General features: G+C 45.0%; 1 protein-coding gene, 3 long non-coding RNA genes and 2 pseudogenes across 5 annotated transcripts; 3 read left to right on the forward strand and 3 right to left on the reverse strand.

The window, feature by feature from the left end:
- Positions 1–8,803: 8,803 nt before the first annotated feature.
- On the reverse strand, positions 8,804–9,515 carry LOC101390318 (methyl-CpG-binding domain protein 3-like 1; annotated as a pseudogene).
- Positions 9,516–15,876: 6,361 nt separating this feature from the next.
- Positions 15,877–17,442, reverse strand: LOC147911456 (uncharacterized). The gene is made up of 4 exons (XR_015551232.1): positions 16,999–17,442; positions 16,741–16,862; positions 16,448–16,525; positions 15,877–16,103 (listed from the first exon to the last, which is right to left on the reverse strand). It is a non-coding gene; the product is annotated as an uncharacterized LOC147911456 (long non-coding RNA).
- A 3,041-nt stretch (positions 17,443–20,483) lies between these two features.
- LOC147911457 (uncharacterized) lies at positions 20,484–21,913 on the forward strand. Its single transcript, XM_087428180.1, has 2 exons — positions 20,484–20,791; positions 20,908–21,913. Exons 1-2 carry the CDS (start codon positions 20,689–20,691, stop codon positions 21,711–21,713), a joined length of 909 nt encoding a protein of 302 aa, XP_087284306.1. The 5' UTR covers positions 20,484–20,688; the 3' UTR covers positions 21,714–21,913.
- A 638-nt stretch (positions 21,914–22,551) lies between these two features.
- On the forward strand, positions 22,552–27,369 carry LOC147911458 (uncharacterized). The gene is made up of 5 exons (XR_015550844.1): positions 22,552–22,670; positions 25,921–26,176; positions 26,312–26,433; positions 26,616–26,726; positions 27,068–27,369. It is a non-coding gene; the product is annotated as an uncharacterized LOC147911458 (long non-coding RNA).
- Positions 27,370–29,225: 1,856 nt separating this feature from the next.
- Positions 29,226–37,797, reverse strand: LOC147911459 (methyl-CpG-binding domain protein 3-like 1; annotated as a pseudogene). Its single transcript, XR_015551204.1, has 4 exons — positions 37,641–37,797; positions 34,884–34,982; positions 30,973–31,091; positions 29,226–30,261 (listed from the first exon to the last, which is right to left on the reverse strand). The product of XR_015551204.1 is annotated as a methyl-CpG-binding domain protein 3-like 1 (transcript).
- An 823-nt stretch (positions 37,798–38,620) lies between these two features.
- On the forward strand, positions 38,621–39,738 carry LOC147911460 (uncharacterized). The gene is made up of 3 exons (XR_015551205.1): positions 38,621–38,890; positions 39,234–39,406; positions 39,666–39,738. It is a non-coding gene; the product is annotated as an uncharacterized LOC147911460 (long non-coding RNA).
- The last annotated feature ends 31,518 nt before the right edge of the window (positions 39,739–71,256 follow it).

The raw sequence follows: 71,256 nt of genomic DNA on the forward strand, positions 1-71,256 counted from the left end.
GTGCTCACTGCCAGGCTTGTTCTTCTTGTGCCAGGTGGATCCCAGGCACTGAGAGGGCACCACCTTCCAGAAGAGCTCCTGGGGAACAGGGGGAGTGTCATCCAGCCCTGCCACAGGCCACCTCTGTGTCCACAGCCACTAAAGTCCGACACAGGTGTCACAGTTTAGAGCTGGAGCTCAGGAAGCTCAGGATGTGGCCTGAGCCTTGTGAGAGTCCCTGGGTTTTCTTCTCTGTCCACCGAGGGTACCCAACACAGGATGACCCAGGACCCAATCCCGGCAGGGAAGGGAGAGGGGCATTTGCACCCAGCCCGTCCTGGCTAACTCCAAGCTCCAGACGGTGGCTCAACTCTGCTCATGCCAAGGGGGCATCTTCCACCACCCTGATCTCCGCTCTGGTCCCACTCCCCATTCTGATGCACATTCCCCCATGGCAGCTACAACCACTGGCCTTGTCTGTCTCCCTTGTAGTGAAGCACACATCAGGTGTCAAGTCCTGAGGCTGTTGAGCCTCCTGAGGAGACGGCTGGGCCACCGTAGACCTGGCTGCACACAGTGAGTTCCCCTCCACCACTGATGGGCCAGGCCCTGCCCAGCTTTCCATCTCTTCTACCTCATGGAGCCGGCACAGCCACTCTGTGGAGCAGGTCCTGTTAGTGTCCACCTCTACGGTCTGCAGGTGGACAGCAAAGGCTTGGGGGTTCCAGAAGTTGCCCAGGTCATATGGTTGGTAAGGGGTGGAGCTGGGATTTGGGCCCAGATCATGGGAGTCTGGATCAGGACTGGGGCAACGATGGCAGAGGGAAGGCCTGTTCCACCCCACCCTGAGAGCCCAGCTGCTCACTGCATCCATCACGGTCAACTGCTCCACCACCAGCTTAGGAGAGAAGGCCGTGAGGTTGGGCTTCTTCTCACGCTCCTTAACAGCCACAGGTGGAGACGGACTTCCCACTAGAAATGATGATCCAGGTGACTCCAGCTCAGCAGCTCCCACTCCTGCTGGAGCCGATGTTGGCCCTTGCTCCAGCTCCAACACTGCTGATGGAGGGGACGCTGGCCTCAGCACTAGTAGTGGTGATGTGAACGGAGATGTAGCCAGCTCTACCTCCACCACTGCCCACTGCTCTGCTTCTGTCACTGGCTGGAGCTCTGCAGCTGGCGCTACAGTGGGATAAAGAGGAAGATGATTCACCCACATAGCTTACTTTCAATGTGTCCTTCTAAACACAGGAAAGATCCCACTTCCCTTCCAGGAATATCCAGCCTGCAATCCCCCTTACCCTCTGCTTCTGCCTCAGTGGCCTCCAGAAGCTCACACCGGGCAAGGGTAAGAGGGTCATGGCAGCTCAGCTCCGAACCAGGCAAGGTTATCTGCGTGTATATCCCCTTTAGCTTGAAAAGGGACAGCCCCAGTCTGGTCACGCCCTAGTTCTGGTCCAACCTGGTCATCTCAAGGTCCTGAGTGTGGAGACCCTCTGCTCCTGTTCTCATCTCAGAGCAGCACTGGATGGTGTTTGTGGCCTCAGGCACCTTCCCCTTGCCTAGTGAGTTGCTGAAATTGAAACCATTGGGCAGCTCCTCGATGACCTTCTGATTGGAGTTCTGCAAAGACTGTTCTGGAGCTGGGCCAGAAGGAATCAGGGGCTGGCTGCACACTGCCACTGGGGTCAACCCCCAAGAGAAAGTCTGCTCCTCAGTTCAGGCACAGAGGGACATCCCTACAAAGAACTGTGGTCAGGCAGGAAAAGAGATGAAACCTCTATGGCTCAGTAACATAAGAGTAGAGGAGCTCACCTTCTCACGCTGCCAGCCATGACCTGGGCTATGAACATGACAGGCCCACCATGCTTCCGACACCTAACAACCAGCTCCTGCCCAGGAATGGCCTGCCCCTCGTACCCTGCCTTCTCCCCTCCACACAAACACACACAGACACACACACACACGATGAAGGGTAAGGGGTGTGGGGCTGATCAGGTGGGATCACAGTTGTGTCCTGGCCTGCACTAGTCTTTCCTGGACTACACCGTGTTACCCTTCACTGCCTCCTGCCAGACGCCCAGAGGCGTCGGGGATGAGGGCTGAGCCAACGTCGGCAACGACCAAAAAGTTTCTCTTTCTGGGTTTTTTTGAGCCTAGATCCTCCAAAAGTTGGGATACAACAACAAAATATTTTTTCCTGTTGACTGTCTCCAGTCAAGTGAGCTGGATGGGGGGCTGTGTGTGCCTGGTTACCAGAGTTCTAAGATCTGTTGTGGTCTATAACCAAGGAAGTGAGGTCTTCTTTCAAGATTCCTTTGCCTGGGCCCCTTCCCTCAATCAGACTTGTCCAGAGCTGCCCCCTGTGCCCTGGCTGTTAACTCTCCTCCCCCATGTCATCTCTTGAACTGTACACAAGGAGCCTACACAGCCCTAGCCACAGCTCCCTGGAAACCTAAGTCGGGTCTTAGCTTTGAGGAGACAGAGATGAATGCAGACCTCCTTTTTCTTACCAGTTCTTCATCCTGAGAAAGTCCCTGTACCTCTCATGTCCTCCCCAGTCTCTAAACCTGCACCATGGGGATCAGGCTAGAATCTACTTCCTAGGGATGTCACCCGGTGTATATGACATAATATCTATTACCTCTGTGGGCTGGTGTCACATGTACCTAAGGCACAAACTTAGAGATGGAAGAATAACAAGAAGGGGTGACAGGTAGCACAGAACACCACTCAAAACAGGCCTGGGTTCTAGCAATGTGATATTGGAACAGTCGCTTCCAACTTGGCCTCATTTTCAGGTCAGCATCATGAGGGGGTTGAAACTAATGGAAATTTACATACTGCCATCCTGCGACATAAAACCATTCAATTGTTTCCTGTTTAATGGAGAATGAGACCCAAGTGTCTCGTCTTGGCCTATGAGGTGGGCAGCCTCCACAGTGGTACCCAGTAAGCCCCACAGATGGTATAGCCATCCCAGTGGGACCGCTAAGTAGTTAGTAACTGGCTTCTTAACATAATAACAGCCAAAGTGATGGGATGTCTTGTCTAAATTTTAACTAAAAAGTCTCTCACTTCCTCTTACTCCCTCTTTCATGTTCCATCTCTCTCTCTCTCTCACTCTGTCGAATCCCTGTAACTGAGGAATCAAATACCAGCGTTTTAGGGCTGCCCAATGTGCACGCCTAGAGATGAGAGAAGCATGAGATTGCCCAGGCCAACAGACAGAAAGAAACTCAGGCTCTCAGTCCAAACTGAACCCTGAAAGCTGAGATTGAACTTGGGGGCCAGTCCTCCCCCAGTTGAGCCTCAGTTGCAGGCCTCACAGGGTGGTGATGAGGTAAGAGGGAAGAAAGGACTGTGGGAATTTCTTTTTTTTAATGAAATTTGATCTTTAAAGATTTTATTTATTTATTTTTCCCCCCAAAGCCCCAGTAGATAGTTGTATGTCATAGCTGCACATCCTTCCAGTTGCTGTATGTGGGACGCGGCCCCAGCATGGCCGGAGAAGCAGTGTGCGCCCAGGATCCGAACCCGGGCTGCCAGCAGTGGAGCGCGTGCACTTAACCGCTAAGCCACGGGGCCGGCCCATGTGGGAGCTTTCTGCCTGCTCCACCTGGAAGGGTGAGGGCGAGAACAGTGTCATGTGACACTGAGTCCTCAGGAGAACCTGTGAGGTAGCTGGAGTTCTCACACATTCCAGATGAGGAAACAGGCTCGGGGAGGCCTGGCCCAAAGCTCAAGCTCACACCCAGAGTGAGAGTTGGAGCTTGGCTTGTTCTAGAATCACAACACCTTGGAGGATGGAGTGCTATTGGTACCAGTTGCCTGGAGTCAGATGTCCAGGGTCAGAGGTCAGTGGTGCTGGAGAGAAATGGGGTGAGGGGACTATGGCCTTACTGACACTCTCCTCGACCCTGGCAGCAGGGGCCCTCCACGTTTGCCCCCCCGCATATCAGCCTCCAGAGAGTGCAGGAGAAGCAGCAGCAGCAGGTGAGTATGCCTGTGGGGGAGGGGCTCTGCCCTCCCAGCTGGAGGCCCTCAAATCAAGAGAGGAGGCCCCTTCCTCTTGGTGCCACAGTGCCTGAATCCCCCAGTAGAAGTGACCAGGAGGAGGGCCTGGAAGAGCTGATGCAGGATGGGTTTGCTGTGGAGAGGGCCAGGGACCGCACAACCTGTGATTTGCCAGAAGCCGGCCCTGGGAGGTGAGGAGGAGGAGTGTGGTGTTTTGGGGCTGTGAAAGGAGGAGGAGTTGAGCCGAGGTTGCTAAGGGTCCTAGGCTGCTCCCCGTGGGAAGCCTGGGGTGGGCTAGGAGGCTGAGGGTGAGGACTTTTCAGGGGAGGGTCTGCAGGGGGCCGACTTGAGAGCAAGGACTCATCCCACCCAAACCACGATGTCACAGAGTGTCATCCCATATCTTGGCACTTTCCTTGGTCACCTGCTGATGCTGCACCTGCTGATGGGTGATAATCTCGAGGTGGGTGCACTTGAGGACCAGGCAGGGAGGACCAGGATCCTGAGCCTTGGGATTGGGAGCCCCCGAACTGAGCTCTGAGCTCTCAGCACTTGGCACATCTCCTGTCATAAGAGCCTCTCAGCCACCCCTGGGAGCTGGGGCATCAGGCCCATCTTAGGGATGAGTGAACAGAGGCTCCACCTGAGACACCCATTCCGGTTCCTCAGGCTGGGGAAGCTCAGAGCTGCCTGACAGCACAGCTGCTTGAGGTTTTATCTGAGCTGGACTCAGCCTCTCCCACCCACGCTGCCCATGGAGGGAGAGAGAATTCGGACCCCTCCAAGTCAGGCAGCACATAAGTGGCTGAGCAGTCCCGTCTGCCTGAGGCCTCAGCCTCCAAGTCTGTCATCAGAGAGGGTTGTGCTGTCAGGTTCCTCAGCCTCTCCCCCATGTCCTGCTTCTCTGGAGCCCAGAGCCCGGCCTAGGTCCAAGTCCTGTTTTCTCTGCATGCCCGGCTCCCTCTGGTGACCTGGCAGTAGTGCAACTTGAGAAGGGGTGGGCATAGGGGGCTAGTCAGGCTAGGGGGCTCTGTCTGATGGACTCTGGCTCTCTGCCTTCCAGGGGAATGAGATCAACCTGAGAATAGGACTGAAGTGAACAGCTGCCACACCCCCTTCAGGGGAGGGGAAGGAGGAGGAAATCAGAGACCCTCTGGGCAGAACAGTCCCTGGCTCCACCCCCTGTATCTTACATTTAGTGGAAGAGTTTGATAACAGAGAAGTGGGAGACCCAACCAATTGGCGGGTGGGTTGAGGGGAGGATGGCATCAAGGAAAACTTCCTGGAGGAGGGGCTGATTATTCCCATTTTGCGAACAGGTAGAGCCTGGATGGAACTGGAGGGAAGGACAGTTCCCAGGACTGGTCCTCTGCCTCACTCCTCACCACCCACAAGGTCCATGAAACATCCCCCACCCAGGCCCTATCTGCATCCTCTCCTTCCCTCTGGTCCCAGGAATACCCAGTCATGAGGGAGATCCTTCTGCTCCAGGTGGCCACAAAGAATTACAACCTAGAGCCCGAGGAGCGATTTGGGGCCTGGTTCCAGGTCATGGAGCTGCTCAACGAGAATGATAGGTGAGGCCGGGCAGGAGTTGGGTGAGGGCCGGGGTGGACTCTCCCTGTTGGCCAGTCCACAGAGCCTGTCTCCGTGGCCCCCCACTCAGACCCAGGCCTTATTGCATGGCGACCTCTGGGACACCTAGACTCCAGCTGCTGGGCAGGCAGTGGGGGGACACCTGAGGTGTGGCTCCTGGTAGGCTCACAGGTGCCTCTCTGTCCTGGAGCTACAGCCTGTCCTGCCAGCTGGACCCCCAGACCTAGTTGGCCAGCAGAATACTCAAGGATAAGAAGAACCCGCCATCATCAAGGTCAGGGGTGAGTGAGTGTCTGGGCCGTGGTGACTGACTCCTAGGGGTTCAGTAAAGCTTCGGGCTAAACGTGCCCTTGGGTAGTCAAACAGCTGGCAATGGGATCCCAGCTCCACTACTGAGCAGTCCTGTGACTGGGGTGACTTTCTTCAGCTTCCTGAGACTCCGTTTCCTCCTCTGTGAAATAGATGACACTAAATAATCTTTTGCGTGGCAGGGACAAATGGGGTACTGGTGGCTGACAGCACTGAGCACAGGGTCTGGAGCACCCAGTGCAGTTGGGACAAGGTGGGGGCCATGATTCTTCCAGGCCATCAAGATAACCCTACTCTTCTACTCAGTCCCCAGGCCCCAACACCAAGCCCCGTACCAGTGGCCAATCACAGCCCCATCCTCAGCAGCGGGGACACAGCTGGGAGGCTTGGGATGCACTGGGCCAGCTCCTCCCACCTGACGGGAATGGGAGCATTGTAAGCTGATCTCTGAGGTCCCCTGAAACCCAAGAGAGAGGGGACGACCCCACCCCAGCTCCCTGATGTCTCTACCCCAGGACCAATTCACACATTGTGGAGGGACAGTAGTTATTTGTTGTAAACAATAAATGCCATATTTGAATATTATATTAAAGTCCTGTTCCTTTTAGAGCTGGGAGTTGTGGTGTGGTTCTGTCGCTTTCTGTAGGCATGTAAGTGAGACACTGAATCTCACATTTCTCCTTGAATCACGAACTCTTCTGGGTTCATCAGCTTATTGTATGTGGGAGAAGGGAGAAGGGCCAGCCCCTTCCCTGGTTAGTGGGGACACTCCCAAGTCCCCATAATTCCGAAGATCAGTTCATTTCAGTATCACTCAGCTCCTCCAGGAGCAGATATGGCCCCCGCCCGTTCTCTTGGGATTTTAAGGTTGAAGGTACTTTCACAGGCAGAGCAACAACCACTGAAATGTGGGTGTCTTTAAAACAGCACTACCCAGGACCATGTCGTGCCACAGGCAGGGGCTGCCTTTCTACATTCTGGAGGAACAGGGAACGTTTTCTGCTTCTCTTGTTGAGATTTCTTTTGACTAAATTTTAGGAACTTGTAGTTTTCTAGTTCAATCTCTGGAATTGCATCAGCTCTAAGTGGGGAAAACAATGTAAAAAGATCAAAACGTGCACGTGGAGAGGACAAGGCCCAAGGAAGCTCATTTGCAAATGGACTAAAGGCAGGCAGGACCTAGCTCCTGAGGCCCCTCTAGGGGCTCCGTGTTCACCCCTGACCTGGATTTGAATCCTGCTGGGATCCTTGTCCAAGACTCTGAATTCCTTTTCCTGCTTGTTTTGTATCCAGGCGGAAAGATTTGTGATGCAGCTTTTAAGGCTACTGCTGGGCCTCGTTCCATAAACATGACTGCTCCCTGTGAACTAGGATTCTCAGCACCCCTGCCTTCCTTATGCAATTCCCTTTAGGGCAGACATTCCCCAGAAGGCCCCAAGCCTCCTCCCTCGCTTGGCCTGATGGATCCCGGGTGAGCTCTAATTTGCCAGTATAAGGGACCATAATCCTGGCCAGTGAGTGACCTCACACTGTCCCTTGCTGTCCAAGGTGACTTCTGAGCCTGTGTCATTCTGAGGTCCATGGTCTTGGACAATCCTCCAGTTTACACACTAAGTGTTGGTGTTACCAACTCGTCCAAATGGGGCAATTGGGCCCGAGGCCATAAACTGTGTCGCCCCTCGGTGGTTGTGTTTTTGTCCCCAGTCCTGTGCTGTGGTTACATTACCACCACCTGCTGGGGTGTGAACACTGTTTGGAGCTTTCAAAGATGAGGCATGACAGGAGTGTGGGGGGCTACAGCAGGGAATGCCACTGAACTGATGGTCCATGGACGTGCATGAACACAGCGTTACCAATTAAAATACTGAAATGCTTGCCATCTGGTCGTGAGCAGACACTGCTCTGAGCTCGCACCGAGAACCCACCCCATGACTAGGAGCTTTCAAATGGTTACCAAGTGGCATTTTGAACCTCATCCCTTGGGAACACCCTGTAAGACAAGGACCAGATGAATCGCTTGGCACTTGTGAGTTATCCCCTCATTTCTGATGGCTGCAAGTGTCACCCAGACACACAGGCTGCACTCTGCCAGGGAAGCCTTCTCAGGACAACCAGAAGCTGAAAATGAATCCTGGTTCCCGGCATCCCAAGCCCTTCCTGACATGGCACAGCCACCCAGGAAAGTGATTTGGTAACGGAAAGACTGGGAAGGCTGTACTTTCCCTCCAAAGAGAAAGAGAAGAGCCAACAGTGAAAGCTTGATCCCTCAAATAGACAATTAAATCCCAACAAGCAGTGGGTTCTTTCAGCATTACTGATGCTGAAAAAATCTCTTTTGATAATAGCACGATCCCCCACTGCCATGTTCATCTCCATGAATCAAATTTCCAACACCTATGGATCTAAAAAACTGAGGGAAATCTGGTATTTCCTTAGATGCAACTCTGAATTAGCATGCAACAGAGAACAGAAAAATGGAGACCTAGACGTAAATATCTAATTTGAGAACATAGACACAAAAGTGCGTTTGAAATAATATTTTAGAATCTATTGGAATATTATACAAAAAGAATAATCCATTTTTAGTAGGTTTTACTGTGACTGTGAGGGGACAAACTGAATCACCCCGTGACATTGATAACTCGCTGCTGACTTTAAAGTACAAATAAATAATATACATAGTAAAGGAAAATGAGAGAACAGCATGAAAAAGGAAGATCTTTCTCTCCTCACCTGAAACTCAACCTCTCACCTCAGAAAGAAACTATTGTCTATATTTTCTATGTCTCGAAGCAGAGCTTAATTAAAGAAAAGTATCAATATATTTTAAAATTTCAAGAGCTCAAAGCAAGGAAACATTAGGGATGCTGCCAAGAGACCTCACTGAGGTGCCTGCTCCATTTCATCTGCTGTCAGGACGGCCTTCTTAGACCCTCACTTTCTCTGCCTTGCTAGCAAGTCTGTCCGCCATCAGTGCTATCACCAGTCTCGCTCCTGTGCTCTTCACTGCCCTTTCCTCCTTCCTGATACCTCCACAGTGCAGCTGTGGAATGCACAGATCAGTTCCTGGAATCATCTCTGCCAAATCTGAAGACCAGCAGGAGTGGGAATGGGACCTGGAATGCAGGCCATCTGCGAGCACACCTGGCAGGGATTCACCTGTGTGACTAGGTGCAAGTTTTTACAACGTTTTGGCAAGATTGAAAGGACTTACGTGTTGTCCTGCACTGCTGCAGGCCTGGAGTCCTTGCGGTCTCTCGGGCCAGCAGATCTGGTGGGGCTGGTCCAAGTTGTCCTCTCAGAGACCAGTCATTGCCAGGATGGGATGGGATTCTAGTAACTGGCCTCTTGAATATGTCACTGGACATCCTCAAAAGAATGGAAATGCTTAAACCTGGCTTTGGTTTGGACTGGTTCCCACAGTTACGCTGCTTCTTCTGTGAAGACGTGACTTATCATCCTTCTTTTCCTCTTACCCTATAAAAACAAATCATGAAACTGGGTCAAATGATAAAGGAGGCCTGCCTTTTTAGGACAATTATCCTGGCTGTTTTGTACTTCCACCCTCGCTCTACTCTCTCGGGATATATCTGACCTGTGTCCTGGGATGTCATCAGGCAGATTTGCATCAAGAACAGAAAGCTCAAGGTCAAAACTCAAGGCCCCTCCAGATCATTTCCCCCCTCCATCCTGTTAACACGCCCTCCTTGTTTGAGTGTTAGTCTATTCTCTTCTTTTCCTTGTCACTCTCAACTGCACAAGTCCTGGCACTCCCTCTCAGGACAGTCGACCACCAGTCCTTTACTAAATCCCAAATCTTACCATTTCTGTATTTTCTGTCTACTCATCTGCTTAATCCGTTGACCACTTGGTGTTCATAGAGGTTAAATCAATAGTGACATTATCAACCACCACCTGTTAGCAACTTACTCCCATATCCCAGATGTTCACATAATCCAAATGGTTATGTTCAAAAGTAAATAATTCAGAAAACATATTCACCCACCACAAATTCCTGATCTTTAATATTTTTATTCAAACATTCATACAGTAGATACCTGTCCCTCAAGATCAGTAGTAATGCCAGATCAACGATTCTCACCTTAATTTCCTCCTAGACCTATCAATCCTGGATTCCATGGACTATGATCAAAATAATTTCCTTTTAAAAATAAAAAATTCCTTACCACTCATTTATTTTGTAAACTTCCAAACCCAGAAGATCCCGATTATCTGCCGTGCCGCAGCTACTGCTGATCTTATGACAAGCTGAAGATAAAGCATGAAACATGACCTTTTTGTACCACTGTAAATACAAAGCCATCTGCATCAACTGGGAAGCACCCATAATGCCTGGAAATTTTGTTCTCTTTTTTTGTTTGGCTCAAAAACAAAAAGACAAATCAATTTAAAAAATGGTCAAGGGACCAGAGTAAAATTTTTCCAGTGAAGACATACAGGTGGCCAGCAGGTGTATGAAAAGTTGTTCAGCATCACAAATCAGGGAATGCAAATCAAAACCACAATGAGCTATCATTTCACACCTGTTATGATGGCTATTATCAAAAAGCTAAAGATGACAAATGTTGGTGAGGATGTGGAGAAAAGGAACCCTCGTGGGAATGTAAACAAATACAGCCATTATGGAAAACAGTATGGAATTTCCTCCAAAAATGAAAACTAGCCTATGATCCAGCAATCCCACTTCTGGTATACACCCACAGGAATTGAAATCAGGGTCTCAAAGAGATACCTGCCCTCTAATGTTCATTGCAGCAAATTCGCAATAGCCAAGATGTGGAAGTAACCTAAACGTCACTGATGGATGAATGGATAAAGAAATGGCATATTCTTCAACATTGAAAAAAGAAGGAATTGCTGCTATTTTTGACAACATGAATGCACCTAGAAGACATTGTGCTAAGTGAAATAAGGCAGACAGAGAAAGGCAAATATTCCCTTATTTGTGGAATCTAGAATAGTCAAACTCACACAAGCAGAGGTTAGAATGGTGGTTGCCAGGGGCTGGGGAGATGGAGAAATGGGGAGCTGATGTTCAAAGATACAAAGTTTCAGTTATCAAGATAAATAAGTTCTGGAAATCTATGATACGGCATAGTGCCTACAGCTAACAAGACTGTATGCATACGTTGCATGTGCTAATAGAGTAGAATCATGATGTCATACTTTTCCATATACAGCTTGATGAATTTGGACATAAGCATACACCCTTGAGACTGTCACCACCATCAAGGCCACAAACATATCCATCATCTCCCAAAGTTTTCTCTCACCTCCTTTATTACTATTATTCTCTGGTAAGAACTCTTAATATCTACTCTATTAGCAAATGTAGCGCATGCAATACAGTCTTGTTAGCTGTAGGCACTATGCCTTATCCTAGATTTCCAGAACTTATTTATCTTGATAACTGAATCTTTGTATCTTTGAACATTAGCTCCCCATTTCTCCATCTCCCCAGCCCCTGGCAACCACCATTCTAACCTCTGCTTGTGTGAGTTTGACTATTCTAGATTCCACAAATAAGGAAATATTTGCCTTTCTCTGTCTGCCTTATTTCACTTAGCACAATGTCTTCTAGGTGCATTCATGTTGTCAAAAATAGCAGCAATTCCTTCTTTTTTCAATGTTGACGAATATTCCATTTCTTTTTCCATTCGTCCATCAGTGACGTTTAGGTTACTTCCACATCTTGGCTATTGCGAATTTGCTGCAATGAACATTAGAGGGCAGGTATCTCTTTGAGACCCTGATTTCAATTCCTGTGGGTGTATACCAGAAGTGGGATTGCTGGATCATAGGCTAGTTTTCATTTTTGGAGGAAATTCCATACAGTTTTCCATAATGGCTGTATTAGTTTACATTCCGACGAGGTTTCCTTTTCTCCACATCCTCACCAACATTTGTCATCTTTAGTTATTTTGATAATCGCCATCATAACAGGTGTGAAATGATAGCTCATTGTGGTTTTGATTTGCATTCCCTGACTTGTGATGCTGAACACCTTTTCATACACCTGTTGGCCACCTGTATGTCTTCACTGGAAAAATTTTACTCTGGTGCCTTGACCATTTTTTAAATTGATTTGTCTTTTTGTTTTTGAGCCAAACAAAAAAAGAGAACAAAATTTCCAGGCATTATGGGTGCTTTCCTGTTGATGCAGATGGCTTTGTATTTACAGTGGTACAAAATATCATGTTTCGTGCTTTTTCTTCAGCTTGTCATAAGACCAGCAGTAGCTGTGGCATGGCAGATAATCGGGATCTTCTGGGTTTGAAGGTTTGCAAAATAAATGAGTGGTAAGGAATTTTTTATTTTTCCAAGGAAATTATTGTGATCATAGTCCATGGAATCCAGGATTGATAGGTGTAGGAGAAAATTAAGGTGAGAATCGTTGATCTGGCATTACTACTGATCTTGAGGGACAGCTATCTACTGTATGACTGTTTGAATAAAAATATTAAAGATCAGGAATTTGTGGTGGGTGAATATGTTTTCTGAATTATTTACTTTTGAACATAACCATTTGGATTATGTGAACATCTGGGATATGGGAGTAAGTTGCTAACAGGGGGTGGTTGATAACGTCTCTATTGATTTAATCTCTATGAACACCAAGTGGTCAATGGATTAAGCAAATGAGTAGACAGAAAACACAGAAATGGTAAGATTTGGGATTTAGTAAAAGATTGGGGACCGACTGTCCTGAGAGGGAGTGCCAGGACTTGTGCGGTTGATAGTGACAAGGAAAAGAAGAGAATAGAATTACACTCAAAAAAGGAGGGCGTGTTAACGGGATGGAGGGGGGAAATGATCTGGAGGAGCCTTGAGTTTGACCTTGAGCTTTCTGTTCTTGATGCAAATCTGCCTGATGACATCCCAGGAAACAGGTCAGATCTATCCCCAGAGGATAGAGGGAGGGTGGAAGTACAAAACAGCCAGGATAATTGTCCTAAAAAGGCAGGCCTCCTTTATCATTTGACCCAGTTTCATGATTTGTTTTTATAGGGTAAGAGGAAAAGAAGGATGATAAGTCACGTCTTCACAGAAGAAGCAGCGTAACTGTGGGAACCAGTCCAAACCAAAGCCAGGTTTAAGCATTTCCATTCTTTTGAGGATGTCCAGTGACATATTCAAGAGGCCTGTTACTAGAATCCCATCCCATCCTGGCAATGACTGGTCTCTGAGAGGACAACTTGGACCAGCCCCACCAGATCTGCTGGCCCGAGAGACCGCAAGGACTCCAGGCCTGCAGCAGCGCAGGACAACTCGTAAGTCCTTTCAATCTTACCAAAACATTGCAAAAACTTGCACCTAGTCACACAGGTGAATCCCTGCCAGGTGTGCTCGCAGATGGCCTGCATTCCAGGTCCCATGCCCACTCCTGCTGGAATTCAGATTTGGCAGAGATGATTCCAGGAACTGATCTGTGCATTCCACAGCTCCACTGTGGAGGTATCAGGAAGGAGGAAAGGGCAGTGAAGAGCACAGGAGCGAGACTGGTGATAGCACTGATGACGGACAGACTTGCTAGCGAGGCAGAGAAAGTGAGGGTCTAAGAAGGCCGTCCTGACAGCAGATGAAATGGAGCAGGCACCTCAGTGAGGTCTCTTGGCAGCATCCTTAATGTTTCCTTGCTTTGAGCTCTTGAAACTTTAAAATATATCGATACTTTTCTTTTATTAAACTCTGCTTCGAGACATAGAAAATATAGACAACAGTTTCTTTCTGAGGTGAGAGGTTGAGTTTCAGGTGAGGAGAGAAAGGTCTTCCTTTTTCATGCTGTTCTCTCATTTTCCTTTACTATGTATATTATTTATTTGTACTTTAATGTCAGCAGCGAATTATCAACGTCACGGGGTGATTCAGTTTTTCCCCTCACAGTCACAGTAAAACCTACTAAAAGTGGATTCTTCTTTTTGTATAATATTCCAATAGATTCCAAAATATTATTTCAAAAGCACTTTTATGTCTATGTTCTCAAATTAGATATTTACTTCTAGGTCTCCATTTTTCTGTTCTCTGTTGCATGCTAATTCAGAGTTGCATCTAAGGAAATACCAGATTTCCCTCAGTTTTTTAGATCCATATGTGTTGGAAATTTGATTCATGGAAATGGACATGGCAGTTGGGGGATCGTGCTATTATCAAAAGAGATCTTTTCAGCATCAGTAATGCTGAAAGAAACCACTGCTTGTTGGGATTTAATTGTCTATTTGAGGGATCAAGCTTTCACTGTTGGTACTTCTCTTTCTCTTTGGAGGGAAAATACAGCCTTCCCAGTCTTTCCATTACCAAATCACATTCCCGGGTGGCTGTGCCGTGTCAGGAAGGGCTTGGGATGCCGGGAACCAAGATTCATCTTCAGCTTCTGGTTGTCCTGAGAAGGCTTCCCTGGCAGAGTGCAGCCTGTGTGTCTGGGTGAAACTTGCAGCCATCAGAAAGAAGGGGACAATTCACAAGTGCGAAGCGATTCATCTGGTCCTTGTCTTACAGGGTGTTCCCAAGTGATGAGGTTCAAAATGCCACTTGGTATCCCTTTGAAATCTCCTAGTCATGGGGTGGGTTCTCTGTGCGAGCTCAGAGCAGTGTCTGTTCACCACCAGATAGGAAGCATTTCAGTATTTTAATTGGTAAGGCTGTGTTCATGCACGTCCATAGACCATCAGTTCAGTGGCATTCCCTGCTGGAGCCCCCCACACCCTTATCATGCTTCATCTTTCAAAGCTTCAAACAGTGTTCACACCCCAGCAGGTGGTGGTAATGTAACCACAGCACGTGACTGGGGACAAGAACACAACCACCGAGGGGCGACACAGTTTAAGGGCTTGGGCCCAATTGCCCCATTTGGACGAGTTGGTAACACCAACACTTAGTGTGTAAACTGGAGGATTGTCCAAGACCATGGACCTCAGAATGACACGGGCTCAGACGTCACCTTGGACAGCAAGGGACAGTGTGAGGTCACTCACTGGCCAGGATTATAGTCGCTTATACTGGCAAAGTAGAGCTCACCGGGGATCCATCAGGACAAACGAGGGAGGAGGCTTGGGGCCTTCTGGGGAATGTCTGCCCTAAAGGGAATTGCATAAGGAAGGCAGGGGTGCTGAGAATCCTAGTTCACAGGGAGCAGTCATGTTTATGGAACGAGGCCCAGCAGTAGCCTTAAAAGCTGCATCACAAATCTTTCCACCTGGATACAAAACAAGCAGGAAAAGAAATTCAGAGTCTTGGACAAGGATCACAGCAGGATTCAAATCCAGGTCAGGGGTGAACAGGGAGCCCCTAGAGGGGCCTCAGGAGCTAGATCCTGCCTGCCTTTAGTCCATTTGCAAATGAGCTTCCTTGGCCCTTGTCCTCTCCAAGTGCACGTTTTGATCATTTTACATTGTTTTCCCCACTTAGAACTGATGCAATTCCAGAGATTGAACTAGAAAACTACAAGTTCCTAAAATTTAGTCAAAAGAAATCTCAACAAGAGAAGCAGAAAATGTTCCCTGTTCCTCAAGAATGTAGAAAGGCAGCCCCTGCCTGTGGCACGACATGGTCCTGATAGTGCTGTTTTAAAGACACCCACATTTCAGTGGTTGTTGCTCTGCCTGTGAAAGTACCTTCAACCTTAAAATCCCAAGAGAACGGGCGGGGGGGCCATGTCTGCTCCTGGAGGAGCTGAATGATACTGAAATGAACTGGTCTTCGGAATTAGGGGGACTTGGGGGTGTTCCCACTAGCCAGCGAAGGGGCTGGCCCTTCTCCCTTCTCCCACATACAATAAGCTGATGACCCAGAAGAGTTCGTGATTCAAGGAGAAATGTGAGATTCAGTGTCTCACTTACATGCCTACAGAAAGCTACAGAACCACACCACAACTCCCAGACTGTAAAGGGAACAGGACTTTAATATAATATTCAAATATGGCATTTATTGTTTACAACAAATAACTACTGCCCCTCCACAATGTGTGAATTGGTCCTGGGGTAGAGACATCAGGGAGCTGGGGTGGGGTCGTCCCCTCTCTCTTGGGTTTAAGGGGACCTCAGAGATCAGCTTACAATGCTCCCCTTCCCGTCAGGAGGGAGGAGTTGGCCCAGTGCATCCCAAGCCTCACAGCTGTGTCCCCGTTGCTGAGGATGGGGCTGTGATCGGCCACTGGTACGGGGGTTGGTGTTGGGGCCTGGGGACTGAGTAGAAGAGTCAGGGTATCCTGGGTGGCCTCCCTCAGAATCGTGGCCCCCACCCTGTCCCCACTGCACTGAGTGCTCCAGGCTCTGTGCTCAGTGCTGTCAGCCACCAGTACCCCATTTGTCCCTGACACGCAAGAGATCATTTAGTATCACCTATTTCACAGAGGAGGAAACGGAGTCTCAGGAAGCTGAAGAGAGTCACCCCAGTCACAGGACTGCTCAGTAGTGGAGCTGGGATCCCAGTGCCAGTTGTCCCACTCCCTAAGGGCACGTTTAGCCCGAAGTTTTACTTAACCAATAGGAGTCAGTCACCACAGCCCAGACAATCACTCACCCCTGACCTTGATGATGGCAGGTTCTTCTTGTCCTTGAGTATTCTGCTGGCCAACTAGGTCTGGGTGTCCAGCTGGCAGGACAGGCTGTAGCTCCAGGACAGAGAGGCACCTGTGAGCCTAACAGGAGCCACACCTCAGGTGTCCCCCCACTGCCTGCCCAGCAGCTGGAGTCTGGGTGTCCCAGAGGTCGCCATGCAATAAGGCTTGGGGCTGAGTGAGGGGCCACGGAGACAGGCACTGTGGACTGGCCAACAGGGAGAGTCCACCCCTGCCCTCACCCAACTCCTGCCCGGCCTCACCTATCACTCTCGTTGAGCAGCTCCATGTCCTGGAACCAGGCCCCAAATAGCTCCTCGGGCTCTAGGTTGTAATTCTTTGTGGCCACCTGGAGCAGCAGGATCTCCCTCATGACTGGCTATTCCTGGGACCAGAGGGAAGGAGAGGCTGCAGATAGGGCCTGAGTGGGGGATGCTGCATGGACCTTATGGGGGGTGAGGAGTGGGGCAGGGGACCAGTCCTGGGAACTGTCCTTCCCTCCAGTTCCATCCAGGCTCTACCTGTTCTCAGAATGGGAATAATCAGCCCCTCCTCCAGGAAATTTTCCTTGATGCCATCCTCCCCTCAACCCACCGCCAATAGGAAGGGGTCTCCCACTTCTCTGTTATCAAACTCTTCTACTCAATGTAAGATACAGGGGGTGGAGCCAGGGACTGTTCTGCCCAGAGGGTCTCTGAATTCCTCCTCCTTCCCCTCCCCTGAAGCGGGTGTGGCAGCTGTTCACTTCAGTCCTCTTCTCAGGTTGATCTCATTCTCCTGGAAGGCAGAGAGCCAGAGTCCATCAGACAGAGCCCTCTAGTCTGACTAGACCCCTAGGCCCACCCCTTCTCAAGTTGCACTACTGCTAGGTTCCCAGAGGGGTCTGGGCATGCAGAGAAAACAGGACTTGGACCTAGGCCTGGCTCTGAGCTCCAGAGAAGGAGGACATGGGGGAGAGGCTAAGGGACCTGGCAGCATAACCCTCTCTGATGACAGACTTGGAGGCTGAGGCCTCAGGCAGAAGGGACTGCTCAGCCACTTATGTGCTGCCTTGACTTGGAGGGGCCCGAATCCTCTCTCCCTCCACGGGCAGCATGGGAGGGAGAGGCTGAGTCCAGCTCAGATAAAACCTCACGCAGCTGTGCCGTCAGGCAGCTCTGAGCTTCCCCAGCCTGGGGAACCGGAATGGGTGTCTCAGGTGGAACCTCTGTTCACTCATCCCTAAGATGTGCCTGATGCCCCAGCTCCCAGAGGCGGCTGTGAGGCTCTCAGGAGAGATGTGCCAAGTGCTGAGAGTTCAGAGCTCAGTTCGGGGGCTCCCGCAGCCCAAGGCTCAGGATCCTCCCTGCCTGGTCCTCAGGTGCACCCACCTCGAGATTATCACCCATCAACAGGTGCAGCATCAGCAGGTGACCAAGGAAAGTGCCAATATAAGGGATGACACTCTGTGACATCAGAGTGTGGATGGGATGAGCCCTTGCTCTCAAGTCGGGCCCCTGCAGACCCTCCCCTGAAAAGTCCTCACCCTCAGCCTCCTGGCCCACCCCAGGGTTCCCACGGGGAACAGCCTAGGACCCTTAGCAGCCTCCCCTCAATTCCTCCTCCCTTCACACCCCAAGAACACCACACTCCTCCTCCTCACCTCCCAGGGCAGGCTTCTGGCAAATCACAGGGTATGCGGTCCCTTGCCCTCCCCACAACAACCCACCCCCACCAGCTCTTCCAGGCCCTCCTCCTGGTCACTTCTACTTGGGGATTCAGGCACTGTGGCAGCAAGAGGAAGGGCCATCCTCTCCTGATTTGAGGCCTCCAGCTGGGATGGCAGAGCCCCTCCCCCACAGGCACACTCACCTGCTGCTGCTGCTGTTTCTCCTGCACTCTATGGGGGCTGATCTGCGGGGGGGTAAACGTGGCGGACCCCTCCTGTCAGGGTCGAGGAGAGTGTCAGTAAGGCCATAGTCCCCTCACCACATTTTTCTCCAGCACCACTGTCCTCTGACCTTGGACATCTCACTCCAGGCAACTGGTACCAATAGCACTCCATCCTCCAAGATGTTGTAATTCTAGAACAAGCCCAGCTCCAACTCTCACTCTGGGTGTGAGCTTGGGCTTTGGGCCAGGCCTCCCCGAGCCTATTTCCTCATCTGGAAGGTGTGAGAACTCCAGCTACCTCACAGGTTCTCCTGAGGACTCAGTGTCACGTGACATTGTTCTCGCCCTCACCCTTCCAGGTGGAGCAGGCAGAAAGCTCCCACATTCCTTTCCTCCCTCTTACCTCATCACCACCCTGTGTGGCCTGCAACTGAGGCTCAAGTGGGGGAGGACTGGCCCCCAAGTTCACTCTCAGCTTTTAGGGTTCAGTTTGGACTGAGAGCCTGAGTTTCTTTCTGTCTGTTGGCCTGGGCAATCTCGTGCTTATCTCCTCTCTAGGCGTCCACGTTGGGCAGCCCGAAAACACTGGTATTTGATTCCTCAGTTACAGGGATTCGACAGAGTGAGAGAGAGAGATGGAACATGAAAGAGGGAGTAAGAGGAAGTGAGAGACTTTTTTAGTTAAAACTTAGACAAGACATCCCATCACTTTGGCTGTTATTATGTTAAGAAGCCAGTTACTAACTACTTAGCGGTTCCACGGGGATGGCTGTACCATGGGTGGGGCTTACTGGGTACCACTGTGGAGGCTGCTCACCTCATAGGCCAAGACGAGACACTTGGGTCTCATTCTCCATTAAACAGGAAACAATTGAATGGTTTTATGCCGCAGGATGGCAGTATGTAAATTTCCATTAGGTTCAACCCCCTCATGATGCTGACCTGAAAATGAGGCCAAGTTGGAAGCGACTGTTCCAATATCACATTGCAAGAACCCAGGCCTGTTTTGAGTGGTGTTCTGTGCTACCTGTCACCCCTTCTTGTTATTCTTCCATCTCTAAGTTTGTGCCTTAGGTACATGTGACACCAGCCCACAGAGGTAATAGATATTATGTCATATACACCGGGTGACATCCCTAGGAAGTAGATTCTAGCCTGATCCCCATGGTGCAGGTTTAGAGACTGGGGAGGACCTGAGAGGTACAGGGACTTTCTCAGGATGAAGAACTGGTAATAAAAAGGAGGTCTGCATTCATCTCTGTCTCCTCAAAGCTAGGACCCGACTTAGGTTTCCAGGGAGCTGTGGCTAGGGCTGTGTAGGCTCCTTGTGTACAGCTCAGGAGATGACATGGGGGAGGAGGGTTAGCAGCCAGGGCACAGGGGGCAGCTCTGGACAAGTCTGATTGAGGGAAGGGGCCCAGGTAAAGGAGTCTTGAAAAAAGACCTCACTTCCTTGGTCATAGACCTCAAAAGATCTTAGAACTCTGGTAACCAGGCACCCACAGCCCCCCATCCAGCTCACTTGACTGGAGACAGTCAACAGGAAAAAATATTTTGTTGTTGTATCCCAACTTTTGGAGGATCTAGGCACAAAAAAACCCAGAAAGAGAAACTTTTTGGTCGTTGACGTTGGCTCAGCCCTCATCCCCGACGCCTCTGGGCGTCTGGCAGGAGGCAGTGAAGGGTAACGCGGGGCAGCCCAGGATAGGCTAGTGCAGGCCAGGACACAACTGTGATCCCACCTGATCAGCCCCACACCCCTTGTCCCTCATCTTGTGTGTGTGTGTGTCTGTGTGTGTTTGTGTGGAGGGGAGAAGGCAGGGTATGAGGGGCAGGCCATTCCTGGGCAGGAGCTGGTTGTTAGGTGTCGGAAGCATGGTGGGCCTGTCATGTTCATAGCCCAGGTCATGGCTGGCAGCATGAGAAGGTGAGCTCCTCTACTCTTATGTTATTGAGCCATAGAGGTTTCATCTCTTTTCCTGCCTGACCACAGTTCTTTGCAGGAATGTCCCTCTGTGCCTGAACTGAGGAGCAGACTTTCTCTTGGGGGATGACCCCAGTGGCAGTGTGCAGGCAGCCCCTGATTCCTTCAGGCCCAGCTCCAGAGCAGTCTTTGCAGAACTCCAGTAAGAAGGTCATCGAGGAGCTGCCCAATGGTTTCAATTTCACCAACTCACTAGGCAAGGGGAAGGTGCCTGAGGCCACAAACACCATCCAGTGCTGCTCTGAGATGAGAACAGGAACAGAGGGTCTCCACACTCAGGACCTTGAGATGACCAGGTTGGACCAGAACTAGGGAGTGACCAGACTGGGGCTGTCCCTTTTTCAAGCTAAAGGGGATGTACACGCAGGTAACCTTGCCTGTTTCGGAGCTGAGCTGCCATGACCCTCTTACCCTTGCCCAGTGTGAGCTTCTGGAGGCCACTGAGGCAGAGGCAGAGGGTAAGGGGGACTGCAGGCTGGATATTCCTGGAAGGGAAGTGGGATCTTTCCTGTGTTTAGAAGGACACATGGAAAGTCAGCTATGTGGGTGAATCTTCCTCTTTATCCCACTGTAGCGCCAGCTGCAGAGCTCCAGCCAGTGGCAGAAGCAGAGCAGTGGGCAGTGGTGGAGGTAGAGCTGGCTCCAGCTCCGTTCACAACACCGCTACTAGTGCTGAGGCCAGCGTCCCCTCCATCAGCAGTGTTGGAGCTGGAGCAAGGGCCGACATCGGCTCCAGTAGGAGTGAGAGCTGCTGAGCTGGAGTCACCTGCACCATCATTTTTAGTGGGAAGTCCATCTCCACCTGTGGCTGTTAAGGAGAGTGAGAAGAAGCCCAACCTCACGGCCTTCTCTCCTAAGCTGGTGGTGGAGCAGTTGACCGTGATAGATGTGGTGAACAGCTGGGATCTCAGGGCGGGGTGGAGCAGGCCGTCCCTCTGCCATCGTTGCCCCAGACCTGATCCAAACTCCCATGATCTGGGCCCAAATCCCAGCTCCACCCCTTACCAACCATATGACCTGGGCAACTTCCAGAACCCCCAAGCCTTTGCTGTCCACCTGCAGACCATAGAGGTGGACACTAACAGGACCTGCTGTACAGAGTGGCTGTGCCGGCTCCATGAGGTAGAAGAGATGGAAAGCTTGGCAGGGCTTGGCCCATCAGTGGTGGAGGGGAACTCACTGTGTGCAGCCAGGTCTACGGTGGCCCAGCCGTCTCCTCAGGAGGCTCAACAGCCTCAGGACTTGACACCTGATGTGTGCTTCACTACAAGGGAGACAGACAAGGCCAGTGGTTGTAGCTGCCACGGAGGAATGTGCATCAGAATGGAGAGTGGGACCAGAGCGGAGATCAGGGTGGTGGCAGATGCCCCCTTGGCATGAGCAGAGTTGAGCCACCGTCTGGAGCTTGGAGTTAGCCAGGACGGGCTGGGTGCAAATGTCCCTCTCCCTTCCCTGCCGGGATTGGGTCCTGGGTCATCCTGTGTTGGGTACCCTCGGTGGACAGAGAAGAAAACCCAGGGACTCTCACAAGGCTCAGGCCACATCCTGAGCTTCCTGAGCTCTAGCTCTAAACTGTGACAACTGTGTGGGACTTTAGTGGCTGTAGACACAGAGGTGGCCTGTGGCAGGGCTGGATGACAGTCCCCCTGTCCCCCAGGAGCTCTTCTGGAAGGTGGTGCCCTCTCAGTGCCTGGGATCCACCTGGCACAAGAAGAATAAGCCTGGCAGTGAGCACTAGACACCCACCATCCAGGCCACCATCGACCAGTTCAGAAGGGTGGCCAGCCTCGTCATCACCACCTGCCTCGGGGACGCGAGCATGACAGCCCAGGACAGGGCGAGGGTGGTAGACCACTGGGTCCAGGTGGCCCAGGTGTGCCGTGGGAGGCCCAGTAGAGCCCCTCTCTGGAGACTTGGGAGCTGCCTCTCCACCTTTATCAGCTCCCAGGATTGAAGTGTGTGGTCTAAGCTCCTGCAAGTCCCTAGGCCTTTCCTGCCAGGGGCCCCGCTGACCTTGACTCCAGGTCCCAGTAGGAGGATGCTCACTTCCTACCTGGCTCCTTCCCTGGGTTGAGCTAAACTCCTCCTCCTTGTGAGTGTTACTTTCTGGGTCCTAAATGTCCTTCTGGGGCTCCCTGAGCATCTGTCTCATCCAGGAGGGGAGATGTAAATAGAAGGAGACTGAAGCTAGAGCAAGCGGGGCTCCAGTGCCCAACCTCACACCTCATTCTCTTCCCTTCCCCAGGAGTGCGAGATCTGGAAGAACTTCTCCTCACCCCGCACTTTCATCTCTGCTCTGCAGAAAACCTCCACAAGCCACCTGAAGAACACACAGGGGTAAGTTTCCCTGTGGGTAGGCCTCTCTCCATAGGAGGACCAGGATGGATGGGGGATCTCCTGTATGTCTGCCATTGGCGCCTCAGTCAGCCGGGAACTCCTGGGAGGCAGCAAATGCTGGGGACAGGACCTGGGAGTGGGTAGTTGGTCTCTAAGTCTCCTGGTGTCCTTAGTGAACCAGTTCTGCTTCAGGACTCGGTTTCCCTAAATGTCAGCTATTGGGTTGAGCCACATTGGAGATTTTCAAGTGTTTATAGCAAGAGAACTCTATGGCCAGTTGAAACTCATAGTGGTCAAAACAGAGCTGCTCTGTAGAGCTGGGGAGTGGAGACCCCAGTGACCAACAGGAGAGCCCCCTCCCAGTCCCATGAGACCTTAGTGCTCAGAGGAGCCCAGTGAGAACACGCCTCCAAGCAGGTTGAATCTCTTGGGTTGTCAAAGAAAAGGGATTTGCACTCAGACCCCTCACATTATCCCTAAATTTATCCTTCCCTCTTTCCCCTCCCCTCGGGTAAAGCTCTGAAAAACTTAAGGAGCTCTATAGCCAAGATGAGTCCTTGAGCAGAGAACTGATGACCAAGATAGAGTGGAGGCTGCGGGTCTGGAAAGAGAGGAGGGGGGAGAGGGGCACGGGTACTGGGCAGGCTGTGGTTTTGATAGTTTCTCACTTGAACTTTCTCTGAAACATTCCAGTCTATCTTGTCCAGGTTAACAAGCAGAGGGATCTGTTCAGCTAATGGGCAGCAGGGTGCCATTTTTGGGCAGGAGGCCCTGGCCATGGGACACAGTGGTGTTGGTTGGGCTGTTCCAGGAAGAGTTGCTGAGCTGGTGCCATCAGCAGGTCTCTGGCTTCCATGCACGTCCATCCTGCTGGATGTAGCTTCTTCCAAGCTGTTGCGGTGGGTTTAGCCCTCAGCCTAAACCTGTCCTCAGGAAGCCAGGCCCCTGCTGCTCCTTCTGTCTTCACCATGTCTCCAAGGGGAGGACACCCTGCCTGTCCCAGGGACATGCATGGCAGAGGATTCCCATGGTCCAGGTGGACAAACAGGCTGCTCATCCTTGGGCCTGAACGGCTGGACCAGAGACAGATGTGTGTGCTTTCGGGGACCCCCCCCCGGACCCCTAGAGCAGTCACTCGAGTCAACCACAAGAGTCTCATCTGAGTGCCTGGTTGGCAATGACATATGCCCCCAGGGGCTTATGAGAAGCGTCTAGGCAACTCATGGATTCTTAGTGGATCCTGCTGAAAGGACGTTAGGAGCTTCACGTAAATGAGGAAGCAAAGCGTCCTGTCACCACCTTCCCTGTGGATCAGAGGTGGCACATTGGGGGTTCAGTTCCTGAGTGGATAAAGAAAGAGTTCAGGGCAGGGGAATGTCCTGAGGGGTTCCTTGGGGAGGAGAAGGCTTTAGCATGGCCTCTGGCCCAGCCTGGGGGCCAGACACTCCACGAGACTGGGGCAGGCAGGAGCCATGCAACCAGACTCCCAAGACACACCGTTTTCTCCACTGCTCGGCCCAGGACCAAGCTTTGAGAGCTCAGAGGACAGGACTGTTGTCAGTGGTGGGGCTGCGGGTTAGGTGAGGATGTGGGAACAGGGCATCTGGCTGGGAGGGGCAAGCGGCCTCTCCTCTTTGGGCCCCTGAGCAACTCACTGCCCCTGTTTGGGCCTCTGTCTCCTCATCAGGGAAGGGAGGGGTGGTGATTGTGTGGTGCAGGCCTCACAGGGTGGTGACGAGTTAAGAGGGTGGAAAGGACTGTGGGAGCTTTCTGCCTGCTCCACCTGGAGGGGTGAGGGCGAGCACAATGATGACAGTCATGTGACACTGAATCCTCAGGAGTACTTGTGAGGTAGCTGGAGTTCTCACACCTTCCATATGAGAAAACAGGCTCAGGGAGGCCAGACAGAAAGCCCAAGCTCACACCCAGAGTGAGAGTTGGAGCTGGGCTTGTTCTAGAATCACAACACCTGGGAGGATGTATTGGCATTGGTACCAGTTGACTCGAGTCAGATGTCCAGGTTCGGAGGCCAGTGGTGCTGGAGAGAAATGGGGTGAGGGTAGTATGGCCCGTTGACACTCTCCTCGATCCTGGCAGGAGGGGCCCTCCACGTTTGCCCCCCCGGCAGATCAGCCCCCAGAGAGTGCAGGAGAAAAAGCAGCAGCAGCAGGTGAGTGTGCCTGTGGGGGAGGGGCTCTGCCCTCCCAGCTGGAGGCCTCAAATCAAGAGAGGACGGCCCTTCCTCTTGCTGCCACAGTGCCTGAATCCCCAAGTAGAAGTGACCAGGAGGAGGGCCTGGGAGATCTGGTGCAGGATGGTTGTTGTGGGGAGGACCAGGGACCGCATACCCTGTGATTTGCCAGAAGCCTGCCCTGGGAGGTGAGGAGGAGGAGTGTGGTGTTCTTGGGGTGTGAAGGGAGGAGGAATTGAGGGGTGGCTGCTAAGGGTCCTAGGCTGCTCCCAGTGCGAACTCTGGGGTGGGCCAGGAGGCTGAGGGTGAGGACTTTTCAGGGGAGGGTTTGCAGGGGGCCTGCTTGAGAGCAAAGCTTCATCCCACCCACACTCTGATGTCACAGAGTGTCATCCCCTATATTGGCACTTTCCTTGGTCACCAGCTGATGCTGCACCTGCTGATGGGTGATAATCTCGAGGTGGGTGCACCTAAGGACCAGGCATTGAGGCCCAGGATCCTGAGCATTGGGATGTGGGAGCCCCTGAACTGAGCTCTGAACTCTCAGCACTTGGCACATCTCTCCTGAGAGCCTCACAGCCGCCTCTGGGAGCTGGGGCATCAGGCACATCTTAGGGATGAGTGAACAGAGGTTCCACCTGAGACACCCATTCCGGTTCCCCAGGCTGGGGAAGCTCAGAGCTGCCTGACGGCACAGCTGCGTGAGGTTTTATCTGAGCTGGACTCAGCCTCTCCCTCCCATGCTGCCCGTGGAGGGAGAGAGGATTCGGGCCCCTCCAAGTCAAGGCAGCACATAAGTGGCTGAGCAGTCCCTTCTGCCTGAGGCCTCAGCCTCCAAGTCTGTCATCAGAGAGGGTTGTGCTGCCAGGTCCCTCAGCCTCTCCCCCATGTCCTCCTTCTCTGGAGCCCAGAGCCAGGCCTAGATCCAAGTCCAGTTTTCTCTGCATGCCCGGCCCCCTCTGGGGACCTGGCAGTAGTGCAACATGAGAAGGTGTGGGCATAGGGGGCTAGTCAGGCTAGGGGGCTCTGTCTGATGGACTCTGGCTGTCTGCCTTCCAGGAGAATGAGATCAACCTGAGAAGAGGACTGAAGTGAACAGCTGCCACACCCGCTTCAGGGGAGGGGAAGGAGGAGGAATTCAGAGACCCTCTGGGCAGAACAGTCCCTGGCTCCACCCCCTGTATCTTACATTGAGTGGAAGAGTTTGATAACAGAGAAGTGGGAGACCCATCCAGTTGGCAGGTGGGTTGAGGGGAGGATGGCATCAAGGAAAAAGTCCTGGAGGAGGCGCTGCTTATTCCCATTCTGAGAACAGGTAAAACCTGGTAGGAACTGGAGGGAAGGACAGTTCCCAGGACTGGTCCCTGCCCCACCCCTGACACCCGACAAGGCCCATGCAGCATCCCTCACCCAGGCCCTAACTGCAGCCTCTCCTTCCCTCTGGTCCCAGGAATAGCCAGTCATGAGGGAGATCCTGCTGCTCCAGGTGGCCACAAAGAATTACAACCTAGAGCCCGAGGAGCTATTTGGGGCCTGGTTCCAGGACATGGAGCTGCTCAACGAGAGTGATAGGTGAGGCCAGGCAGGAGTTGGGTGAGGGCAGGGGTGGACTCTCCCTGTTGGCCAGTCCAGAGATCCTGTCTCCGTGGCCCCCCACTCAGCCCCAGGCCTTATTGCATGGCGACCTCTGGGACACTCAGACTCCAGCTGCTGGGCAGGCAGTGAGGGGACACTTGAGGTAAGGTTTCTCTTAGGTTCACAGGAGCCTCTCTGTCCTGGAGCTACAGCCTGTCCTGCCAGCTGAACCCCCAGACCTAGTTGGCCAGCAGAATACTCAAGGCCAAGAAGAACCCGCCATCATCAAGGTCAGGGGTGAGGGAGTGTCTGGGCCGGGGTGACTGACTCCTATGGGTTCAGTTAGGCTTCGGGCTAAGCATGGCCTTGGGTAGTCGAACAGCTGGCAATGGGATCCCAACTCCACTACTGAGCAGTCCTGTGATTGGGGTGACTCTCTTCAGCTTCCTGAGACTCCATTTCCCCCTCTGTGAAATAGGTGATACTAAATGATCGCTCGCGTGGCAGGGACAAATGGGGTACTGGTGGCTGACAGCACTGAGCACAGGGTCAGGAGCACCCAGTGCAGTGGGGACAGGGTGGGGGCCATGATTCTTCCAGGCCACCAAGATAACCCGACTCTTCTACTCAGTCCCCAGGCCCCAACACCAACCCCTGTACCAGTGGCCGATCACAGCCCCATCCTCAGAAGCGGGGACACAGCTGGGAGGCTTGGGATGCACTGGGCCAGCTCCTCCCTCCTGAAGGGAAGGGGAGCATTGTAAGCTGATTCCTGCGACCCCTGACGCCCAAGAGAGAGGGGACACACCCACCTCAGCTCCCTGACATCTCTACCCCAGCAACTATTCACCAACTGGGGAGGCACAGAAGTTATTTGTTGTAAACAATAAATGCCATATTTGAATATTATATTAAAGTCCTGTTCCCTTTACAGTCTGGGAGTTGTGGTGTGGTTCTGTCGCTTTCTGTAGGCATGTAAGTGAGACACTGAATCTCACATTTCTCCTTGAATCACGAACTCTTCCGGGTCATCAGCTTATTGTACGTGGGAGAAGGGAGAAGGGCCAGCCCCTTCCCTGGCTAGTGGGGACACCCCCAAATCCCCCTAATTCCGAAGACCAGTTCATTTCAGTATCATTCAACTCCTCCAGGAGCAGACGTGTCCCCCCGCCCTTTCTCTTGGGATTTAAATGTTGAAGATACTTTCACAGGCAGAGCAACAACCACTGAAATGTGGGTGTCTTTAAAACAGCACTACCCAGGACCATGTCGTGCCACAGGCAGGGGCTGCCTTTCTACATTCTTGAGGAACAGGGAACATTTTCTGCTTCTCTTGTTGAGATTTCTTTTGACTAAATTTTAGGAACTTGTAGTTTTCTAGTTCAGTCTCTGGAATTGCATCAGCTCTAAGTGCGGAAAACAATGTAAAAAGATCAAAACGTGCACTTGGAGAGGACAAGGCCCAAGGAAGCTCATTTGCAAATGGACTAAAGACAGGAAGGACCTCGCTCCTGAGGCCCCTCTAGGGGCTCCCTGTTCACCCCTGACCTGGATTTGAATCCTGCTGTGATCCTTGTCCAAGACTCTGAATTCCTTTTCCTGCTTGTTTTGTATCCAGGCGGAAAGATTTGTGATGCAGCTTTTAAGGCTACTGCTGGGCCTCGTTCCATAAACATGACTGCTCCCTGTGAACTAGGATTTTCAGCACCCCTGCCTTCCTTAAGCAATTCCGTTTAGGGCAGAAATTCCCTAGAAGGTCCCAAGCCTCCTCTCTGGCTTGGCCAGAGGATCCCCGGTGAGCTCTACTTTGACAGTATAAGGGACCATATTCCTGGCCAGTGAGTAACCCCACACTGTCCCTTGCTGTCCAAGGTGACATCTGAGCCCGTGTCGTTCTTAGGTCCATGATCTTGGACAATCCTCCAGTTTACACACTAAGTGTTGGTGTTACCAACTCGTCCAAATGGGGCAATTGGGCCCGAGCCATTAAACTATGTCACCCCTGGGTGGTTGTGTTTTTTTGCCCAATCCTGTGCTGTGGTTACATTACCACAACCTCCTGGGTGTGAAGACTGTTTGGAGCTTTGAAAGATGAGGTATGACAGGGGTGTGGGGGCTCCAGCAGGGAATGCCACTGAACTGGTGGTCCATGGACGTGCATGAACACAGCCTTACCAATTAAAATACTGAAATGCTTCCTATCTGGTGGTGAACAGACACTGCTCTGAGCTCACACAGAGAACCCACCCCATGACTAGGAGATTTCAAATGGTTACCAAGTGGCATTTTGAACCTCATCACTTGGGAACACCCTGTAAGACAAGGGACAGATGAATCGCTTGGCACTTGTGAGGTATCCCCTCCTTTCTGATGGCTGCAAGTGTCACCCAGACACACAGGCTGCACTCTGCCAGCCTTGTCAGAACAGCCAGAAGTTGAGGATGAACCCTGGTTCCCGTCATCTCAAGACCTTCCTGACATGGCACAGCCACCCAGGAAAGTGATTTGGTAATGGAAATACTGGGAAGGCAGTACTTTCCCTCCAAAGAGAAAGAGAAGTGCCAACAGTGAATGCTTGATCCCTCAAATAGACAATTAAATCCCAACAAGCAGTGGTTTCTTTCAGCATTACTGATGCTGAAAAATTCTCTTTCGATAATAGCACGATCCCCCAACTGCCATGTCCATTTCCATGAATCACATTTCCAACACATATGGATCTAAAAAACTGTGGGATATCTGGTATTTCCTTAGATGCAACTCCGAATTGGCATGCAACAGAGAACAGAAAAATGGAGACCTAGAAGTAAATATCTAATTTGAGAACATAGACACAAAAGTGATTTGAAATAATATTTTGGAGTCTATTGGAATATTACACAAAAAGAATAATCCACTTTTTGTAGGTTTTACTGTGACTGTGATGGGAAAAGCTGAATCATCCCGTGACGTTGATAACTGGCTGCTGACTTTAAAGTACAAATAAATATTGTACATAGTAAAGGAAAATGAGAAAACAGCATGAAAAAGGAAGATCTTTCTCTCCTCACCTGAAACTCAACCTCTCACCTCAGAAAGAAACCGCTATCTATATTTTCTATGTCACGCAACAGAGTTTAATAAAAGAAAAGTATTGGTATATTTTAAAAGTTCAAGAGCTCAAAGCAAGGAACATTAGGGACGCAGCCATGAGACCTCACTGAGGTGCCTGCTCCATTTCATCTGCTGTCAGGACGGCCTTCTTGGCCCCTCACTTTCTCTGCCTCACTAGCAAGTCTGTCCGCCATCAGTGCTATCACCAGTATCGCTCCTGTGCTCTTCACTGCCCTTTCCTCCTTCCTGATACCTTCCTCAGTCGTCAGAAATTGTTGGCAGTCGAGCTGTGGAATGCCCATATCAGCTCCTGGAATCATCTCTGCCAAATCTGAAGACCAGCAGGAGTGCTCGAGAGACCTGGAATGCAGACCACCTGCGAGCACACCTGGCAGGGATTCACCTGTGTGACTAGGTGCAAGTTTTTGCAATGCTTTGGCCAGATTGAAAGGACTTATGAGTTGTCCTGCACTGCTGCAGGCCTGGAGTCCTTGCGGTCTCTCGGCCCAGCAGACTTGGTGCGGCTGGTCCAAGGAATCCTCCCAGAGACACGTCATTGCCAGGATGTCATGGGATTCTAGTCACCGTCCTCTTGAATATGTCACTGGACATCCTCAAAGGGATGGAGATGTTTAAACCAGGCTTTGGTTTGGACTGGTTTTCACAGTTATGCTGCTTCCTCTGTGAACACGTGACTGTCATCCTTCTTATCATCCTTCTTTTCCTCTTACCCTACAAAAACCAATCATGAAAGTGGGTCAAATGATAAAAGAAGCCTGCCTTTTTAGGACAATTATCCTGGCTGTTTTGTACTTCCACCCCCCCTCTATCCTCTGTGGATAGATCTGACCTGTGTCCTGGGATGTCATCAGGCAGATTTGCATCAACAACAGAAAGCTCAAGGTCAAAATTCAAGGCTACTCCAGATCATTTCTCCCCCTCCATCCTGTTAACATCCCCTCCTTGTTTGAGTGTGATTCTATTCTCTTCTTGTCCTTGTCACTCTCAACTGCACAAGTCCTGGCACTCCCACTCAGGACAGTCAGTCCCCAGTCCTTACTAAAACTCAAATCTCACCATTTCTGTGTTTTCTGTCTACTCATTTGCTTAATCCATTGACCACATGGTGTTCATAGAGGTTAAATCAATAGTGATATTATCAACCACCCCCTGTTAACGACTTCCTCCAATCTCCCAGATGTTCACATAATCCTAGTGGTTATGTTCAAAAGTAAATAATTCAGAAAACATATTCACCCACCACAAATTCCTGATCTCTAATATTTTTATTCAAACACTCATACAGTAGATACCTGTCCCTCAAGATCAGAAGTAATGCCAGATCACCAATCCTCACCTTAATTTCCTCCTACACCTATCTAATCTTGGATTCCATGGACTACGATCACAATAATTTCCTTGGAAATATAAAAAATTCCTTACCACTCATTTATTTTGTAAACCTCCAAACCCAGAAGATCCCGATTATCTGCCATGCCGCAGCTACTGCTGGTCTTATAACAAGCTGAAGAAAAAGCACGAAACATGACCTTTTGGTACCACTGTAAACACAAAACCGTCTGCATCAACTGGGAAGCACCCATAACGCCTGGAAATTTTGTTCTCCTTTTTTTCTGTTGGCTCAATAACAAAAAGACAAATCAATTTAAAATATGGGCAAGAGACCACAATAGACTTTTTCCAATGAAGACATACAAGTGGCCAATAGGTGTATGAAAAGGTGTTTGGCATCGTTAATCATCAGGGAATGCAAATCAAAACCACAATAAGGTATCACTTCACACTTGTTAAGATGGCGATTATCAAAAAAACTAAAGATGACAAATATAGGTGAAGATGTGGAGAAAAGGAAACCTTGTGGGAATGTAAACTACTACAGCCATTATGGAAAACAGTATGGAGGTTCCTCCAAAAAAGAAAACTAGCATATGATCCAGCAATCCCACTTCTGGTGTATACCCACAGGAATTGAAATCAAGGTCTCAAAGAGATACCTGTACTCTAATGTTCATTGCAGCTAATTCACAATAGCGAAGATATGGAAGTAACCTAAACGTCATTGATGGATGAATGGATAAAGAAATGGAATATTTGTCAACCTTGAAAAAAGAAGGAATTCCTGCCATTTTTGACAACATGAGGGACCTAGAAGATATTATGCTAAGTGAAATAAGGCAGACAGAGAAAAGCAAATACTTATATGTGGAATGTAAAATTGTCAAACTCATACAAGCAGAGGTTAGAATGGTGGTTGCCAGGGGCTGGAGGGATGGGGAAATGGGGAGCTGATTATCAAAGGATACAAAGTTTCAGTTATCAAGATAAATGAGTTCTGGACATGTAGGATATGGCGTAGTGCCTTCAGCTAACAAAACTCTATTGCATACGTCACATTTGCTACTTGAGTAGATACTAAGAGATCTTACCACAGAATGATAGTAATAAAGGAGGTGAGAGAAAACTTTGGAAGGTGACGAATATGTTTGTGGTCTTGATGGTGATGACAGTCTCAAGGGTGTATACTTATGTCCAAATTCATCAAGCTGTATATAGAAAAGTATGACACCATCGTTGATTCTTCTGCACCTTGAAATATGCCATGTCCTCATCACAAGAGAAAAATATTTGTAACTATGTATAGACGGATGTTAACTGGACTTATTGTGGTGATCATTTCAATATATACTCAAACATTGAATCATTACGTTGTACCCATGAAAGTGATATAATGTTGTATGTCAACTTTACCTCAATAAAAATAACCACAACAGACAAAACCATTTGAATATTGTAAATGAGTTCAGTGAATCCCTGAAAGTGCCCCATTCCCATATGAGAGTTAAAGGAAGCAGAGAGGATGAAGTAAATGGAAGAAAGTTGTATAAAACAGTATTCAAATTAAAATCATTTAAGTTGCTATCAGCTCCTTGTGGCAAAGTTCTGTGCGCACTAACCTTCTTTCACATTTTTCCTGGAAATCATACTTTCAGATCCAACCCATAACAGTTTCATCATTTGCTCTAATAAGACAATTTCAACTTAATAAATAAAACCAACAGCATCCCTTATGTATGAATAAAGTTAGTGAACTTTACAGAGAAAAGAACATATTTGCACAATCTCAATAAAGGAAACAGAAGATCTGAATGATGATCAAGTCTCATTCAAGCTTATCTTTGAAAGTCAGTAAGACCAGGTTATCTTTTCAAGGATGTGTGTAGAGCTGTCAGCCTTGGAAGATAGAAATAGTGGCCTCCTCTGGAGCAAAGGGCAGGCTTGCTTACTGCCCAGTATAATAAAAATAACAACCCCCCAGGGCAAAGGTTAGCAGACATCCTGCCCGTTATCAAAGATTTGAGTTCCTTAGGCTCTGAGATCTTGCAACCCTCTGCATGTCACCTGGCCCACTGTGTATCACCCTGTAGGAAGTGAGATTTAGTGAGCCGGTGCAGATGATGATACTCTGGCCACTGCTATTTTTGTGTCATTGAGTCCTTTGTCTCTGACCCATGGGTCTCGTGTCTTTTGTCAGCATCGGCTAAACCATTGTAGGCTAACTTATTAGCTTGCAGGTAAGGTAAAATATCAGACCTTTCACAGTTCCCGACAAGCCCTTAAAATAACTAGTAGTCTTAGGAACAGAGAGCTATCCAGAACAATATGCATGGATGGTCTTCATAGAAGACTTCATGCAACCAAAACTTTAATAAGTCTCTCTAATCTCTTTTATTTCTACCCCAAGTAGAAGGAGAGGCACCAAGCTATTACAGACCTAGGGCTTGTGCAAGCCACCTGGAGACCTAGTGACCAGAAACTTCCCATGGGGAGCAAAGACAGATGGGCATATTTCCAAAATGGACCCATATGCCTCCCTATCATCCAAAAGACAGTACATTATCTTAATTTATGATGATTTGAGTCATTAAAATCTTGTGATGGGCCAAAGATACACTTCTAAGAGGAATGAGGCACATAGCAGTTGTAAGCAGATTAACACGCTTGGTGAATATCAAACGCCAAACTAAACGCAGTGTTCTAATCAATTATAAGGTACAACAAATTTAATAAGGTCAATTAAATTATATATAATGGTATCCTTGATTATTACTCTGCAATAATGAACAAGAAACTCATGTAGATAACTACAATTGGTCTTACTTTAAAATATGGTAGTCAGGACTGTTTGAGATAAACTGGAGCTAAGGAAGGGGAGAAATAGATAAAAGTTAGCTGCTCTGAAGCCACTGTCAAGACCCCTGGATCTACATGTAACCCAGGAGATCGAGGCAGATGGCTGTGTACCTAGATCCTCCTGCACTGTGGTTCTTAGGGATCTCACAGAGCTGAAGCAGCTTCCTGAATCGTGTTTACACGTCCATGTGTACAATACCCCTGACCATGGGGATGAACCACCATTCAATCATGCCTTACACCCCCCTAATTAAGAATTAGATTTCAAAATCATTGTATCATTACATGATCATTTATTCCTCAAACCTTTGGGATGCCGAGCTAAAAGAAAATTAAATTTCAATGGTTTCTTTTCTTTGAAGGACCAAGATGTTCTTTCACACTTGGAATCCGGGTTCGAAGATAAATCCATCAAATCAATGGAAACAACTTAAGAAATGGACCGAGGGATACTTCATTCATATATACACAGTTTGCACTGTGGCAAAACTAGAGTTATATTTTTAAAAATTAGAATTTTTTGAAATTTTATAGATATTAAAGACTTTGTTCTGCTTATACTCCCTTTGGTTTACCAAACCAAACTCACTCTTTAATGGGCGTTTCTGGCATTGAGTGCTAATAACTGCAACTTTTTTAAATTCTTATTTTTCCCAGCTCAAAGACCAAGGGCAGAGGTCATCAAGAGGTCAAGTCTAATCTACCTACAGATGTGGCAGGATCAACTATGGATGTTCAAGCCAGACATTGCCAGCAGAACCACATCTCTTCACCCATAGGTGAGTTTTTACACGTAATGACAGGGACTTAAGGATATCAAAGGAAATTCTTTATTAAGAACCAAAGTTATAGATTCCTATCTTGGGTTCATTACTTTGAATTTTTGAACCAAATCATATATATCGATTGGACCATGTTCAATTCTATGATCTTTAGAAGACGCAGCCTATAGCTGAAGAGAAATAAATACAACACCAATATCTTACACTCTCTGAAGCACAACTGAGAGCCCCTGGAGTCAGAAGTTTTCAAGACAAGAAAAAGTCATCCTTCATCTGAACAGAAAGAGTAGAGGCTATTCAAAGATTCAACTTTAAATTGTTAACATGACTTGTTAGAATGTGATGGAGCAAGCATAATACCTTCTAAGTTTCATGATTTTTCTCCAGAATACTGAGATGGATGACCTTGAAGTGCAGCTTCCCCATACATGTCGTTATTCAGTGATAAAATTAATTTCCCTATAAAATAATTACCATAAAATTGTTACAAATATATCATAGTCTCTGACTAAAAGGAAACAAAGCAAATCGAGCAGTTGAAAGCAGTGTAATAAATTCCACACAAGGATCTTATAGCAGCATTATGTATAATAGTGAAACTGGATGTAATCCCTTTGCTATCAAAGAAGATATAAACAGATCATGGTATGCCTATTCTTTGGAATACCTCTAAAACTTCTAAAAAGGTAAGTTAGAATGATGTGCACTGATAAGGAGAGAGGTCTATGATATATGGTTTGGGAAACAACAAATTGAAAAACGATGTAGTTATGTAATTTATGTTTAAAAAAAAACTTTGTGTATTTACAAATTCATAGGAAATTTCCAGAAGAATAAGTCACAACCTCTTAACAAGAGTTCCTTCTGAGTAGGAGAGTGAGTTTTCAGGGAAGGGGATGAAAGGGGAATGTTTCACTTTACTCTACATAGATCAGTGCAATTTGACTTTTTTTACAGTGTGTACTTGTTTCATAATTAGAAAAATGAGTGATGTGACCGTTTGGTGCAGGGCAACAGTATGATGTTCACCAGTCTCTGTTCTCTATGTTACTGCACAGCATGGACTGTAGCAGAAAGCCCAGAGGAGCAATGAAGACAAAGAAGACATGACACCTGCAAAAAGTCAGTGGAGTATTTCTCCATAAGAAACCTTCCAGGTGAGTGACGGTCAGTATCTTCCACTGCTCCAGCTCTCGCCATGAACCTAGAACCTGCCCAGGGTAAGCCGGAGGACCATGCCCGCTAGTCCACTCCCTGCCCGGAGCCTGTTTGTGCAGGGTGACTGCCATCAAGCAGACAATGGACTCAGGATGGGGCGTGTGCCTTTGGGGAGGCTGGCAGAGAGGCATAAAGTGGAACACCAGCTAAGTGCACACACCTGAGAGGCGGAGCTCCAGGTGGAGACACAAAATGTACCAAGAAACTGTGAAGTGAAGGAAGCTACTCCATCTCTCTGAGCTTCAGTGTCCCCCCTGTAATGTGTGGATCACAGGTCTACTTCACAGAGCTGTTGGGGAAGATACATAAAAGTGCCTGTGACAGCCAGTGTCCACATTATTAACAAAGTCGTATCCGACTTCAAAATAATCGATGAAAAGAATAATGTTAATGAGACCAAAGACGGGATGCTCAACATCGTAAGCAGCCCCAGCAGCATGAGAATGAGAGGAGCTCCGAGAAAGCAGGGTTCTTCACAGCTCCACTGGAGACGATGAACACGGGCTACACCAGGATAAGTCGCTGTTGTACAGTGACTCGTGTAGTGAGGGTGAGTCCCTAAAGACACTGTGAAATCCAGTTACACACAGTGGCTCCTAGGAAACAACTACAAAGCAATCAACTCAGCAGATAGGAATGGGAAGGGGGCGAGCATAGGAGGGTCAGAGCCACAAAATCTGACGGAAGACACTGAACCACGAGCGCTCAGCTCTGTCAACAGCTTCTGTGGTTGCACCAGGAGATCAAACGTCTGAGACAGCCATTGTGGGGACTGCTGGGAGCACAGTGGTCACTGCAGCCACACCCCAACAGCAGTTGCATCGGAGCACACAGACCCCGAGACTTTCCTCTCCATTAATCCTTGTTTCAAGATGATGAATAGCCTCATGTTACAATGTCTCCTTCCAACCCTTGTGGAGGAGTGTCATCAGAACCCCCTGAAGAGGTCACAGGCCAGAGTAGGATGGAACACTGGGGGCTGGGGAGCGGCGTTGCACCTGACAACACGGACTATCACCCGGGTCTATTGAACACGAGAGAAGAACCCGAGGATGTGGTCCAACGAGAATTCCCTGTCTTGCCACATTCAGAGATACTGCAGAGTTTCTCGTCCGTTCTTTAAAAAAATGTTAAAGAATTCGTGTCATTAATTCATAGCGAGGCAAATTCTTCACATAGTGACAGGGTCCAGTTTCCATGACCAGCTTATTCAGTAGTTTTGATAATATCCCACATTCAGGAATTGGAAATGTAACCTATTGGGATGTGTAATATAAACAAGGACTTTTTTTCATGGAGATCAACACCCAAAGTTTTAGGGAGGACATAAATCGTGAAAGCTGCTAACCATTCCTCCACAGGTTTCAAAAAGACTTTTAAGTTAATTTACCAATCTCAGGAAAAGATAACTTGGCAATTCAAATTTTTTGTTTCTGCATTCAAGCGTATAGTACAGCCAAGAGAATGAGGAGAAAAAAATTAACAAGTAGGTCTTGCTTGCATTTCATCTTTTGCAAATAATCAGGATATTTTATGCTCTGTTCCTTTCACTGCTGTAATCAATTTTTAAAGAATACGTTACATCTGACTATCCCTGGGCATGTTTATCCTGGAACCTTGCCGGAATCCAAAGCAGAGATGTTAAAGCTGACGGGTTTCAAATGCTGCCCAGGTGCTGTCTACCATGAACATGCCTCTCCCAAAGCCGGACCACCGGTCTCTTCCTGAGGGATCAGAGTCATCACTTATGTCCCTGAGAGACTGGCCACTCGGGCCTGAGCTGAGATTAAGTGATAAATCTGAAGGGCAAAATGCTTAAGCTATTCTCATCCTAACGATGCTGTTTTGGAGGCCTCTGCACTGGAATGGGTTAGTGAAAACGGCCTACTAGATACTTGCCTGGGAATTGTGTTGTTCTCCTCTGCCCTTAGCAGATCCTGGGGAAACCAATGATTAACCTCACGGATGACTCAACTTCCACATCTGTGAAAAAGGCAAGCAACAGCCAATGTTACCACTTTGCAAAACTCCAAAGTTGTGCTTCCAAGAGGGACCACAAGGGCGAATTTCTCCCAAAAGCTGATGAAATGATGGCACTTTGGCTGGAGAAGGCAGAGGGCAGCAGGCAAAGTGGAAAGTTTCTGGGATGTCTAACCAGTTCCCATAAGCAGTTTAGAGAAGCACCTGGCCCTGGATTAGGTAGGAGGCTGTGGAAGGACCCACAGGTACACAGGGGGGAGGAGGAATCAAGCAAAGGAGGGAGGCGGTGGGGAAGAGGCGCCAGTCTGGGCTTCAATTTTGGACAAAAGCAGTTGCACGCTGCAGGCCCGCGGCTTCCCATGCAGCTGCCAAACCCTCCTAACTCCCTGGTCCCTTTCGTCTCGTCACATCCCTCTGGGAATCAGTCCACATGGAGCGGGTGCAGGACCTGAGTCCTGAGTCAATGGTTTGGCCCTCGGCCAAGCTCACACCGCCCTGCTCCTCCCCCCAGGGCCAGACACCGCCCTGTGCCCAGAGCATCCTGGGCGTTCTAGTCCTGCAGCCCTACAGGTTGCCAGCTGGGAGCGGTTAAGAGAGAAAAGCTCCCAGCATGCACAGCTCGTGGCCCCAACTCTTGCCTTGTCCTTCGGCCCCTGGGCCCCACCCCTCTGCTTCTCCATCCCACCCTCTTCCCCACCTGTTCTCTATACCACACCCAATCTCCATGCCCTGCCCACCCCCCCAGAGTATGCGCAGTGTGGTTGAGCTGCATCCCTTGAGGCCGGTACTCAGGTAGGGGTGGGGCTCACCAGCCTGGCTATTGCTGAGGTTGCTTGCAGCCCTGGTGGAAGCCCCCTGGCCAGTATTTGAAAGGTAAATTCAATATCTAAAATGGAAATATCGGTTGCCTGGGATCCTGGAATTTGCCTTTTCAATGCCACCTGTCCTACCATCCCCCCTATCTCTCCACGCTGCCATGATCCTCCCTCTGGAACCCGTGGTCAGGGTCGCTGCAGAGATCCTCCCTTTGGACCCAATCTGCCTGAAGGGCCCATACCTGATCAGGAGTCTTAGAAGGACTGCCCTGAGCCATGTCATAAAAAGGAGAAAACATCACATTGGACAGCCCCAATTCCTGCATTATACAGACAGGAAACTCAGGTGCACTGGTAAGTGACCCCTAAGCCACTTCAGGGGAACACATGCATGCCCCTATTCCCACGCTGCACACAGGCTGGTTCACTGGACTTTCTTATCCGAATGTGGACCTCTTGGCCTTGTTAACATAGGCAACAACACCGAAACTTCCCATTGGTCCTTCCCACAGTGTTAGGCAAGTTTGTGCAGGAAGGTAATATGCAATTTCTGCTCTAGTATAGGGCTGGCTCCTTGGGAACTAGTTTTAATATCCCTGTTTAAATATACCTGCAGAATCACAAAATAATTAAGCAAAATAATTTGTTGCTGTGGAGGGTTATGGTGATAATTCTCTGAAGTCGTTTTTCCATTTAGCTTTTCTGATTGACTCCAAATACTACAGCACCACACGCTTCTTAGACTGGTGGATGCACAGCTCCACTTCTTTCCAGGGAGAACGCACAACAGCAGAATATCCGTGGCCTGACTTTCTGGGGCATCGGTATTACTACAAGATTTGGAAGAAGCAAAGTTAGGTCATTTCCAAGGTAAGGAATTAAAAACTTAACACTAAGATGAGGTGGGAAAGTCATATGCCATTAATAATTGTCAGTAATCTGTGCCTGAAATGTCAGACTTTCTCTGAGAAAGAACTCTGAGACCTTATTTCCCATTGTTTTAAATAGGAAAATTTAGAAGGCATAGCAAATCTATCGAAAAACTCTGCCAATAACCTAAGTCACAATATGACACCTAGACATAGGTTACGAACATCGTGTGCTCCTCATTTTGTTCCTTCCAACCCAGTCCCACAGGTCTTGAGTGCATGCTGTGAACACGGCACTGTGCTAGGTGTTGAGGCCTTGGTGAGCATCGTGGTGGGGGTGGACCTTGCTGGAGAAAGATGACATCATGAAATCTCAAATCCATGCCACTTACAAAACTGAGGCAAAAATGGAAATACCCAGGGGACCATGCAAGGATGAGGGCATTAATAGATACTTGGGAGTATTAAAATCCATCTAATGGTGTCATGAGTGAATGTGTTCCACTTTAAAACAAAACACTGCTGTTATTCTGAGATATTGAGTTAGTATCTTTGTGCAAATATGCAGGATTTAAAATGACTATTGACATATAACATGCGTACAGAAATATATGGAGAAGTCATCCACGTAAATCACAAAGAATTATTAAAAAGTGAACACACTTGTGTGACCAAGAACTAGCACCAGCTTTACTCAGGCCCCGACAATCCCTTTCTCCCTATTTCCTCCCCAAAGCTAACTGATATCTTACCAGCGAACACTGTATGTCAAGTTTGTCTTCTTATACAAGTGTTTTATTACAGAACAATTTAAACAATATACAAAATAAACAAAATAGCACAGTAGGCCCGTCACCCAGTTTCAACAACTACTAATCATCTGCCATTTTTGTTTCATCCACACTCCATCCCATTCCCACCTCACTTTATTATTCTTTTAAGCCTTTGTGCATGTGTGGTGAGTAAGATGTATGCACACTGAAAGGCACAAATCTCAACCGTACAGTTTTGGCAAATAAACATGCCCATATAACTTTCATCCCTTTAAGAATAGGATATTTCCATCACCCCCAGAAAACTCCTTCCTGTTCCTTCCCAGGCAATTTTTTCCTTGCCCCGATGCAACACCTGTTCTGGTTTATTCAGCATAGGTTCATCTTGGCTGAAATCATCCCATGTGTGTTGTTTTCTGTCCAGCTTGCCTCCCTCAGCACGAGGTTGATGAGTCTCTCTCAGCATGTGTGTGTCAGCATTTGCTCCTCGGCACGGCTGAGGGCGTTCTGCTCTGTGGAGTTCCCAAAGTGCACTCATCTTCCTCCTGGGGACGTGCAGGTCATCTCTTGCGAACAGTCTTGTAAAAACGTTTTTTGGCATGCTGTTTAATTCCTTTATTAGCATTTAAGTGACACACCTTTGCATTCTTACTGGGTGGTCCAGATTACAATATGCATCTTTAAGATATCACATCCTACCTAGACTTAATAGTTCACCAGTTTAATCAATGTAAAATATGGAATCCTTGCTACAGAACAGTTCCATTTACCTCTGTCTGTCCTTTGTGCTATTGCTGTCATAAATTTCACATCTACTCATGTTATAAATCCCACAATACAGTGTTATAATTTTTGCTTTAGATAGTCATAGGTATTTTAAAGAAATAAGAGGGGCCGGCCCCGTGGCTTAGCGGTTAAGTGCATGCGCTCCGCTGCTCGCGGCCTGGGTTCGGATCCCTGGCGCACACCGATGCACCACTTCTCCAGCCATGCTGAGGCCGTGTCCCACATACAGCAACTAGAAGGATATGCAGCTATGACATACAACTATCTACTGGGGCTTTGGGGGGAAAATAAATAAATAAATAAAATCATAAAAAAAAGAAATAAGAGAAATAAGTTAAGTGTTTGGAAAGGAAATGCTTTGAGACTCTGCAAATGTACTGTTTCTTCTTTAAGTTTCATCCACAGTTTTTGTGTTCATCAGTCATTCTTTCCAACAGTAATTATTACTGTAGTGTTAAAGTGGCGATTTTCTATTTCATGCTATCTAGCGCTTTTATTATTTGGAATTCTGTGAGCAAGATTTCTCCCCCCCTTCCTTCTTCCTTTCTTTCTCTCATTCTCTCATTCTTTTTTTTCCCCTTTTTTCTTTCTTCCTTCCCTTCCTTTCTTGTTTAATCTTTTTTATATCAGTATAACCTCGTGGATATTTATTTTATTCTCTGAGTAATTATCCAATGCTACCAGTATTTATTTTGTTGCTCAGAGTTTTCCAGCTTGAGTCATTGGAAAGTCTTTCAGATTGATTCCTTTTGACACGTCCCATCATTTTCTGTGTGCTTTTTTTTTGAAAGCACTTTCCTACTTTCTGGCACTACAAGATGATCCAGGCTCATCTTGTATTTTCCATCTCCAGCCCTAGAATTAGCCATTTCTCCAAGAAAATCTGCTTTATTTTATTGGAGAATGATATTTAGAAAACAAGATCTGGGAGCTAGGTGTGCTCATTAATACTAGAGTGTCACTGCTTCTAGACCCTCTCAGCAGAGCTTGGAAATGTATGTATGAATATAAACTCAGGTAGACACATCTGTCTATCGATCTATCCATCTATATATCAGTCTATCTATCTATTTGGATAGATATATTAAAAGAGACATGGATTCATACTGATACTTCCAACTCCAATCCAGCACCACAGAGTTTATTCTAGCATTCTCCTTTTGTTTATTTGTAACTTCTTTCACCAACAGTGAGAAACTTAACTCCAGTTAGCTACAATATTTTTACTGTGTCAACTAGTTTCAGAATTGCTAATCCATACCCTTATGAAAAACAAATTTACCACCTAGAGTACAGTGTTTGTGTCCAGTACTTTAGTTCTACAGTATCCCGTCAAATCACTATCTTCCAAAGTAACTTAGGTCAGGACCTTTCATCCCCACCCCTTCTGTATGGTTAGGTCACATGCTTGTAATACAGTGAGATTCATTTGTCACTGCATTCCATCTGAGTTCCCCAGCATCCTGATTGATTTTTAAAATTTGCAGAGTAAAATTCACTCTTTGCGGTGTACAGTTCTATGGGTTTTGACTTTACGGTCATGCATCCATACCCACAGTACCATACAGAGCTGTGTTTTTCACCCCCAAAGTTCTCTCATGCTATCCCTTTGTATTCAACCCCTTCCCCTACTCCATCCCTTGGCAACCACTGATCATTTTCCATCCCTGTAATTCTGCCTTTTCTAGAAAGTCATATAAATGGAATCATATACTATACAGCCTTTTGAATCTGACTTCCTTTACTTAGAGAAATGCATCCAAGATTCATCCATGTTGTTGTGTGAATCAAGAGTTTATCCTGGGGCCGGCCCCGTGGCCTAGCAGTTGAGTGCATGCGCTCCCCTACTGGCGGCCCAGGTTCGGATCCAGGGCACGCACTGACACATCGCTTCTCTGGCCATGCTGAGGCCGTGTCCCACATACAGCAACTAGAAGCGTGTGCAATTATGACATACATCTATCTATTGGGGCTTTGGGGGGAAAAAAGGAGGAGGATTGGCAATGGATGTTAGCTCAGGGCTTATCTTTCTCACACACACAAAAAAAGAGTTTATCCTTTTTATTGTCAAGTAGTATTCTAATGTACTGATGCATCACAGTTTCTTTCTCCATTCACCTGATGAAGAACATTTAGTTTATTTCCAGCTTTTGGCAATTATGAATAAAATGGCTATAAAGATTCCCACAAAGATTTTTGTTTAAACATTAGTTTTCAATTTTCTTCAGTAAATACCTAGGAGTGGGATATCTGAGTCATATAATAAGTGTATGTTTAGCTTTATAAGAACCTGCTCAACTGTTTTCTGAATGCAACTATCATGTTGCATTCCCAGTTCTAATTGCTCCTACTCCTGACCCACCTCCTCATGTGGTATTTGCAATTTTATTTTTTATTTCAGGCACCTAATAGGCGTGCAGTATCTTATTGTGGCTTCTGCTTCATTTTTGAAAGTGAGTTCTGCTAAATATAGAAGCTTGTGTTGACTTTTGGGTTTTCTTTCTGCACTTGAAAGATGTCATTTTGTTGTTGAGTTGTCTCTTTTGTTTTTGATAATATATTATCCATCATTCACCTTATTTCTCCCTGTATGTAATGTCTTCCCCTGTATATATGTATTTCCCTGACTGCTTTCAAGATTTTCTTTTTATCTTTGGATTTTAGTAGCTTGACTATCATGTACCTAAGTATGCTTTTAATTTATATTTTATTTTGTGAGTTTGCTGACTTTCTTGGATCTAAAATTTTAGATTCTCCACCAAATTTTGAAAGTTTTATGCTATTACTTATTGATTTGCCTTTCTGCCTCCTTTAATTTTTCTGTCTTTCCCCTCTCTGCTGGGGACTCAATCATCTCACAGGTCATAAGGCTCTCTTCATTTTTCTTCAAAATTTTTACATTCTTTTCTTCAGACTGGATAATTTCTATTGCTGTATCTTCATGTTTTTTCTACTGTTTCTCATCTACTGGTAAACTCAAAAGTATTTATTTTATTTCATCTTCCTATTTGGTTCTTTTGTGTAATTTCCACTTCTCTGCTGAGTTCCCACATCTGTTCATTCATTATGGGAATATTTTTCTTGACCACCATGATCATCTTTATAATAGCTGCTTTCGTATTCTTGACTGCTAATTGCAACACATTGGGGATAGTTTCTACTGCCTGCTTTTGGTCACATATGGATTACATTTTCCTGTTTCTTCAAATCTCATGATTCTTTTAAATTGTGTACTGGAAATCATGAAAGATAGGTATAGAGGCTCCGGATTCTGTTGTATTTCTTTGAAGAGTGTTGTTACTTTTCTAGCAGGGAATCAACTTGGCTGGACTGAAATTCCAATCCTATCTCCTTTACAGTGGCCATAGCTGAAATCCTCAGTCAGTTCTTTCATCTTCCAACTGCTGTTTTTACACTAGGCCTTCTGGGGCCTACCCTGTATGTGTGTTGTTCAAAGATCTGCCAATTTGGTGTGTGTGGGGGAGAGACTTACATATATATTTTGAGATTTTCCTCTTTGTGTCTCCCTCCCTTCCAGAATTTCTCCCCTAACTTTCCAGCTACTCTGCCAGCCCAAAAATACATCCTCTAACATTACAAGTAAGACTGTAGTTTTTCCCCTGTCTAGGCCATGTACAGATTTTGGAATGCTTTGAGGCAAAAGATTCAAGCTTGCAAATATCTCCTGGTGCAATTCCCATCATTTAAGGGAAGATTCCCTCTCAGTTCAGCTTGCTTTTGGAAGTGATTTAAACATACACACATATACACATTTATTACATGTGTTTTACATATAGCTACACGAGTCTGTATAAATATATATAATATTTTGTGCAGATTTTATCATTGTTATCTGTGAGAGTGTTAGTTCAACAAGCTACTCCACCATTAGTAGAAGCCAGACCTCGGTTTTGTTTCTTTCTTGGATTTTATATAAATGGAATTATAAAATATATAGCCTTTTGAATATAATTTCTTTTATGCAGCATTATGGTTGTGATATTCATCCATGCTATTGCATGTAGCTAGTGTTTGTTCATTTGTTGAAAATAATTAATTTTTTAATGGTCATAAAATATGCAGAACATAAAATTGTAACCATTTTTAAGTGTACAGTTCAGCGACATTCAATACCTTCACATAATTGTGTAGCCATAACCTCCAACCATCCACAGAACTATTTTCACCTTGCACTGAAACTTTGTGCCCATTAAGCAACAACTCTCTGTTATCCCTCCCTCTTGCCCCTGGGAACCACCATTCTCCTTTCTATTCCTATAAATTTGACTACTCTAATTACCTTATATGAGTGGAATCATACAGTATTTTTCCTTTTGTGACTGGCTTTATTTCACTTAGCATAAATTCCTCAAGGTTCATCCATGTCATAACATGTGTCAGAATTCCTTCCTTTTTAAGGGTGAATAGTATTCCACTATGTGTATACACCACATTTTTTTGTCAGTTCATCCACTGATGGACACCTGGCTTGATTCCAGCTTCCAGCTATTTTAAATAATGCTGTTAAGAACATGGGTGTACATATATGTCTTTATACCTCTGCGTTCAGTTCTTTTGGGTGTATACCCATAAATGGTGTTCTCAGATTCACTTTTTCACATATAACAGGGTTCCCCACACCTCCAAGAAGCAATTCTTGGAATGCCAGCTGGTTGCCAGATAATTCAACTCAATTTGATGCTGACAACCCAGAGATACATCAGATTCTACAGGTTGATGGCTCTGTCCTATAATTCTGCACACCCATCCAACCTCACCTTTACTTCAGATGCCAGTTACAAGCCCAGGTTGTTACCTGTATTTCTGACTTACTGGCTATAAACCAGAGGTTCCCACAACCTCCTCCTTGGGTTTGATTAATTTGCTAGAGTGGCTCACAAAACTCAGAGAAACATTTACTAGATCACCAGTTTATTATAAAAGGATATAATTCAAGAAGAGCCTGTTGGAAGTGGTGCATAGGGAAAGGTATGGAGATAGTACACAAAGCTTTCATGCCATCTCCAGGTGCACCACTCTCCAAGCAGTCCTTGTCATTGCCAACCTGGAAGCTCTCTGAACCGCCTTCTATTGGGATTTTTATGGAGGCTCTCTCACATAGGCATGATCAATTATTAACTCAGTTTCCAGCCCCTCTCCTTTCTCTGGAGGATAAGAGGTAGGGCTAAAAATTCGAAGCTTCTAATCAGGGCTTGGTCTTTCTGGTGACCAACCCCCATCCAGGAGCCATCCAGGAGCCCACCCATAGTTGCCTCAATAGAACAAAAGATGCTCTTAGTGTTCTTATCACTGGGGAAATTACAAAGGTTTTAGGAGCTCTGTGCCAAGAACTGGACGCAGAGGCCGATAAATATGTTTTTTATTATTTCAGAACCCATAAGTGGAATTTCTAGATCATATAGTAATTCTATTTTTAATTTTTGAAGGAACTGCCATACTGTTTTCCACAGTTTTATATTCTCACACTCAGAGCACAAGGGTTCCAATTTCTCAACATCCTTGCCAACACTTGTTATGTTCTGATTTTGTGATAGTAACTATCCTAATGGGTGTGAAAAGGTAGCTCATTGTGCTTTTATTTCACATTTTCCTGATACTTAATGATGTTGAGCATCTTTTCTTGTGTTTCCTGTTCATTTTATATTTTCTTTGGAGAAATGTCTATTCAAGTATTTTGTGCATTTTTAAATTGAGGTTTTTTTTATTGTTGAGTTGTAGAAGTTCTTTATTTATTCTAGATATTAATCCCTTATCAGATTTGTGATTTGCAAATATTTTCAACCATTCCATGGTTTGCCTTTTACTCTGTTGATAGTATCTTGTGATACAGAAAACTTTTTCGTTTTGATGAAGTCCAATTTGTTATTTTTTTGTTACTTATGTCTTTGATGTCATATTAAAGAAATCATTTTTGCAATGGCATTTGGACTCAATGACATACAGCGTTTACCATGTGTTTTCTTCTAAGGATTTTATAGCTTCAACTTTAACATTTATATCTTTGATCCATTTTGAGTTAATTTTTGTATATAGTGTAAAGTAAGGGTCCAACCTCATTCTTCTGCATGTGGGTATCCAGTTTTCCCAACAACATTTGTTGAAAAATTGATCTTTTCTCCAATGAATGATCTTTGTACCTTTGTCAAAAATCATTGGACCATATATGCAAAGTTTTATTTCTGGGCTCTCTGTGCTATTTCATTAGTATAGTGTGTGTATTTATGCCAGTACCACATTGTTTTGATTACTTTATAGTAAGTTTTGAAATCAGGAAGTGTGAGTTCTCTAACTTTGTTCTTCTTTTTCTAGATTGTTTTGGCTATTCAGTGTCCCTTGAGAGTCCATATGAATTTTAGGATAGATTTTTCTATTTTTGCAAAACCATCATTGGAATTTTTACCTCTTTGAGTAAGTTGATTCTTAAGTATTTTACTCTTTTGTTGCTATTGTAAATAAAAATGTAAAGTTTTTAAATTTCTTTTTCAGATTACTTATTATTAATGTATAGAAGAACAACTAGTTTTTGCATGTTGATTTTGTGTCCCACTACTCTGCAGAATTTACTAGTTCTAACAAATTTTTGGTGGAAGTTTTAGGGGTTTCAACATATAAGATACTCTTTGTAAACAAATATAATATTACTTCTTCTTTTCCAATTTGGATGCTATTTCTTTCTTTTTCTAGCCTAATTGCTTTGGCTAGAACTTCTAATACCATGTTGAATAGAAGTGGTGAAAATGGGCCTTCTTGTCTTGTTCCTGATCTTAGAGAAAAAGCTTTCAGTCTTTCACCCTTGAATATGATGTTCTCTGTGGATTTCTATATATGGCTTTTATTATGTTGAAGTAGTTTCCTTTTACTCTGAGGGGTTTTTTAGTGATTTTAGCATGAAAGCATGTTGAGTTTTGTTAAATGCTTTTTCTGCATCCATTGAGGTGATCATGTGTTTTCTTCCTTCATTCTGTTAATGTGGTTTATTACATTAATTCATTTTCATATATTGAAACATCCTTGTATTCCAGGAATAAATCCCACTTAAAAATGCTGTATAATCCTTTTAATATGCTGATGAATTTAGTTTATTACTATTTTATGGAGGATTTTTATATCAATATTCATCAAAGATATTGACCTATAGTTTTCTTTTCTCTTAGTGTCTTTGGCTTTGATATCAGGGTAGTGCTAATCCCATAGGATGACTTTAGAGGTATTTTCTCCTCTTCAACTTTTTGAAAGAGCTTGAAAAGAATTGGTGTTAGTTAATTTAAAAAAAAGTCTTTGGGCCCAGGAATAAATTCAGCATAAAATAAGTACAAATAAATATTTTTTAAAAATATGAAAAAGTTTTTTACTAAAAAAATTTAAAAATTAAGCAAGTACATCACTTATCACTTTATTTCTAAACAGTTTTTTAACCTACTAGTAAGCATGAACAAATTGTTAGAATTAAAATGACTCAAGTGTTAATTTTCTTCATTGCAAGTTTTCTGACAGAAGTATATGATGCCGTCATGTATGACATCTTTTATGAAAAAATGGTCATTTTTTGTAGTATTTGAGAATATTATGAATTTTCCCAGTGGCCTCTGACAATACTCTGATATGCAAAGTTATCTTTTCAACATGTATGTCTCATCATCATCCTTACCAAATTAACAAACTCAGGTGCTAATTAATCAACTACTTTTCATATGATTCAGGTTCTCCACCACCAATTTCCCTAAGCATCAGGAAATTCTACAACTTCTGCAAGATTAACGATTTTACCTTACACTGTATATATCTCATGTGGTTTAAAACATCCAAAATCCTTGATAAACTGACCCTGCCCACACTAAAGTATTGTGAATTATAAAAGATGGTCTCTGTTAAGTGGGGAGGGATTTCAGGTTGAACTTAATTTTATAAGTGGTCAATTTATTACAGTGTACTGTTCTGTTATGTATTTTACTTCTTTTCTAAAAAAAAGTGATAGTTGAGGGCACTTAGATAATAAAAATTTGAGAAAATAAGGAACTGATACACACTGTAAGCTTCAAATGTTTTCAAGCATAAGATACAATAAGAACTAAAACTACGAAATGGCAGAGGAAATAGAGATAAGGGGATGAAGTTGCAAAACTGAATCTATAATAATATCTCAATGGCTAACCTTGTGGTGCCAAGAAGGTGGTGAAGTCAAAGAATTCATAAAGATGATAATAAACACACTACAAAGAAAAAAGACTGAAATTTTCATAGAGAGAATTTTTACAGTGATATGACAGATAGAGAACAGGGAAGAGAAGTTTGAGTGAGAGACTATCTGCTTCTTAAATTATTTCCACTGTAGAGAACAACAAACCAATTTGCTGAAATCTTTATTCCCCTCTATGACCCTATCTTTACCTGCAAAATCTCAGCCCTGAATCGATGTCACAGTCCAACTTTTCCATCCCTGGAGAACAGAGCAATTTATCTCATATGAAACCTCAACAGCTCAGGCTGTGAAACAAGGCCGGCCATCCATTCTCACAGAGGAGCCAACTGGAGGTAGGAGTTTTGGTTCTGAATTCAGCTAAATATCTTCAAAGAATTGTATCTGGCCTTCCTTATCCAGGGCTATCAGTGAAGTGCTGGCTGGCTTTCAGAGAAGAGCAAGTCACAGTCAGTGGAGACATTTTCTGTTGAGCTCTCTAGAGAAGGCTGTGGGGCTTGTCAGTAAGAGTTGATTTCTATGAGGATTATATTTTTTTATTTTATTCAGAGATTTATAAAGAAATTTACATGGTAAGAATTATTATCAACAAAATACGTTGTCTATTCTCTGGTCATTTAAGCAAAATCTTCCTCTCAAGGACAACCCATGGACAAAGCCCAGATTTAATCTCCAAGAGTCTGCTAGGCACTCTGTGGTCCATGGGAAGCCCTCAAGTTGGCAGCCTGTTTCCTTGTGTGCAGTGCTGGTGTTCAATCTTCCATCTCTTCCGGGTACAACTAGACAGACGCCTATCAGATCATCAAGGGACTTGACATTGGAGAAATGTACTTTTCATTATCTTTAGACTTCTACACTTTTCAAAAAGACTCTCAGCATTTCCAGTAATTGTGCAGCAGTTTACCCAACACTAAAGTTCTCACTATTAAATGTTAAAACAAATAAATTTTAAAAAGGAAAAAGTGATCTTTGCAATTTTGTACAGAATCTATATAAAGGGGGCATCCTTATAAATGGAGGTAATGGTGCTCAGGGCAAGCTACCCCATTAGGCACCACTCTGGTGTGTGTATTGTTTCCAGCTGAAGACAATAAGGACTCAGAGAACTCAGGAAGAATATTTGAATTTCCCCTCCCAAACTGCCTAAAGAATTTAAAACAAAAAATCTGTTTCAGGAAGCAGTTATTATCATGATGGTTGTAAAGATAACGTAGGATAGAGGTTACAATAGGAAAGGCACCAAGCCGCTTTTATCAAAAACTCTATCTCTCACTGACCACATTATCTATAGATGACCCTGAGAAGAGTTGTCAGGCAAACATTTGCATTTCTATCTCCATGTGAGTTGTCTTCTTGCCCTCTGTGGTCCCAGACCACTACCCACCCCCAACACCTTCCTCCTCTTTAGCTACAATACTTAATCGGGCAGCTTAGACAGAGGGACGAGTTGCTCATTTCTGAGTTTCTCCCATGTATACATGTTATTAAACTTGGTATTATTTTCTCCTGCTAACCTGTCTTGTTAACTATTTGGCCAGCCATGAGAACCTTAAGAAAAGGGAAAAGGGAGATTCTCTCACTCCCTCAACAGTTTTTGCACCCAACGTGGGGCTACACTGCATGGCAAGTTACGTTCTCTGGCTGGAAGAAATGCCTTCTCCCTAGATTACTGCAGGGGATGAAATACGGGAACCCCTGACGATAGCCGGCAAAATGTAAGACTTCTTACCACGTCAGCCTCCCGGAATCTCTACCTGTGGAGTCCGGTGGAAGGAGGTGGTGAGAAATTTTTTCTCTTTCAAAATTTAGATTGGCAGGAGAAAATATTTGGGAAACTAGTTTCTTGTGCTTTTAGTGACGCTGGTAAATTTGGTAGAGTACTCTTGGTTTTGATCTTGATCCCTTTTCCTCCCAGAGATAGTCTCTGTTTTTCTCTTTTGTCTCTGTCTTTTGTATCGTGTGTCATAAGAAGGAAATACCATAGGGTAGGACGCAGGCATAGGCCCTATGAGCCTACTGTCCATGCCGGCCCCACAGACTGATGAGTTTGCGGGTCTCACCAGACTGGCGTCTATTTAGACAAACTTTGCTGTGGGTTATTATGCACATGAAGTGAAGGCCATTGCCAAGGGCATCTTGGAAGCCAAAAAGGCCGCAAATTTGGTGGGCACAGGTCGAGCAGTTAAGAGCCATTAGGGCACTCGCCACTTTCAGAAGACTCCCGTGACAGGATAAGTTGGGTCACGGAACAGGGTAGATGACAGAGGTCCCCCGCCAACTGCAAGAAAATGTCCATGCAACGACGAGGTACTCTGTAAAGCACACAGTCCCCAACCCCGTGGCACCTCTCCCCCCAGGTATTATTCTGACTCCAAGAGTCCTAAGGCGTGGCTAAAGCTGTCATTGTGCACATAAGAAAAAAACCGGATGAGGTTTTTCCTTCTGTCTTGTTCTGTGTCCTGAGAAAACTTGGCTTTGTGACCAGTGAGAATATTCTCCTTGGTCTCCACCATACGGAAGGTGCATTTACCGGGGTGCCCCTTGGTGGCCAGTCGAATAGACTGGGGTTCTGAACTGTCTCTTTGTCTGGCTGTGCCAAGCTCTCAGGGGAGTTTGTCATAAAGGACCTAGTCCATAAGGGCTTTTGTCATCTTAACCTTAGTTGCTTGTTAGTGCTGGAAAAATCCCATTCCAATATTGCCTGCCCGGTGTCACAGATTAGCGGCTCTGTGACTGGAGGCGTCCCACACTATTGTAGGAGACCAGAGACACCGTTTTCACTACACCATCCTTACCGCCTGTGTAACGAAGGTCTTTACTTTCTCTGAATATCTTTGGGAGTGAATTCTGTGGATCATGGGGGCTACATCATCTGCGCCCTCACCAGTGACGCCTCTTGCGTCCATGGTACAGATTTATTCTATCATGGGAAAGTTACCACCGGGTCTTTCCTTAAAAGGCTTATTGGATCGAGTCACTATTGGAATAAATATACAAATGAAGATCCTACTCGTCAATGGCCCGACGACAGATCCTTTGAATTGGGAAAACTTCTAAATTGGGGAAAAAAAATGTGTTTTGAGAGCTCTCACACAATTGTTTAATTGGTACCTAAAAAAGGGCCAGAAAAAGGAAGGGAAAAATTTAAATAGCCTTAAGAGCTTGACTCAGGTTACAATTGAATTGAGAACATGTAAAAGTGTAAGTGTTGATAAGATTATAAAGGTTGGAATGTTTGAGCTAATTTTATATAAAGAGGTTACATCAACTTTGCCTGTGTATGTTTTAAAATGTCTGACTGGGAATGCTTCCCTTGTCCAAAATTAGAAGACCAACACCTATTGATAAAAATCTTAATGATAACTATGTTTAAAGGTATAAGAGGTGATGAAATTTACATGAACTTTTGTACAAAAAACTGATGTTATTTCTATTACAGAACTGGTTAACAAAAATAGTAATTTAAATGATGGCTAATTTTATCTAATGTCTTATGAAGTCTTTTAGACAATCTAAATAATTATTGGGAACAAGTAACTAAATAGTTGTGAAAAAGATGAATGTTGGGTGAACTTTAAATAATAATTATGTGTTATGGTGGTTACAGCTTCCAAAATCATTTGGTGACTTAAAACTTTAGAGTTTTGCTAAATTTTGTGATAAAAATTCACTGAGTATCATCATTTGCAAATAAGATAAGATATTAGACATTGATTGCTAAACTCACGATTGTCTACTTTGGGCTTTTCATTACAGGAAAACTAAAAGGTGTTTTGGGTCTATTGGTAAACATGTGTTTTATTAAAAGATTGTACTATAAAGTAACATATTTCTAGAAGTTATGAAGTGTTTATAAATTTTCCAAGCCACAATATACTAATGTAAAAGAAAGTTTATAATGGTTTACTTAGTTTTTACTTACAAATTGGGGTTTCTAAGAGTTAAAATTTCTAATTAGTATATGTGATTGAAGCTACTAAATATTAAGAAAAAATATGTCTGTGTACAAGGAAAATAAGATGTATAAAGAATGGAAATATTTTATCTGATTAAGAAGATAAATTTGTCTTCAAGTACTAGGAGGGAAAAGAAAGACATGGGACAAATTCTGAATGTAAAAAGAAAGTTATAGGTTTGTGGAAGAGGAATTCTGGAAAAGGAGTTTTTCTATGATCAAGTTGGCTCAGATTGAAATGAATTTAATTAAGTAAATGAATTTTAATATCAGAAGGAAGCTGGTACAAAATTATAATTTGGTCTTATTTTTCTTAAAAGGATAATTTTCTTGAACTTGATAAAGAGGTTATAAAAGATTTTTCTTTACCTTTGGGTAAGTCTACCTAAAAGACAGAAAAAAAAAACTGTTAAAATAATTTCCTGTGTTCAAAAGACTGAGGTTTCTCTATTAAGGTTTTTGGACTGTTAATGCTCTCTTTGCTTTAACGTATTCTATTTTTGACAAGCTCCCCAAAATTCATATCTTAAATAAAGTGTTTTTTTTACTTTTTTTCTTTGAGAATTTTCAAAGGGCCCTGGAACTTCTTAAAGAAATTTGCTCTCTTCCTATAAGGGGAAAGATACTAAATTTATTAGGCTTATTCAGTATGTTAAATTACATGGAAAGCATTGTCAGACAAGTGATGATAAGTCTGCTTAGGTGCTATTATGTGGTCAAATGTTATTGACATAGGTGTTTTAAAATTGTATAACATTACTGAAATTCTGATCTGTCCTGATTATCAGTCATAATTCTGGTTATTATTATTTTAAAGTGTTGTGTGTCACAAAATTAATCAAATTTCTCTGTAAATTGCCATTTTGAGGTCTTGTTGTTTACAGACTTATTTCTTTGCTCTAATGCTTTTGCAAAATATTTCAACTTCAGAAAAATTCATGGAAAGGACTCTGACATTTACACTGGAGTACAGGTTTCTGACAAACTTTCTGATCATAAAACTGACCTTGGTAAGAAATTACAGAAATCTGATGGAAAGACTGAAAACTTCATGAAGCTGCTAACAGAAAGATTGGGATCAAGAATGGATTACACAGGAGTGAATGAACTGATAAGGATGATTATAATTTTTATGATTTTTCATTTGAAGTATTGCTGAATTTTTAATGTTTTGTTTTTTCAGAGTTAAGGAAAACTTTTTCTCTTTTCTCCTGAGCTAGCTATGACTTATAACAATTTGGTAAATGATATTTTTGTAAGTAAAATTTAAATATTTCTCTATTTCTTAGATCTGATCTCTCGAATTTAGAAACTCTTAGTAAGTGAGTATTGTTGTTTTCATGGCAATATAGTTATTTGCATAAGTTCAATAAGAATCTGTTCTCCTTATAACAGGACATAATTGGAAACACTGGTTATATTACCAAGGCTGTGACTGGAAGATCGTATTTGCGATATAACCATACAGCTTTTGAGGAATGAAGATTGGACTTTATGGAATAAAGCCACGTGGAAATATTGGCCTGGTACCTTATGTTCCAAGCAGCACTTACCAGGATAAGTAAAGAATGTCACTTATCTGGCAAACACAAGGAACCTCGAAATATTTTGGGGGAACCTAGGAACAGAGGAATTCACCCAAATCTGTAGGTATTACAGGCAAAGTCTGATGACAAAATCCTTGGCTTGGCTTTTCTGGCCTGGAGAGGCCTTTAAAGTTCAATCTGAGATTCCTTATAAAAAGTTCCAGCAAAGCAGATTTAAAAGAGCCTATGTGATCAATTGCTATTCTTGCTGTACTTATGTAAATAATTGGGCCAACACTATTGGAACTAGACTTATTTTGCAAGCTAGTTAGTTTTAATTTGTCTATCTTTGATAAAAATGAGGGTGATCTTAGAAAGAAAAATTATATTTCAGTAAAAACTGTAGTGTACATTTGCGGATATTAGATCCTAGTTTTGTTAATTGTCTGTTAAGGTTTTTGTTTTATATCTGTTGACTGGACTGGATCCTGATTTCTTCTAGTCTCCTAAAATATCTGGCTACAGATGTCCAAACTAACGTTTTTCATTTTTTCCATCATTTTCATTTGGAATCACTAAAAACTGAACCTGCCCTTTTTCCTGAAGCCTTACAAACTGAAGCTGATGGACTTGATATAAACTTAAGAGATTACCCGATGACATCATCAGAGACATTTTAAACTGCAAAAGATGCTTTGATGCTGACATATAAAAATCTTCTTAACTAGCTGTCCCCTATACTCAGAAACTGCTTTACAACTTGCACCAACCATTAACCTTGCTTTTCTTTCGTTTACATAGAAATGCTTCCATTAAATGCTTGATTGCTTGCTTCCACAATATAGGTGTAACCTTGAGAGCCCACCTGCATCACCACTGTCAGAGGAAGAGGGGGAATCTCCCTCTGCCCTTTTCCTTAAGGTTCTTATGACTGGCCAAATAATTAACAAGACAGGGTAGCAGGAGAAAATAATACCAAGTTTAATAACACGTATACATCGGAGAAAGCAGGGACACTGCGTTTCTCAACACAATAGCAGATTCTCGTCTTAAATACCATGTCCAACCAAAGACAAGGAGGATGTTGGGGGTGGCAGTGTTAGTTACAGGAGATTATCACTAAAGCACTGTAAACAAGAGTAAGATTTATTATGCAGTTTTAAGGCCTCACCTTCTACATTGATAAGTCTCTAGAAATGAGGTCGTCCCCCCTCTTCCCAATACAGAGAGGGAGAGACCTTTACAAATGGAGACTTCCCTTGTAAATGATTGTCTGGTAACTCCTCGCAGGGCCATCCAGAGCCTGTGGCCAGAGAGACAGAACTTCCGATAAGATGGGCTTGTAACTTCTATTGTAACCTCTATCCTACATTATCTTTATAGCAGTCATGATAATAACTCCTTCCTGAAACAGATCTTTTGTTTTAAATTCTTTAGGCAGTTTGGGAGGGGAAACTCAAATATTCTTCCTGAGTTCTCTGAGTCCTTATTGTCTTCAGCTCGAAATAATCCACATACCAGAGCGGTGCTTCCTGGGGTAGCTTGCCCTGAGCACCATCAGTTCCCTCCTCTGAAACTTCCCTAGAAGTTTCACATATTAAAAGCTGAGCTGGTAACTGTGGAGAGAGAAATCGTGTTAGTATCCGAGTGATAAGAAGTCTGCAAAGAGAGAAAAGAACGCAGATTAGAATGAGGATGAACAAGCAGAAAAGAACAAATCGGAGCACATTTCCCCACACTCCATTAAACCAGTCCCCCAGTCCTGGAAATAAGTCAGTCCAATAAAATGTGTGAGCTTCGTTTATCTGATGAAAAATGTCAATCTTCTCTTTTAATAGATTTAAGTTAGATATTACTTGACCTGTTTGATTCACATAAAAGCAACATTTTTCTCCAATGATTGCACATGCTCCTCCTTGCTGGGCAGTGAGTACGTCCAGAGCACGTCGATTTTGGAGCACCACAGATGCTAGGCTGTTAATCTCTGACTGGAGTATGTTCAAGGTTTGCATGGTGGTGTTGAATTCTTGCTCCATTACCATAGAGAGATTTAAGATTGCCTTTTCCAACTCGTAATCTCCAAAGCTGGGGAATAGGACTCTCAATGCTGAAAAGAACTTGGAGTTGTGATATACAAGTGGATTTTCCACGATTTCTCGACTGGCACGTTTATGTGGCACAATCTCATGAACAAACGAACCCAAGTTTGTAATTTGGCTGGCATTTAAGGTGGAGTGCTTGGTGACAGAAGGAGCCAGGTATCCAAGTCTGCATCGTCCTGACCAATTAGGTGGGAATCCTTTATACACTTTGTTGCCGCATAAAATGAAAAGACCAGTGTAGTTTAAAGACAAGGTTAGAATTGAGTCTGTAGTTCCCAGGATCTGGACTATTTCATGATCTGTGCCACTTGCACTGTTACTACCTAAACATCTCCATTTCCCATGAGCTCCTGTCAGTCTGCGAGAACAGAACAGATTGCAGAACAGCTGGTATAGGAGGCCTGCAGTCTGATTTTGGCAGCTATAAAGCCTGGTCTTGTCACCTGACCAGGTGAGTCCAGATCTTTGATCCACCCATATATAGTCTGTGGCATTGGGCAGCTTAACCATGCGGATAGCTGCGATACCCCAAGTTGCACACGGGTGGCTCATAAGCCATCCAGAGCACTTGGTGATTTGGCAAATGTTTGTGTCAGAGGGAGTAGTGATAGAGTCACTTACAATTCCCTTGAGAGTTCTGAAGATGCCACCTGCGGAATCAAACCACAGAGTTTGACTGCAATATTGTCTCGGTATGTCACCCAGGAAAGGTCCAGCGCCATGTTTACTTTCAATGCAGAGGGAAAAACTTTCACTTATTGCTTGTACTTGGGCAAGGGACAGTCTTTGACCTTTTAAGTAGTCTTTCTGGGGCCCAAGTGACTCACCAGGAGATGAAGCAGAGTGAAGTTTCCCTTGTTGTGGATATTATACTCTGTTATTCATCCATTTTCCGTACTTAGTCCACCAGGTGTTCATATCAGCAGGAACAAAGACTAGTTCAGGTTCTTTTGCACTATCTAGCTGTTGACATAACCAACAGTCAGATTGATTAGTTAGCGTGGCTAGGGCTTGGTAAACTGGCATAAGGGGGTGTTTGGTCTGTGCCGGCCCGACCTGTTGAAAAGGAGAGGGTTAGTAAAAGCAAGACACAGATCGGAAAAGAGCCCATAGCAGAGACTTAGAGAGGGGAAGAGGGACAGATAGAGACTAGCACTCTCCAGTCAGCTTTCTAATAAATGATTAAAAATATATATATATATATATATCCACTAATAGTTTGTGTGTGTGAGTGTGTATATATCCTGAGTTTTAAAGCAAGGGGGAGGAAATGGGTCAAAGTAGGTTTTCTTGATCCGTGATCTTGGGAAAAGCTGTCTACTTCGTGATGTCGGCTGCTTCTGGGGCCTGGGTTTTGGCCTTCGAAATCCTTAGTTTAAGGTCACCTGTGGGGATTATCTCTCAGTTGTCTTGAGAGCGATGTTCTGGGTCTATTTTGGTGTGGCTTGCATGGATCCAGGAAGATTTTTTTTTTATTTTGATGGCAGTGCAGGTCGTCAGTAAGACTTCATAAGGTCCTTCCCAGTGAGGTGACAGTGCGTGTTTTCTTCTAAAGACCTTGATGTACACCCGGTCTCCTGGTCGAAAGGGATGGCAAGGCTTGTCAGAAGGTGGGGGCCACGCCTCTTTTACCTGTTGACGATATGCTTCAAGTATACTAGTTAATTTTTGTATATAACTAGTCATAGCATCAAATTGTTCACTTAAGTTCCCATAATATTCATTTAATCTAGGAATTGAAGGTTTAGAGACGCCAGTAGGCATCGGACATCCAAAAACTATTTCAAAAGGAGTCAGTCCATGCCTTTTGTTTGGAGTATTTTGAATCTTCATAAGGGTCAAGGGCAGAGCTTCTGGCCATTTAAGTCCAGTTTCTTGACAGACTTTTCCTAGAGTTCTTTTTATATCTAGATTTTTATGTTCCACTTGCCCTGATGACTGAGGGTGATATGGGGTATGAAATTTTAATGAATACCCCAGAGTTTTTGCAAGCAAGTGGTTTATCTCTGCTGTAAAATGAGTTCCTTGGTCTGGTTCAATCTATAAAGGAATGCCAAAGTGAGGAATAACTTCAGTTATTAATATCTTTACCACTGTTGTGGCATCTGCATGTCTGGTCGGATAGCATTCAGTCCATCTACTAAACATGCAGACAATAACCAAACAGTGAGAGTAACCTAAAGCTGAGGGCAAGTCCATAAAATCCATTTGGAGTGCTGCAAAAGGCAGCGTGGGCCTGGGAGGACTTCCTGGATCACACCGATTTCTCCCAGAAACTTGGTAAGATTTGCAAGTTGTGCACTGGGAGGTGATTTGGTCAGAAATTTTATGGCTGCCAGGGCAAAACCAATTGTTTTTTAGTTCTTTAGCTATCCCCCGTTTGCACATCTGTCCCATTTGGTGGGAGATAAGTGCAAGCCAAAAAGTCAAAAGAAAAGGAGCTACTGGAAGTCCATTTGGTCCAATGTATAATCCATCTGATAATTGTTTGGCACCCTTTTCTATCCAATTGTCTTTTTCAGATTGTGGGGCATTTGTCTGATAGTTAATAACATCAGTCAGGGATAAAGGCAGCTTTAAAAATTGGGTGGAAAACAGATAAGGGGGTATATAGTGAGCTGCATGTTTAGCAGCTCTGTCAGCCCTGTCATTCCCTAAAGATATGACATCAGTCTCCTTAGTTTGGGCTGAACAATGAACAATGGCAATTTTTGAAGGAAAGTGAATAGCTTGTAATAAGGCTGTAATTAAGTGTCCATTAGCAATAGGAGTTTTTGCAGAGGTTAAGAATCTACGGGATTTCCAAATTGTGCCAACAACATGGCAGACTCCAAAAGCCTATTTGGAGTCTGTGTAAATAGTGGCAGTTTTTTCTTTTGTTAATGTGCAGGCCCTAGTAAGAGCTATGAGTTCAGCAGCTTGGGCTGATCTTATGGTGGGCCAAGAATAAGCTTCAAGAGTTTCATGTGGGGAAACTATGGCATAACCAGTTATTATGCTTCCCCGGGAATTTCGTTTACAGGAGCCGTCACAAAACAGAAGTAAGTCTGGATTGTCTAAAGGGATGTCTGAGAGATCCTCTCATGGCTTTGAGACCATTTCTATAGTTGCAAGGCAATCATGTGGAATGGAGTGGGGCTCTCCATCATCAGGAAGGGGCAGTAAAGTAGCTGGATTTAAAGTGTTGCAACGATGTAAGATGATGGAAGGGTTAGTTAAAAGAGCCTGCTCATAGGTGGTCTGTCGCCGTGTAGAGAGGTGTTGTGTCCTATGAACTTGCAAAATAGCTGACACAGAATGTGGGACATAGAGGTGAATGGGAGAGCCTAACGTAAGAGTACTGGACTTATCAATCAGGGTGGCAGCTGCAGCCAACGCACGTAAGCATGGGGGCATGCCTGATGCCACAGGGTCTAGTTGGCATGAGAAATATGCTATAGGACGTATTTGAGAGGCAAAAGATTGCCCTAGAATGCCTGTAGCAATTTCATTATTTTCATGACAGTATAGATGAAAAGGCTTGTCAAAATTAGGTAAGCCAAGAGCCGGAGGCATGGACAAAGCTATTTTTAAGGCCTCAAAGGAGTTTAATGCCTCTGAGGGCCAGGAAATAGGCTCTGGGGCGATATCTGGGAGAAGAGAATACAGAGGTTTAGCAAGGGCTGCAAAATTAGGAATCCATTGGCAGCAGTAACCAGCAGCTCCTAGAAATTTACGTAGCTGTTTCTTTGTTTTGGGGAGACGGATGGATAAAATTGACTCAAGGCTTTTGGGGGTTAGCTTTTGAATGCCTTGAGATATCTCATGCCCTAAGTAGGTAACAGTCATTTGCACCCACTGAAGTTTAGACCTGGAGGCTTTATGGCCTCGTTCAGCTAGGGCTTTCAGGAGAATGAGAGAATCTGTAAGAGCCCCCTGCTTAGTTGGATTACAGAGTAAAAGGTCATCAACATATTGAACAAGAATGGAGCTTTGAGTAAAGACTACAGAATCCAAGTCAGCTTTAAGGACCTGGGAAAATATTGAGGGGGACTCACAATATCCCTGAGGTATTCGAGTCCATGTTAATTGTCTCCCTTTAAATGTAAATGTGAAAAGAAATTGTGAGTCAGGATGTAATGGGATTGAAAAGAAAGCTGAGCAGAGGTCAACTACTGTAAAGCAGGTTGCATCAGCAGGTATTGAGGTCAGGATGACAGCTGGATTAGGGACCACAGGATCCCGAGGAATTACAAAAGAGTTTATGGCTCTGAGGTCTTGTACAAATCTATAGATTTGGTTCCCGTCTGAGTCAAATTTGCCTTCCTTTTTTACTGGCAAGATTGGAGTGTTACAGGGCGAGGAAGTAAAAGCTAGTACACCCTGTTGCAAAAGGGAATCTATTACGGGTTGAATTCCTCGCTCGGCATCTCTGGAGAGCTGGTATTGGGCTACTGATGGAAACGGTTTATTTTTTTTCCAAGTAACGTGCACGGGCTCAGCACTAAGCAACAATCCTACCTCATTTGCATGTGTAGCCCAAAGACTGGTTGGGACATTCTTTAAAGACTCATCTTCCTCAGAAGGATTTAAATCAGGACAAGTTTCCATCATGGAAAGTAGGAGACTTGGGGCTTGGTCAGAAGGCAAGGAGATAAAAACACCTTTTTCATTACAATTTATAGTGGCATTGAATTTACATAACAAATCTCGGCCAAAGAGGTTTGCTGGTGAACAGTCAGAAACTAAAAAAGCATGATGAGTGTTAAGGAGGCCTAAATATATTGGAGTGGGCTTAGATATGGGCAGTGAAATAGGCTGTCCAGAGACTCTAACAGCTTGATAGAATCAGAGGTAACAGGTAGAGATAAATCCTTTGAACGGATAGTAGAGAATGTTGCACCAGTGTCAATTAAGAAATCCAGTTTCCGATCCTCTATTTTAAGTTTAACTGTAGGCTCAGGAGTGCGACTAAGGATCGGCTGACCCTATCATTTGAGGGAGAAATGTCCCTCAGGTGGAGAAAAATGAGCCTTTTGGTGGTGCTGGGGTCAAGCGGGAACATTTTTTAAACTGTCGGGGGAAGAGAGAGAATCTCCCTCTGCCCTTTCCCTTAAGGTTCTTCTGGCTGGCCAAATAATCAACAAGACAGGTTAGCAGGAGAAAATAATACCAAGTTTAATAACATGTATACATGGGAGAAAGCAGGAACACTGCGTTTTTCAACACAATAGCAGAAATTCTCGTCTTAAATATCATTTTCAGCCAATGACAAAGGAGGATTTTGGGGGTGGGGGGAGTCAGTTACAGGAGATTACCACTAAAGCACAGTAAACAAGAGTAAGGTTTATTATGTAGCTCAAGGCCTCACCTTCTACATTGATATGTCACTAGAAATGAGCTCATCCCCCTCTCTTCTCCAAACAGAGAGGGAGATACCTTTACACATGGAGATTTCCCTTATAAATGTAAATGATTGTCTGGCAACTCTTCGCAGGGTCATCCAGAGAATGTGGCCAGAGAGACAGAACTTCTGATAAGAGGGGCTTGTTGGTGCCTTTCCTATTGTAACATTTACCCTACATTATCTTTACAGCCATCATGATAGATCTGTTCCAGGAAGGAGCCACCATGTCAAATTCTTTAGGCAGTTAGTGGGGGAGGTCAAATGTCCCTAGAAAAAACAACCAAGGTAAAGAGATAGATTTCAGGGTGGCCAAATCCCGATCTCCCACAAAACTTTCCCTTCTCTTAAGAGCGCCACATGCCCTTTTCCAATGCCCTGGTTTCTTGCAATACCTACAATTGTGGGAAGGCAAATAGGGAGACCTCTGAGTGGGCTTTAGTTTACTTTCAGGGTTGAATTTTTGCTTTTCAAAAGATTCAATTTGCAAAGCAAGAAGAGTTGTCTTTAATTCTTTTTTTTTTTTTGCTTTCTTGCTGACAATTTTCAAAGAATTGTGTAGCAGCCACCATTATTACACTTAATGGTTGTCCTGCCCAAACAACTACACAGTTTTGAATTTGTTTCTTTATATCAGGAAGAAAATTTCCAACTAAAGCAGAAATTAGGAGATTCTTATGCTCTGGAGCTTCCAGATTCAATGCAGTGTGTCTTTGGAAAGTCTGAATAAACCGTCCAACAAAAGCTTTATGTTGTTCCCCCTCGTTCTGAGTGCATAATTCAATTTTTGACCAATTAACTTTAGGAGGAAACGCCTCTAGAATCGCTCCTATTAAACCTTGAATATCAGCCTGTAGCTGTGCCACTTCCTGGTTATCTGCAGGAGGGTCTGGGAGAGGGTCTGGCCATCTATTTCCTCTATGAGGGGGGTTTTTGCTAGGGGGCTGTCTGGCCTGTCTGATAACTACACTGTAGTCATGGGATGGAATAACGCCCCTTAGCAGCCAGTCAAGGTCTCGGTGGGTGGGGCTATGAATAGCCACTAATCTTTCTAATTCTTCTCTAAATTTAGTAGGGTCTTCTGACAATGGAAGCAGGAGAGTTTTATAATTTAAAAGATCAGCTGCTGTCCAAGGGATATGAATTCTCTGCAGCGGAGGTCCAGGATACATCCGCAGTGGATACTGCATAGGAATGTCTGAAGCTGACAGAGCCTGATTACAGAGCCCTGGAAAGTAGGAGGAGTTGTAAGACACAGCAAAACGAACCTTCTTGCCCTTCCTGGGTGTTTCTACTAAATTTATTTCCTGGTTTTCAACATTTACACAAGTAACCTGTATGCCCCTTGCTTGGAGGTCAGGCCTAAGCACCCCCTGTAAGTCTTCAACAGTGAGAGAAGTTAAAACAGGCAGCTGAATGAACTTCGGAGAAGTTGGAGTTCTGGGACCTAAGGGAACTGGCTGAGGAGGTGGCTGAGGAGATAAGTCTTGATGGGGAGGATTTGGGCCAGGGGCCCAGAAATCCAAAAGATATTCTGGGGAGTCAGGAACAGGGAGTTGGGGATATAAGGGAGTGTAGGAGGAAGGAGACAGGGAATTTTCAGTAAATTTGACTTTCAATCTCTGTTCTAACTCCGAATTTGTTCTTTTATTTTATTAAGACATTCCCTAAGGCTAGCCGTTATACTTTTCTGGGTTTTCGTTTCAATTTGATCTTCCCATAAATACCAATAAGGCAGCTGCTTGGGATGAGTCAAATATCGATAGAAAGAAAAAGGACTGGGTTTTCCAAAGATGCAACAAGAATGATCAAGAAAGATCATCAGAGATGATGCTGGGACCCGTCGCCTGAAGGGCCGGCCCGTGTGGCAGCGGCTGCCCAAGCCGGCGGCCTGCTGGGGCCTCACTCACTGCTTGGCCATAAGCCTGTCCCGGCCCTTCTGATTCCACAGAGCCTTTCCTCCACCTGGCTGGAGTCGACAAGTGCGGGCGTGGGGTGAGACCGTGGTTTTGCCTTTCCAGGAAGAAATGAGGTCCGGGAAGAGGCAGCTGGCCGAGGCAGAGCCTTGACCTGGCACCCCAGTGGGCCTCTGGCCAGCAGGTCCAGACCACCGCTTCCAAAGAGGGAAGCGGCCGGCCAGCTGATTGCAAGTGGGGGATGGGAGGGAGACAACAGCTGAAGCCAAGTCCAGCAGGGCGCTGGCTTTCCTTCTTCAGCTGGGACTGGCCTGGTGGGTGGGCGGGGCCTTCACTGAGGACCCCCGAGACCCGCCCTAGGCCCCGGCGGTGGCGGGTGGCGCATGTGCCCTTGGCCTGAGGGGTTGAACCCAAGCCCACAGGGCACTCAAAGCAGCCAGAGAAAGAAGGGGCCAGAGGAGAGGAAGGCAGGTAGGCGAGGTGGGCAGGGCTCGCCCACCTCTTCTCCTCAGGTCCCCGAGAGAGAAAGAGAGAGAGACAGAGACAGAGAGAGAGAGAGACAGTGAGAGAGACAGACAGACAGACAGACAGGGAAAGAGTGAGAGATCCCTGACCTCTGAGTATCTGCATCCACCACTGCTGCCAACTCACAGGCCATCCCACTTGCCCCCCGCCATCCCCAGGCGCGGCCCCCGGGGCCAGCCACACCACAGAGAGGCCCCTTCATGGTCACCTCCGTGCTGTCCCTTCCGGACCTGACCCCAGTGCAGGCGAAACGGTTCAGACAATCGTCTACATGTCCCTCTCCATGAAAATTGTCTTCTCCAGTCTCATATGCCCAAACCGCACCCCCAACATCCTCCTTTGTCTGTAGCTGGAGATAGGAGGAGAATCTCTGCCCATTGTGTTGAGAGACTCAGTTTCCCGGGTTTCTCCCATGTACACGTGTTCTTAAGCTGGGTATTCTTTTCTCCAGCGAACCTGTCTTGTGAAGGATTTGGCCAGCCATAAGAAGCTTCAGGGAAGAGGCGGAGGGGCTTCTCTCTCCGCCCCCGACAGCCCTGAGCTGGGTCAGTGCCTCAGACCTGGCCAGGGGCAGCCCATCCCCCGGCGCCCTCTGCCGGGGCATCCCAGGAAAGCTTCACAGCCAGCCCCACCCCACTCGCCACTGCCAGGACCACCGGCCTCCCTCGGGAGGACGGGGCAGGACAGGGAACCGGGTGTGGGAGGCCGCCAGATCTCAGGTCCGGCACACAGGTTGCCAGGCTGCCTCCTCCTCTGAGGGGGCCCAGCACACGCCCCAGGAAACTTGGCGGCAGGCCCCAGGGCTCTCTCCTCCGGGACTCGTCCACTTGAAAGGGGCCTGGCCCAGGTGGCTGGTTCGACCGGTTGGAAAGAAATCTTTTTCTTCTCTGAGAGACTGTTGCTTGTCATCTCCTGGACATGAGACGATAGAGAATTGTTCCCATTTCCCTTTCTACTTGAAACCTGATGGCTACATTGCCGACTGCCTTTAGAGACTGCAGGTCTTTCTGAAACTCTTTTCAGGGCCCTGGCTTACTTCAGCATCATTTCATTGTTCCATCCGAAATTCCTTTCAGTGTGATCTATTTTCCTTTCTAATCCTTTTGTATACCTAGATATTTAAAAGCTGCTCAAATCTATAACGGAGAAAAGTTGGGTTACTCTTCTTTCAGCCAGCATGGTGATGGTGCTCAGGGCAAGCTGCGCCAGGAAGCACCACTCTGGTATGCGGATTATTTCGAGCTGAAGACAATAAGGACTCAGAGAGCTCAGGAAAAATATTTGAGTTTCCCCTCCCAAATTGCCTAAAGAATTTAAAACCAAAAAGATCTGTTTTAGGAAGAGGTTATTATCATGACTGCTATAAAAGATAATTTAGGATAGAGGTTACAATAGAAAAGGCACCAACAAGCCCATCTTATCAGGAGTTCTGTCTCTCTGGCCACATTCTTTGGATGGCCCTGTGAGGAGTTGTCAGACAATCATTTACAAGGGAAGTCTCCATTTGTAAAGGTATCTCCCTCTCTGTATTGAGAAAAAGGGGGGGTGAGCTCATTTCTAGTAACTTATCAATGTGGAAGATGAGGCCTTGGGGCTGTATAATAAACCTTACTCTTGTTTACTGTGCTTTAGTGGTAATCTCCTGTAACTGACTCCCCCCACCCCCAAATCCTCCTTTGTCATTGGCTGAAAATGATATTTAAGATGAGAATTTCTGCTATTGTGTTGAGAAACGCAGTGTCCCTGCTTTCTCCCATGTATACATGTTATTAAACTTGGTATTATTTTCTCCTGCTAACCTGTCTTGTTGATTATTTGGCCAGCCAGAAGAACCTTAAGGGAAAGGGCAGAGGGAGATTCTCCCTCTTCCCCCGACAGTTTTGGCGAGCCAGCCAGGAAAAGCACTGGCTGGCAAGTTGCCTTCTCTGGCTGGAAGACCTGCCTTCTCCCTGGACTACTGCAGATGATGAGATACGGGAACGCCTGACGAAAGCCGGCAAAAGGTAAGACTTCTTACCACGTCAGCCTCCCGGAATCTCTATCTGCGGAGTCTGGTGGAAAGAAGTGGTGAGAATTTTTTCTCTTTCTAAATTTAGATTGGCAGGAGAAAATATTTGGGAAACTAGTTTCTTGGGCTTTTAGTGACTCTTGGTTTAAATTTGGTAGAGTACTCTTGGTTTTGATCTTGATCCCTTTTCCTCCCAAACGTAGTCTCTGTTTTTCTCTTTTGTCTGTGTCTTTTGTCATAAGAAGGAACTACCATAGGGTAGGACGCAGGCATAGGCCCTATAAGCCTGCTGTCCGGGCCGGCCCCACAGACTGGTGAGTTTGCGGGTCTCACCAGACCAGCGTCTACAAACTTTGCTGTGGGTTATTATGCACATGAAGTGAAGGTCATTGCCAAGGGCATCTTGGAAGCCAAAAAGGCCGCAAATTTGGTGGGCGCGGGTCGAGCAGTTAAGAGCCATTAGGGCGCTCGCCACTTTCAGAAGACTCCCGTGTCAGGATAATTTGGGTCACGGAATGGGGTAGATGACACAGGTCCCCCGCCAACTGCAAGAAAATGTCCGTGCAACGACGAGGTACTCTGTAAAGCACACAGTCCCCAACCCCACGGCATCTCCCCCTCTAGGTATTATTCTGGCTCCAAGAGACCTAAGGCTTGGCTAAAGCTGTCATTGTGCACAGAAAAAAAAAAAAAAACCGGATGAGGTTTTTCCTTCTGTCTTGTTCTGTGTCCTGAGAAAACTTGGCTTTGTGACCAGTGAGAATATTCTCCTTGGTCTCCACCATACGGAAGGTGCATTTACCGGGGTGCACCTTGGTGGCCAGTCGAGTAGACTGGGGTTCCGAACTGTCTCTTTGTCCGGCTGTGCCAAGTTCTCAGGGGAGTTTGTCATAAAAGGCCCAGTCCATAAGGGCTTTTGTCGTCTTTACCTTCGTTGCTTGTTAGTGCTGGAAAAATCCCATTCCAGTATCGCCTGCCCGGTGTCACAGATTAGCGGCTCTGTGACTGGAGGCGTCCCACACTACTGTGGGAGACCGGAGACACCGTTTTCACTACACCATCCTTACCGCCTGTGCAACGAAGGTCTTTACTGTCTCTGAATATCTTTGAGAGTGAATTCTGTGGATCATGGGGGCTACATCATCTGCGCCTTCACCAGGGACGCCTCTTGCATCCATGGTGAAGATTTATTCTAAGCGTGGAAAGTTACCTCCGGGTCTTTCCTTAAAAAGGCTTATTGGTTCGAGTCACTATTGGAATAAATATACAAGTGAAGATCCTACTGTCAATGGCCAGACGACAGATCCTTTGAATTGGAAAAACTTCTAAATTGGGGAAAAAAATGTTTTGAGAGCTCTCACATAATTGCTTAATTGGTACCTAAGAATTAAGGCCAAAAAAAGGAAAGAAAAAATTTGACTAGTCTTAAGACCTTGACTCAGGTTACAATTGAATTGAGAACATGTAAAAGTGTAAGTGTTGATAAGATTATAAAGGTTGGAATGTTTGAGCCAATTTTATACAAAGAGGTTACATCAACTTTGCCTGAGTATGTTTTAAAATGTCTGACTGGGAATGATTCTCTTGTCCAAAATTAGAAGACCAAGACCTATTGATAAAAATCTTAATGATAATTATGTTTAAAGGTATAAGAGGTGACGAAATTTACATGAAATTTTATAAAAAAAAACTGATGTTATTTCTATTACAGAACTGGTTAACAAAAATAGTAATTTAAATGATGGCTAATTTTATCTGAAGTCTTATGAAGCCTTGTAGACAATCTAAATAATTATTGGAAATAAATAACTAAATAGTTGTGAAAAAGATGAATGTTGGATAAACTTTAAACAATAATTATGTGTTATGGTGGTTACAGCTTCCAAACTCTTTTTGGTGACTTAAAACTTGAGAGTTTTGCTAAGTTTTATGATAAAAATTCTCTGAGTATCATCATTTCCAAATAAGATAAGATATTAGACATTGATTGCTAAATGTACGTTTGTCTACTTTTGGCTTTTCATTACAGGAAAACTAAAAGGTGTTTTGGGTCTATTGGTAAACATGTGTTTTATTAAAAGATTATACTATAAAGTAACATATTTCTAGAAGTTATGAAGTGTTTATAAATTTTCCAAGCCACAAGATACTAAGGTAAAAAAAAAAGTTTATAATTGTTTAGTTTTTACTTACAAATTGAGGTTGCAAAAGGTTAAAATTTCTAATTAATATATGTGATTAAAAATTAAGAAAAATATGTCTGTGTACAAAGAAAGTAAGATGTATAAAGGTACAAAGAATAGAAATATTTTGTTTGGTTAAAAAAGATAAATTTGTCCTCAAGTACTAGGAGGGAAAAGAAAGACATGGGACAAATTCTGAATGTAAAAAGAAAGTTATAGAAGGTTTGTGGAAGAAGAATTCTGGAAAAGGAGTTTTATACATGGTCAAGTTGGCTAAGATTGAAATAAATTTAATTAAGTAAATGAGTTTTAATAGCAGAAATAAGCTGGTACAAAATTAAAATTTGGTCTTCTGTCTCTTAAAAGGATAATTTGCTTAAACTTGATAAAGAGGTTACAAAAGATTTTTCTTTACCTTTGAGTAAGTCTACCTAAAAGACAGAAAAAAAAAAACTGTTAAAATAATTTGCTACGTTCAAAAGACTGAGGTCTCTCTATTAAGGCTTTTGGACTGTTAATGCTCTGTTTGCTTTGATTGTTTATATTTTTGACAAGCTCCCCCAAAATTCATATCTTAAAGTCTTTTTTTAACTTTTATTTCTTTGAAAATTTTCAAAGGGCCCTGGAACTTCTCAAAGAAATTTGCTCTCTTCCTATAAGGGGAAAGATACTAAACTTATTAGGCTTATTCCATATGTTCAATTACATGGAAAGCATTGTCAGAACAGTGATGATAAGCCTGCTTAGGTGCTATTATGTGGGCAAATGTTATTGACATAGGTGTTTTAAAATTGTATAACATTACTGAAATTCTGATCTGTCCTGATTATCAGTCATAATTCTGGTTATTATTATTTTAAAGTGTTGTATGTCACAAAATTAACCAAATTTCTTTGGCAATTGCCATTTTGAGGTCTTTTTGTTTACAGACATTTCTTTGCTCTAATGCTTTTGCAAAATATGTTTCAACTTCAGAAAAATTCATGGAAAGGACTCTGATATTTACACTAGAATACAGGTTTCTGACAAACTTTCTGATCATAAAACTGAACTTGGTAAGAAATTACAGAAATCTGATGGAGAAACTGACTTCATGAAGCTGCTAACAAAAAGACTGGGATCAAGAATGGATTACACAGGAGTGAATGAACTGATAAGGATGATTATAATTTTTATGATTTTTCATTTGAAGTACTGCTGAATTTTTAATGTTTTGTTTTTTCAGATTTAAGGAAAACTTTTTCTCTTTTCTCCTGAGCTAGCTATGACTTATAGCAATTTGGTAAATGATATTTTTGTAAGTAAAATTGAAATATTTATCTTTTTCTCTCTACCTGATCCCTCGAATTTAGAAACTCTTAGTAAGTGAGTATTGTTGTTTTCATGGCAATATAGTTATTTGCATAAGTTCAATAAGAATCTGTTCTCCTTATAACAGGACACAATTGGAAACACTGATTCTATTACCAAGGTTGTGACTGGAACATCATATTTGCAATATAACCATACAGCTTTTGAAGAATGAAGATCGGACTTTATGGAATAAAGTCACGTGGAAATTGGCCTGGTACCTTTATGTTCCAAGCAGCACTTACCAGGATAGGTAAAGAATGTCACTTATCTGGCAGGTACAAGGAACCTCGAAATATTTTGGGGAAACCTCAGAAGAGAGGAATTCACCCAAATCTATAGGTATTACAGGAAAAGTCTGATGACAAAATCCTTGGCTTGGCTTTCCTGGCCTCGAGAGACCTTTAAAGTTCAATCTGAGATTCCTTATAAAAAGTTCCAGCAAAGCAGATTTAAAAGAGCCTATGTGATCAACTGCTATTCTTGCTGTACTTATGTAAATAATTGAGCCAACTCTATTGGAACTAGACTTATTTTGCAAACTAGTTTTAATTTTGCTATCTTAATAAAAATGAGGGTGATTTTAGAGAAAAAAATTATATTTCAGTAAAAACTATTTCAGTATAAGTTTGCGGATATTAGATCCTAGTTTTGTTGTCTTTTGAGGTTTTTGTTTTATATCTGTTGACTGGACTGGATCCTGATGTCTTCTAGTCTCCTGAAATATCTGGCTACAGATGTCCAAACTAACGTTTTTGATTTTTTCCATCATTTTCATTTGAAATCACTGAGAACTGAACCTGCCCTTTTTCCTGAAGCCTTACAAACTGAAGCTGATGAACTTGATATAAACTTAAGAGATGACCTGACGACACCATCAGAGACATTTTAAACTGCAAAAGATACTTTGACGCTGACATCTAAAATTCTTCTTCACTGGCTGTCCTCTGAACTCAAAAACTGGTTTACAATTTGCTCTAACCATTAACCTTGTTTTTCTTTCGTTTACACAAATATGCTTTTGGAGTCTGCCATGCTGTTGGCACAATTTGGAAATCCCGTGGATTCTTAACTTCTGCAGGAACTCCTATTGCTAATGGACACTTAATTGCAGCCTTATTACAAG

This window comes from Ceratotherium simum, unplaced genomic scaffold (genome assembly GCF_057802395.1).
Source record: "Ceratotherium simum simum isolate JZ-2026a unplaced genomic scaffold, ASM5780239v1 HiC_scaffold_43, whole genome shotgun sequence".
NCBI classification, from domain to species: Eukaryota; Metazoa; Chordata; class Mammalia; order Perissodactyla; family Rhinocerotidae; genus Ceratotherium; species Ceratotherium simum.

What these genes read in the sequence shown, in the direction of transcription:
- LOC147911457 (XM_087428180.1), top strand. Translation starts at nt 20,689, where the DNA reads ATGTACACGCAGGTAACCTTGCCTGTTTCGGAGCTGAGCTGCCATGAC. An exon ending in CACTGAGGCAGAGGCAGAGG is followed by an intron (nt 20,792 to 20,907) that starts GTAAGGGGGACT and finishes ATCCCACTGTAG; the next exon opens with CGCCAGCTGCAGAGCTCCAG.